At 34.8% G+C, this 72089-nt stretch overlaps 1 long non-coding RNA gene across 2 annotated transcripts; it reads right to left on the minus strand.

Moving 5' to 3' along the window:
- Positions 1-33580: 33580 nt before the first annotated feature.
- On the minus strand, positions 33581-48268 carry LOC141501096 (uncharacterized). Of its 2 annotated transcripts, none has more exons than XR_012472138.1 (3): positions 48020-48268; positions 41082-41236; positions 33581-37773 (listed from the first exon to the last, which is right to left on the minus strand). It is a non-coding gene; the product is annotated as an uncharacterized LOC141501096 (long non-coding RNA). The 2 variants fall into 2 exon arrangements; XR_012472137.1 differs by lacking the exon at positions 48020-48268 and adding an exon at positions 47456-48009.
- Between the last annotated feature and the right edge of the window lie 23821 nt (positions 48269-72089).

Here is a 72089-nt window from a genome sequence, read left to right on the forward strand (position 1 = left end):
AAATGTTGTTTGTTTCTGATTTCTATAGCCCTTACGGATATTATCCTAAAATATTTCTTTTCATCTACAAAAATTCAAAGTGAACATATGTCGTTGCAAATAAACATTAATCCAACTCTCCACCAAAGTCTGGGTTAAAGCTAAATATAAATATGTTTTTTTCTCTCACCAGATGTTTGACATTGGCACTGCTTTTTACGTGAACAATCTGAATCTTTCTTGGAAAATTCCCACCTTAACAGAGTGCTACATCTGATCAGCTTCAAAGTTTTCTAAGGGTGAGTAAAAACTTCTAAAATGTGATATAAATCTATTTTGGATCATTCATTCTGGTTTCTTTTACTTCTGTTTTTAAGGTGTCTTTTTATATTCAAATTATTAAAGAGTTATAGAACAGAACATGATCAAGTAAAAACATTTTGTTAATATTTATTAGTTGTTATCTCCAAATCTTCTCATATTAATAGAAGCAGGGATAATGGTTGTAATGTTTGTTCTGGGTAATGCAAAGTCAGTACAGGGTGATATTGAATCAAGAAGGCAGGAGGAAAAAAAAGGAAGAACAACCCTATCTTTTACTGAATAATAGCAGAAAGCTTATCAACACAAAACAAACATATACATTGACAGTATACCCATCTCAAAGGGTAGCATGGAAGTTGGTAGCAATAGCCCTACCTAAAGAAATGAAGTTATCAAGTCAATAGAGTTATATCCTCTTTTCAATTCTATCATATGAGGGATCTATTAGGTCTTCAAATAAAGTTTTATGCTTTTAATCAGTTTCATATATCCTCTTCATCATAAGGGGTTAAGAATGGACTTTAAATCATTTATACCAATTCTTGGTATCCATGAAATTATTTTTAAATAATTATATGTTATATTTTAAATAATGGGTGTCCCTTTTAATTATATTATAATCATTTAAAAATTATTGGGAGAAAAGTTTCATAGATGTAACCTGATTGTATGGGACACAAAGATATCTAAGACCCCAAAAAGTTTAAGAATCTCTGCCTTAAGAATAAGCACTGTGGCACAATGATAGGAAAGACAAAGATAATTGACATTTTTCTGGGGCTTTATGTTAGCAAAGCTTTTTATAAATATTTAACTCTTTTGGACTTCCCAACAATTTTCTGAGGTAGATACTGTAGATTGAATTACCACTTTTTTTTAGACCATTATCTGACCAGTCAGTGAATAAACATTTATTTGGTGGTTACTAGTGCTAGACACTGTGACCAGGTGAAGAAATTAGGAAAAAAAAAGGATCAATTCAAGGGCTCAAAAATTTCCAACAAAGTCAAGATATTTTGTGGGAATCATAGGAAATTAAGAAGTTTCATAAATGAGAAAAGGAAAAGTTAGAGACAGAGAGTCTGAAGATACCAGAGAAGAAATAGCAATTTTCAACCCCATCATTTATTGGAGGGCAGGGAAGGTCCTCCCTCCCTATATTGATTTTCTCTATGTTGCCCAGACTACAAATGCAGAGTCTACCAACAGATTCTGATACAATATTGATTGTCTGGGGAACTTTGAGCTACTCTATTGTAATTTTGTCAAATTTATCCTGTATTAGGCAGCCCAGTTCCCCCCACCCAGCCCCTCACAGGTAATCATCACATTGACTCAAGGTTTAGTGCAAAACATTATTGACTTAATACATGCAGCTTAGAACTTATAAAATTACTCATTAGTCTTACCATTTTTAGTAGTAGATACTGAGACACCTGATGGTCTCATTGAAGAACTTTAGAATTGATTGTGCAGCATAGGAGACACTGGCATAGGACCACCCAGCATGGTGTGCCCTCATCAGTGAGGGTTCTGTGCTCTATGAAGAAGACAGAATTGAAGCAGCTTAAAGGAAATGTGACATACCTAAGTTTAGAGTACCCATCCAAGATGCTCATATGGACTATTTATACCCAACCTGTGGTAGAGCATTCTGAGTTTGTATTGGTCTGATCAGTCATGGTTGGACACACTGAAATTTGTCCAAACATTGTGATGTCTTGTTGGTCTTCTTTGATAACAAAGGACAAGAACCAACCAACTATTACAACTGTTTACCATTATGCCTAACCATTAAAATCATCACTCAAATGAGACCTATAAAATTATGATTGAAATTTAAAGTAAACTGAGGCACAGAGTAAGAAGCATGTTCAATTTATTGGTAAAGTTAGCAATTACCAATAAAATGGTTCTTTTGCTCATTGGTAGTCTAAAAGTATGACTTTCTTGTCTTTGCATAGTTTTTGACAGCAAAAAGAGAACATAGAACAGGAAGTATTGCAGACTGGAAAAAACACTATTATTGATTACAAAATCTAAAGTGTCACAGATGATGGAAAACAATATGATTGACTGGATATTTGAAATGCAGGATTAGGAGCAACCTATTCTTTGATCTGGTTGCTATGGAAATCTCACTGGTAACGTCACCTGCTTGCCTAGTTAGTGTAACAGTGATAAAAGATTAGACTTTCTTGAAGGACAGCCAGGGTTGCAGAGATAACAGGTCAAACTTCTTTGCATCTGTCTGTATCCTTCAAGCATATCAGATTTTTTTCTAATTGCACAAGGACAGCTAGTGGTACAGATATAACAGTTTTCTTTAAATTAAAATGAATTATAGAGAAATAGCTTTAAACTTAACTCAGAGAGGAAAATTGAACTTTTGGACTCATGAACTCCTAGAAAAACTTAAAGATAAAGAAACATGTCTCAGATATTTGCAGAATAGAATCCATTCCAGAATTGACTAAAATAGAAAATACTAAATCAATATATCTTTTTCTTCAAATATCAGCAATGGAGGAAAAAGATAGGGATTGGGGGAATTGAATGGTATGTTTTGCTTGCAACGTGGCAGTAAAAGGTACCACTAATGAATCTGGGTTAGGGTACCTTATGATAGATCTCTTCTGGGAAGACTTTGTATGTATGTATATATAAGGAGATCAGCTTTTCTGGAAAAGAATTATGCCTCTCAGTACTGAATCCCACATTGACAGAGGAGATCTATGAGACATTAAGTCAAATCATTGCCCAAGGCAATAGTTTGTACTTAGAAGCAGAGATAAGATGAATTGGTCTTAGGAATCATTATCAAACATGTAAAGTCAGGAATAGACCATAAACATATAACACTTCTATTCCATATTATTTCCTTCATGAATTAAAGTTTTTAAGATTGAGACACAAGAAAATAGAAAAGGGAAAGATAATTTTCTGATTTCAGGGCTGATGCTCCACCTTAACTTCCTAAGGAAAAAAAAGTTATACCTCTCAGGACTTCATTATACCTCTCTGGAACTTAAAAATAAAACTATTAATTTAAATAAGATTTTTTAAATGGTACATAGTTATAAAAATGATGAGCAAGATGATTTAGGAAAAACCTGGAAAAACTTCTATTAACTGATATAAAATGAAATTAGCAGAACCAAGAGACTACTGTACACACCAGCAATATAGTATGATAATCAGCTGTGAATAACTTAAGCTATCCTTAGCAATAAAATGATTCAAGAGCATTCCAAACGACTCATGAAGAAAAATGTTATTTACTTCAAGAGAAAGAACTGATGGATCTGAATGCAGAGTGAAGCATAATTTTTTTCCACTTTATTTTTGTGGGGCTTTTTGCGATGTCTGTGATTTTTTTTTCAGAAAATGACTAATACGGAAATATATTTTTTCATTACTGCACATAAATCATATCAAATTACTTATTAACTCAGGAAAGAGGAAAGGAAAGAGGGAGATAATTTAGGAATTTAAAAAATTTAAAAATGAATGTTAAATTATTTTTACATACAATTGGGAAAAATAATATATTATTTTTTTTAAAAACCATAGTTACAAGTTAGATTTGCAAAAATTAAGCCATGTATTGGAATTGAAACAATAAAAATAGACATTTATCTCAGTGTCATACAAAACAAAATCACAAATAACAAAAATAGATTTAAGAGTACATAGATATGGGGGGGGGGGCAGCTAGGTGGCACAGTGGATAAAGCACTGGCCCTGGAGTCAGGAGTACCTGGGTTCAAATCTGGTCTCAAACACTTAATAATTACCTAGCTGTGTGACCTTGGGCAAGCCACTTAACCTCATTTGCTTTGCAAAAAAAAAAGAAATGCAAAAAAAGCAATAGTATTAAACCCATTTATGTAAGCAACAACTTGTATTGCTTTGTTTTCTTAGCCAATCTGTCACCCTTTTTCATTTTAGTGGATCATTTAATCCATGAATATTTAAGGTTATGAGTTAGATTTTTATTTCCTCCCATTTTTCTCTAAGACTGTTAACATGATGAGTCTTTCCTTCTGCCACAAACACAGTATTTATATTCCATCAATTACTTTAAATTTTGTTTTCTTAAGATGACCCTGTTTCCAGAGGTTCCCTTCCCTTTACCTTTGATCTCTTTCATTCACTTGTTTTCTGCTTCCTTTTGAGGTTTAATTAGCTCCTTTTCTTCTCCTGTTTTTATGTCATTATGAAATTCTCCCTCCCCAGTCAATTAGATTTTCTTCATCTAGTCCTGTTCATTAGCTTTTAAATTTCTTTTCTGAATCTCTTTCCAAAAAGACTTACTCTTTTTATTATCCATCCTCTTTTTGTGTCCACTCTAGTCTAGATCCTTATCCTCTGATTACTGACTTTAATAATTATCTGGCCTCTCTTTTTTTCTTAATATACTTCATGCAATCAAAGTTTGATGCACAGATTGTGCTTTCTGATACTACCTTGTAGGATTTGCCCCCAAGTATTCTCTTTTCCATTAGGGTTCATTTCGAAAACTATGCCAATTATTACTGTCTCACTCACTATTTCTTGATTATGAAGCACACCTCTAATTTAGATCATTCTTTGATTATTTTTTTCCATATTTGTTTCAAAGTCTCATCCTTGAGTCCATGTTCTCCCATTCCCCAAAATGTCAGTTGTCCCTAGAGGTTTTGACTACTTAATATAGGAAAAGTATACTTTTCAAGGACTGAATTCCCCAGATGACACACAGTGTAAGAACCTTATCTTTCTTCACCAATCATCTCTCTTCATCCAGAGGATCATTCATCATTTGAAACCTCCACTACCAAAATAAGGCTTCCTTTCCTTCTTCCCTTTTAAAACTTTCTGCCCTCCTGCTCTTCTACCCGCCCTGTAAATACTTCTATATTTGAGATCACAGAGATCAATATCTCATCATTAGCCCTGATTTTAACCTTTGCACACACTCATCTGGATCCCCCTGACCTTCTTCCCCATTTCATGTACCCTCCCAAGTTGCAATGTTGCTTCACAAAAGGCTCTGATTCACCTGTAGGCAGGTTTTATCCATAATGCCTTTTATCCCCCCTTCACTGTTATGTGTACACATGTGAATACTTTGTATGCATTAGGGAAAAAAGTCTCTTCCTAGTCTCTCTCTGATGACACTCTGTTGCTGTTACTAGCCTTGAATTTATTAACTCTTCCTTCATTTCTGTTGCTTGGTGTGTTCATAAAACAAATAATTATTTCAGTTTTTTTGAATGTTTCAAATACCTCTTTATTATTGAATATTTATCTTTTCCACTTTAACTAAGCTCAGATTTGTGTAATGTTGCTCTTTAGAACATATTCCATTCTCTCCTACATTTTTTAGGCTTTTTCAAGGCAAATGGGGTTAAAGTGGCTTGCCCAAGGCCACATAACTAGGTAATTAAGTGTCTGAGGCCACATTTGAGCTCAGGTACTCCTGACTCCAGGGCCAGTGCTTTATCCACTGCGCCACCTAGTTTCCCCAACTCTCTCTCCTACATTTTAAAAATTTAATCATCTGTGATTTTATTTGCAAAGCTAGTACTAACTCCTCCAATGTCAGAGACAAGAAGTGATTTGCATAGCTGGTTTTTATAGGAGAAAAGAGTAATAAAAAATACAAAAACTTGTTTTGAACATAATTCAATTGGAAAAGGCAGGTTACCAAATGAGTTAGCTTCTTCCAGGCTTTATTCATTCTATCCAGAAGCCTTTTCCTTTCAGGAGGTACTTTTTGTAACAAGAAAGTGTTCTGGAAAAGAGGAAATCATGTTAAGTGGTGAGCAGTCATGCCCCATCTTCCTTAGAAGATTCCATAACTGAACTTTGATTCTAGCTTAAAAAGTGTGGGGGGGGATTATTTACTAAGATTTGAAAGAGGAGCAGTCTCTGATTTACCTATCTCCAACTGCATAAAGGAGAACTTAACCTTTGGTTAACCCCCTTTATGCCAGAAAGGTAAAATTAGCCTTTAAAAAAACTTTTAATTTTATGATTATTTTATTCTTTTATATTATTGGCTACCAATTCTTAACATAGACTTAAGAAACTATATTTATTTTAGTTTGTTTTAATTGCTTAGGCACAGCTTTTCCTGAAGAATGGAATTTAATAGGGCAGCTAGCTGGTACAGTGGATATAGCACTGGCCCTGGAGTCAGGAGGACCTGAGTTCAAATCCAACCTCAGACACTTAATAATTACCTGTTTGACTTGGGGCAAGTCATTTAACCTCACTGCCCTGCAAAAAACAAAAAAAGAAATGAACAACCCCCTCCCAAAGTGGAGTTTAATAGGATAAACAAACTAAAACCAAATAAAACTAATCAATAATAACTGATTTTCTTGTCACTTTCTTAATCACAATTTTAGTTCCCAATGATGCTGAAACTAGACAGAGAGAAAATACTGTAATCTTCTGAAGCTTTTCTGGAGGACATTCTCTATTCTGTGTTGACTCTTTGCCATCTCCAATTCTTTTTTTCCCCAATTGATATTTCATTTTATTTTTCCAATTATATGTTATGAAAGTTTTTCAGCATTCTTCACCATGCATATGCAAAATAAATTATATAATTTCCTTTCACCCTCCCTTCTTACTCCCTTCCCCTCAACAGCAAATAGTTTGTGTTTAAGATGTCTATAGATTAGTCATTTTCTTATGAGGAATTAGTACTAAGGGAAAAGGAAGAAAACCATGAGATAGGAAGGGAAACATAAGAGAAAATTATAAAAAGTGAATGTAGTGTTCATTCAGATCTTATAGTTTTGTTTTATTTCATTTTGCTTTGTTTGTTTCTGGTTTAGATTTGTTTTATTTTATTTTTTCTTCCTTTGTATGTAGATAGCATTGTCCATAACAAGTCTCCCAGAGTTGTCCTAGCTCTCTGAACTGCTGACAGAAGCTACATCTATCAAGGTCGATCAACTCACAATGTTGTTCTTAACAACTACCATGTTCTCTTGGTTCTGCTCCCTTTGTTCAGCATCAGTTCCTATAATTTGTTCTATACTTCTCTAGAGTCTGACCATTCATGGTTTCATATAGAACAATAGTTCTCCATAACATTCATATATCATAACTTATTCAGTCATTCTCAATTGACGGGCATCCCCTCAATTCTTTGCCACTACAAAAGGACTGTCATGAATATTTTGGAACATGTGGGACTTTTCCCATTTTTTACTATTTCTTCTGAATATAGGCCTAGTTTTGGTATTGCTGGGTCGAAGGGTTCAATCAGTTTTTTTTTTGCTTTTTGAACATAGTTCAATTTTTCTTTTTTTTTCCAGTCAGTGGGAGTTAAGGGATTTGCCCAAGGTCACACAGATAGGTAATTATTAAGTATCTGAGGCCAGATTTGACTGACTCCAGGGCCTGTGATCTATACACTGCACCATCTAGCTGCCCCAGAAAAGTTCCACATTGTTTTCCAGAATGGTTGGATTAGTTCATAACTCCACCAATAGTATATTAATGTCCCAATTAGCCCACAACCTCTAACAGTGATCATTTTCCTTGTCATCTTGGTCAATCTGATAGGTGTGAGGTGGTACCTCATAGTTGTTTTAATTTGCATTTCTCTAATCAGTAATGTTTGGAACATTTTTTTCCTATGATTATAGATAGCTTGAACTTCTTCATTTGAAAACTTGTCTATTCATATCCTTTGACCATTTATCAATTGGGGAAATGACTTGCAATCATAAATTTGATTCAGTTCTCTATATGTTTTAAAAATGAGATCTCTATCAGAGCACAAGTCTGTGAAAAGAGTTTCCCCACTTTGTTTTCCTTCTAATCTTGGCACCATTGGTTTTATAAGTGCAAAAAGTTTTAAACTTAATATAGTCAAAATCATCTATTTTGCAATTTATAATGTACTCTGTTTCTTGTTTGATTATAAATTTCTCCCCTTTCCATAGATCTGACAGCTAGAATATTTCTTGATCTGCTGATTTATCTTTAGTATCACCATTTATGTCTAAATCCTGTACCTATTTTGACATTATTTTGGTATAGAGTGTGACATGTAAGTCTCTGCCTAGTTTTTTCCATACCATTTTCCAGTTTTCCCAACAATTTTTGTCAAATGGTGAGTTCTTATCCCAGAAGGTAATGTCTTTGGTTTTGTCAAACAGTAGATTACTATGCCATTTACAACTGTTTCTTTTGAATTTATCTTAATCCACTGATCCATTACACTATTTCTTAACCAGTACCAGGCAGTTTTGATGGCTGCTGCTTTATAGCAGTTTAGATCAAGTAGAGCTAGGCTGCCTTCCTTTACATATTTTTCATCATAAGTAATTTAATTTGGGTAAAATTGTCATTTTTTTATTAGCTTGAGCTAACTATGAGCAATTGACATTTTCCCAATTATTTAAACTAAAGTCAGATTTAGGTGAGAAATGCTTTATACAGTTTCTTGGTTTGTCCTAGGAGGTAAATTCCCAAATATTTAATGTTATCTATAGTTACTTTAAATGGAATTTCTCTTTCTATATCTTTCTCTTGGTATTTGCTGTTCATACACAGAAATGATGATTTATTTGGGCTTATTTTACTCTAATTCTTAATCAGACCTGGAAGTTTGGATGACTACTGCTTTATAGTATATTTTTTAGATATAATAGAACAAGGCCATCTTCCTTTGCAGTTTTTTCATCAGTTCCTTGTATATTCTTGACTTTTCTTGCTTCAGATGAATTTTGTTACTATTTTTTTCTAGCTCAGTAAAATAGTTATTTGGTAGTTTGATTGGTATGGCACTGAATAAACAAATAAATAAGCAAATAAATAAATAATTTAATTTGGGTAGAATTTCCTTTTTTATTATATTAGATCCTTGGTGTGAAAAGTGCTATGTAATTGTGTTCATACAATGTCTGGGTTTGTCTTGGGAGGTAGATTTCCCAAGTTTTTGTTGTCTGCAGTAACTTTAAAGGGAATTTCTCTTTCTATCTCTTGCCCTTGAGCATTGTTGTTCATATATACAGAGAGAGAGAGAAATGCTGATGATTTATGTGTTTATTTTTTATGCTGCCACTTTGCCGAATTTGTTCATTGTTTCAAGGAGTTTTTTAAGATGATTTATTTTTATTCCCTAACTATATATCATATCATCTGCAAAGAGTGAAAGATTTGCTCCTTCGTTGCGCATTCTGATTCCTTTTATTTCTTTTTTTCTTATCTTATTACTAAAACTAGCATTTCTAATACAATGTTGAACAGAGGTGGTGATAATGGGCATCCTCTTTTCACCATTGATCTTACTGGAAATACTCCTGGTTTATCCCCATTACATATAACATTTGCAGATGGTTTTATATAGTTACTGCTCAATATATTAAGGAAAAATAATTTATTCCTATATTTTCTATAGATTTAATAGAAATGCATGTCATATTTTATCAAAGATTTTTTCATTATCTATTGAGATAATCATATGATTTCAGTTGGTTTGTTAATGACATGTTAAATTATGCTGTGTTTTTCTAATATTGAAATACCCCTGACTATCTACCTGATCATGGCATTTAAATCCTACCTGATCATGGCATTTTATCCTAGTGATAACTTTCTATAATCTCTTTGCTAAAATTTCATCTAAGATTTTTGTATCATTGTTCATTAGGGAAATTTATCTACAATTTGCTTTGTTTTGGTTATTCCTGGTTTAGGTATCAGTACCATATTGATATCATAAAAAGAATTTGTCAGAACTCCTTCTTCTACTATTTTTAAAAATAGTTTATGTAGAATTGGAATTAATTGTTCCTTAAATGTTTGGTAGAATTCACTTGCAAATCCATCTAGACCTCAAGATTTTTATTTTTTTTTTAGTTTTGCTAGGCAATGGTGTTAAGTTGCTTGCCCAAGGCCACACAGCCAGGTAATTATTAAGTGTCTGAGGCTGGATTTGAACTCAGGTATACTGACTCCAGGGCTGATACTCTATCCACTGTGCCACCTAGCCACCCCTTGAGACTTTTTCTTAAGGAGTTTATTGATGGTTTCTTCAATTTCTTTATTCTTAAATGTGATTAAGTATTTTATTTCTTCTTCTATTAATCTGAGCAGTTTGTATTTTTGCAAATATTCATCCATTACACTCAGATTATCAAATTTTTGATAATGTTAATTTGGTTTTCTTCTTTAATATTTAAAATAGATTAACCTAAATTTTATCTATTTTATTAGGTTTCCCCCTAAAATCAAACCTTATTATTATTTATTAGTCACTTGTTTTCTTGTTTTTAATTTTATTAATCTCTCCTTTGATTTTCAGAATTTCTAATTTAGCATTTAAGTAAGGATCTTTAATTTTTTCTTTTTCTAGATTTTTTTAGTAGCATATCCAATTCATTGACCTCTTTCTCTATTTTATTCATATAAGCATTTAGAGATGTAAAATTCCCCTCAAAACTGCAATGGAAGAGCAACTAGGTGGTGCAATGGATAGAGCACTGGCCCTGGAATCAGTAGTACCTACATTCAAATCTGGCCTCAGAAACTTAATAATTGCCTAGCTGTATGACCTTGGGCAAATCACTTAACCTCACTGCCTTAAATTAAGAAAAAATTAAAAATAAGAAAAACTGCTTTGGAAGCATCCCATAAATTTTGTTTTCATTTTCTTGGATAAAATGATTATTTCAATTATTTATTCTTTGAACCTCTCATTATTTAAAATTAAGTTGTATACTTTCCAATTAGTTTTTGGTTTATCTTTACATGACCCTTTAGTACATGTAATTTTTATTGCTTTATGATCTGAAGATTTTGCATTTATTATTTGTGCCTTTATTCATTTTTATTGAAAGGTTTTTATTCCCTAGTAAATGGTCAATTATTATATGGATGCTGTGTAGTACAGTGAACATGGTATAGTCTTTTCCATCCCCATTCAGTTTTCTTCAAAGGTCTATTATATTTAAGTTTTCTAAGTTTTTATTCACCTTCTTAACTTCTTTCCTGCTCATTCTGTAATTAGATTTATATAGTTCTGAGAGGGGATGTTATAGTTTTACTGTGTATGTCTCCTTGTAATTCATTTAGCTTCTCCTCTAAGAATTTGGATGCTACACCACTAGGTGAATATATATCTAATAATGATATAACTTCATTGCCAATAATTCTTTTAATGTCTTTCCTTATGTTTTTTCCTTTGTCTGTGATCATTTCTTTTGCCTATAATTAGGATTATTTTTCCTGTTTTTTTAAACTCCTGCTGAAGCATAATGTATTTTGCTCTAGCTTGTTATCTTTACCCTGAGTGAATCACTCTGCTTCAAATGTGTTTCTTGTAACCAACAAGTTGTAGGATTCTGGTTTATAATCCATTGTATTATTCTCTTCCATTTTATGGGAGAGTTCATCCCATTCATGTTAACAGTTAAGATACTAATTCTTTATTTCCCTCCATGTTATCATTCCCCATTTGTACTTTTCTCTTATCTTTCCTTTTATAACTTCTCATCAATACTTTTTTTATTTATTTAAAGCAATGGGGTTAAGTAACTTGCCTAAGTTCACAGAGTTAGACAATTATTAAATGTATGAGGTTAGATTTGAACTTAGGTCCTCCTGACTCCAGGGCTGTTGCTCTTTCCACTGCACCATCTAGCTTCCCCTTCATCATTGTTTTGATCCCTTTCCTCATTAACTTTTCTTTTAAATTCTAACTTTCAGTTTACTTTCACTTAAAACTTTGCCTTCCTTTTTATCACTTCCTTCTTCCCTTTTCTTTCTGTTTCCCCTTGCCTACTCCTCTGATGGGGAGGATGGATTTTTTAAAATTTTTATTAAAGATATTATTTGAGTTTTACAATTTTCCCCCAATCTTGCTTCCCTCCCCCCACCCCCACCCAACAGATAGCATTCCGTCAGTCTTTACTTTGTTTCCATGTTGTACCTTGATCCAAATTGGGTGTGATGACAGAGAAATCATATCCTTAAAGAGGACAGAATTCTCAGAGGTAACAAGATTAGACAATAAGATATCTGTTTTTTTTCCCAAAATTAAAGGGAATAGTCCTTGTACTTTGCTCAAACTCCACAGCTCCTTATCTGGATACAAATGGTACTGTCCTTTGAAGACAGGCCAAATTTGTTCTCAATTGTTGCACTGATGGAATGAGCAAGTCCTTCAAAGTTGAACATCACTCCCATGTTGCTGTTAGGGTGTACAGTGTTTTTTCTGGTTCTGCTCATCTCACTCAGCATCAGTTCATGCAAATCCCTCCAGGTTTCCCTGAAATCCCATCCCTCCTGGTTTCTAATAGAACAATAGTGTTCCATGACATACATATACCACAGTTGGCTAAGTCATTGCCCAATTGAAGGACATTTACTGGATTTCCAATTCTTTGCCACCACAAACAGGGCTGCTATAAATATTTTTGTACAAGTAATGTTTTTACCCTTTTTCCTCATCTCTTCAGGGTATAGACCCTGCTGTGTCAAAGGGTATGCACATTTTTGTTGCCCTTGGGGCATAGTTCCAAATAGCTCTCCAGAAGGGTTGGATGAGTTCACAGCTCACCAACAGTGTAATACTGTCCCAGATTTCCCACATCCCTTCCAACAATGATCATTATCCTTCCTGGTCATACTGGCCAATCTGAGAGGTATGACGTGGTACCTCAGAGAAGCTTTAATTTGCATTTCTCTAATAATTAATGATTTAGAGCATTTTTTCATATGGCTATGGTTTGCTTTGATCTCCTCATCTTTAAATTGCCTTTGCATATCCTTTGACCACTTGTCAATTGGGGAATGGCTTTTTGTTTTAAAAATATGACCCAGTTCTCTGTATATTTTAGGAATGAGTCCTTTGTCAGAATCATTAGTTGTAAAGATTGTTGCCCAATTTACTACTTTTCTTTTGATCTTGGTTACATTGGTTTTATCTGTGCAAAAGCTTTTTAATTTAGTGTAATCGAAATCATCTAATTGGTTTTTAGTGATGTTCTCCAACTCTTCCTTAGTCATAAACTGTTCCCCTTTCCATAGATCTGACAAGTAGACTAGTCCTTGATCTTCTAATTTGCTTATACTATTGTTTTTTATGTCTATGTCCTGTAACCATTTGAATCTTATCTTGGTAAAGAGTGTGAGGTGTTGGTCAAATCTAAGTTTCTTCCATACTAACTTCCAATTATCCCAGCAGTTTTTATCAAAGAGGGAGTTTTTATACCAATGGCCAGACTCTGGGTTTATCAAACAGCAGATTACTATAATCCTCTCCTGCTTTTACACCTAGTCTATTCCACTGGTCCACCACTCTATTTCTTAGCCAATACCAAACAGTTTTGATGACTGATACTTTATAATATAATTTTAGATCGGGTAGTGCTAAGCCACCTTCGTTTGCATTTTTTTTCATTAAGCTCCTGGCAATTCTTGACTTTTTATTTCTCCATATGAATTTACTTACAAATTTTCTAACTCATTAAAGTAATTTTTTGGAATTTTGATTGGCAGGGCACTAAACAGATAGTTTAGTTTTGGTAGAATTGTCATTTTTCTTATATTAGCTCTCTCTAACCATGAGCAGTTGATATTTGCCCAGTTATTTAAATCTGAATTAATTTGTGTGAGAAGTGTTTTATAATTGTTTTCAAAAAGATTCTGAGTGTGTCTTGGCAAATACACTCCCAAATATTTTACACTTCCTGAGGTTACTTTGAATGGGATTTTTCTTTCTAGTTCTTCCTGCTGTTTCTTGCTAGACATATATAGAAAAGTTGAGGATTTATGAGGGTTTATTTTATAACCTGCAACTTTGCCAAAAATTGCTAATTGTTTCCAGTAGTTTTTTAGATGATTTCTTGGGATTCTCTAGGTAGACCATCATGTCATCTGCAAAGAGTAAGAGTTTTGTCTCTTCCTTCTCTATTGTAATTCCTTCAATTTCTTTTTCTTCTCTAATTGCTGATGCTAACATTTCTAATACAATATTGAATACTAGTGGTGATAATGGACACCCTTTTTTGACCCCTGATCTTATTGGGAATGCTTCTAGCCTCTCCGCATTGAATATAATGCTTGTTGATGGTTTCAGATAGATACTGCTAATTATTTTAAGGAACAGTCCATTTATTGCTACACTCTCTAGTGTTTTTAATAGGAATGGATGCTGTATTTTGTCAAAAAGCTTTTTCAGCATCTATTGAGATAATCATATGATTTCTGATAGGTTTGTTGTTGATATAATTGAGTACACTAATAGTTTTCCTAATATTGAGTCATCCCTGCATTCCTGAAATAAATCCTACTTGATGATAATGTATTATCATAGTGATGACTTGTTGTAGTCATTTTGCTAAGATTTTATTTAGGATTTTTGCATCTATATTCATCAGGGAAATAGGTCTATAATTTTCTTTCTCTGTTTTACCTCTTCCTGGTTTAGGTAGCAGTACCATATTCGTTTCATAGAAAGAGTTAGGCAGAGTTCCAACTTTCCCTATTTTTCCAAAAAGTTTATATAGTATTGGAACCAACTGCTCCTTAAATGTTTGGTAGAATTCACTGTAAATCCATCAGGCCCTGGAGATTTTTTTAGGGAGTTCACTAATGGCTTGTTGAATTTCTTTTTCTGAGATAGGGTTGTTCAGGTATTTAATCTCTTCTTCATTTAACCTGGGCAACTTATACTTTTGTAAATATTCATCCATTTCACTTAGATTATCAAATTTATTTGCATAGAGTTGGGCAAAATAATTTCGAATTATTACTTTAATTACCCCCTCATTGGTGATGAGTTCACATTTTTCATTTATGATAATAGCAATTTGGATTTCTTTTTTTTAATCAAATTGACTAGAGGTTTTTCAATTTTATTGGTTTTTTTCATAATACCAACTTTTGGTTTTATTTATTATTTCAATAGTTTTTTTTTGCTTTTGCTTTTTATTAATTTCTCCTTTAATTTTTAGAATTTCTAATTTGGTATTTGATCAGGGATTTTTGATTTGTTCTTTGTCTAATTTTTTTAGTTGCATGTTTAGTTCATTGATTTCCTCTTCCTCCAATTTATTCATATAAGCATTTAGAGCTATAATATATCCCCTGAGAGTTGCTTTGAATGAATCCCATAGGTTTTGGTATGTTGTTTCATTATTATCATTATCTAGGATAAAATGGTTAATTCTTTCTATAATTTGTTTTTTGGTCCACTCATTTTTTAAAATGAGGTTATTCAGTTTCCAATTTGCTCTGGATCTATATCTCCTTGTCTCAGTATTGCATATGACTTTTATTGCATTGTGATCTGAGAAAGATGTATTCACTATTTCTGCCTTTCTGCAGTTGATCATTAGGTTTTTATGTGCTAGTACATGGTCAATTTTTGTATAAGTTCCATGTACTGCAGAGAAAAAGGTATATTCCTTTCTATCCCCATTCAGTTTCCTCCATAACTCTACCATATCTAATTTTTCTAACAATCTATTTACCTCCCTAATTTCTTTCTTGTTTGTTTCATGATTTGATTTATCTAGATCTAATAGTGGGAGGTTGAGGTCTCCCAGTAGCAGAGTTTTGCTGTCTATGTCTTCCTGTAATTCTTTCAGCTTCTCCTCTAAGAATTTGGGTGCTGTCCCACTGGGTGCATATATATTCAATATTGAAATGACTTTATTGTCTATGGTACCTTTTAGGAGGATAAATTTTCCTTCCTTATCTCTTTTAACGTTATCTATTTTTGCTGCTGCTTTGTCTGAGATAAGGATGCTACCCCTGCTTTTTTTACTTCAGCTGAAGCAAAATATATTTTGATCCAACCTTTTACCTTTACTCTATATGTATCTCTTTGCTTCAAATGAGTTTCTTGTAAGCAGCATATTGTAGGATTCTGGTTTTTGATCCACTCTGCTATTTGCTTACGTTTTAAGGGAGAGTTCATCCCATTCACGTTCAGTCTTATGATTACTAATTCTTTATTGCCCTCTGTGCTATCTTCCCTCTGTATTTTTCACCCTTTCCCCCCCTTTTATCCATATTCCCCAGTATTTTGTTTTTGAATACCACCCCCTTCAGTGTGTTTGCCCTCCTATATCACACCCTCCCCTTTCTTTCCCCTTTCCCTTTTTCCCTTTTCCCTTCCCTTCCTTTTGTTATTTCCCCCAATCCCCTTCCCTTTCTCTGTCCCCCCTCCCCTTTTCCCCTTTTAATACTTAAAAGGTTAGATGTTTTATAAGTTAACTGAGTATGTGTAGGTTGACTTTAAGCTAAGTCTGATGAGAAGAAGATTCAAGTGTTTCTCCTCTGCTCCCTTCTTCCCCTCTATTACCATAGGTTTTTTGTTCCTCTTGTTGTAATGAGATTAGTCCCATTCAATTCCCTCCCTCCTCCCTTCTCTTTCCTGTCCCCCTTTTTAGGGAGGTAGTGTATTTTTTTAGATCATTCTATCTAGGTCATAGAAAATTCTGAGTGTCTGTCCCTTCTAGTTCAGTATATTCTATTGAATAGAGTCAAAATTCCTGAGAGTTATTAGAGACTTTCTCACAAGTGGGGTTAAAGCCAGTTACATCCCATTAGATAGCAGTCTCATGGATAGGTCATGGATGTCCATCATTTCTGGATTTGTATATTCTCTCTGTTAGAGTTACAATTCTCAGGATTTATGAGAGTCTCTCCCCCCACCACCCCAATGCAGGGATATAGACAGTTTCAATTTGCTGGATTGCATTTTTTTCCTTTTACCACCCCCCCTTTTATTTTACCTTTTCATGTGTCTCTTGAACCTCCTGTTTGATGTCCAAATTTTCTGTTTAACTCTTGCCTTTTCATCATAAATTTTTGGAATTCTTCCATTACATTAAATGTCTATTTTTTTCCCTGGAAGAGAAGGCTCAGCTTTGCAGGAAAGTAGATTCTTGGCTGCATTCCAAGCTCCCATGCTCTTCAAAATATCTCGCTCCAGGCCCTTCAATCCCCTAAAGGTGATGCAGCCAGGTCCTGCGTGATCCTTACTGTGACTCCTTGATATTTAAATTGTTTCTTTCTGGCTGCTTGCAGGATTTTCTCTTTCATCTGGTAGTTCTAGAGTTTGGCCACAACATTCCTTAGTGTTTTCCTTTTAGGATCTTTTTCTGCTGGGGATCGATGTACTCTTTAAATAACTACTTTGCCCTCCAATTCCATGATATCAGGGCAGTTTTCCATCACTAGATCCTGTAACATTAAGTCTAGGCTTTTTTTCTCTTCAATGTTTTCAGGAAGTCCTATAATTTTCAGGTTGCCCCTCCTCGATCTATTCTCGAGGTCAGTGGTTTTGTTGATGAGGTATTTTACATTTGCTTCTATTTTTTCTATTTTTTGATTTTGTTTAACTGACTCTTGCTGTCTCATGGAGTCATTAGTTTCTGTAGACTTCATTCTTTTTTGGGGGGAGGAGTTTTCTTCATTAACCTTTTGCAAATCCTTTTCCAATTGGTCAATTCTACTTTTGAAAGAGCTTTCCATTTGAACAATTGAGGTTTTGAGAGAATTAATTTCTTTTTGCATTTGCTCATTTGAGGATCTGAGAGATTTATTCTCCTTTTGTGTTTGTCCAATTGTACTTTCTAATGTTTTGTTTTCTTGTTGCAAGGTATTAATTGTCTCTCCCAAATTTTTAAGCTCCTTCCTTATTTCTTGAAGGAAGTCTTTCTGTGCTGGAGACCAGATTGTATTCTCCTCAGAGGTTCTAGGCCTCCCTGAGTTGGGGTCTTTCCCTTCCAGGAATTTTTCTATGGATCCAAGTTTCCGCTGACCCTTCTTCATTATGCTAAGACCTTGGGGGGCGGGGCTGGTTTACGTGGGCTTGGGATGGCCAAAAGCTTTACTGAGTGCAGTTTCTCTGGCTGGCCAGTAGGAGGTGCTGGTTGCTTTCTCTGGAGTGTCTGTGACCTTGGTTGAGAGGCCTTCTCCCTTTGCTTGAGGGAAGGAATTGGAGCTTTTGAATTCTTTTGCCTTCAATCAATGGTGGGCTTTGCCCTGGCCTGAGGTCATTCCTCAGCTGGGCTGGTTCTTTTGCTCACACACCTGGGCCTGAGGCAGAAGTAGTTTGCAATTGTTTGTTTTGGAGGAGGCTTCAGTCCAATGGAGGCGTGGACTCAGAGTTTCTCAGTTCTGAGGAGCCCAGGGATGGCATCCACAACTCTCCTACACCAGATCTCTCCCCGCAGCCCCTTCCCCAAGCTCCAGGGGGACAGCACCAACACCAGTGCCTCTGCTTCCCCACAGACCCAAGCCCCTTTCGTCCAGCCCCACCGCTGATCCAGCAGGTCCGGCTCTCGGGCCCCGAGACTCCTGGTTCCAATTCAGCTGTTAATCTGGCTGATCCCAGGCTCATCCTCCCTCGGAGCCCAGACTCTCCCACAGGTACTCAACCAAGGCTGCTGAAGTATATTTTCCTCTCCTGGCTTTTCTTTCTGGGTTTCCTGGTTCAGATTTCTTTTAAGAGGTTTGTTTCATGTGGTAGATGTGGAAGAGATCAGGAGACTTTAGAACTGTGCCCGTCCTCTCTCCACCATCTTGGCCAGAAGACGAGGATAGATTTTTAAATCCAATTGGAAATTATGTTATTCCCTCTGGGCCAAATCTATTGAATAGGATGCACTCAGTATCCACATCCTCCCTACTTTCCCCTCTACTATAATAGGTCTTTGGTGTTCACTTCACTTGGTGTTATTTATCCAAAAATTCTGAGCCTTCTCCTTATATTTTTATAGTTTTAGCTCTATCTTGTACTTATATCACCTTTGTCAAATTATTCTCCTTTGTTCTGACATAATAGAAGTACTATCAATCAAAGTATAATCAATCAAATGCTGATTGATTGATTGCTTGATTGATTGGCAGCATTGCTCCAAAGTCTCTAAGTACCCTCCCCTCTTCTGTCACATTAGAATTATACTTCTCAATAATCATGAATCTCATCAAATTATAATACCTTTATACATTCCCCCCTTTTCTAAAACCCTATATGGACATACAGTCCTCATGAGCCAAAGTATTATGCAAAACTAAATCATTTCATGAACCATTTGGAATTTGCCCCCTCCCTAAGCATACTCCCTCCAATTTTAGTGAAAACATCAAACTAAGCAAAATATTTTCATAATATTTTTTTATTTCCATTCCCCTTGAGTATATTCTCTCCCTCCATCTCTATAGTACTCAAACAATAGCTCTACAGCTCTCCCCAACCAAAGGATCAGGTATACTCTCTCCCACACTTTCCACCTTCAGCTCCCTAACCATAGTACTTACACTCTCTGCAATTATAGTATGGATTAAGATAAAATCATTTGTTAATCTCTTTATGACTTACCCTAATAAGTAGGTTCCCACCCTCTGCTCCTTTGGTACTAAAACCTCTAAGTAGCTAGTTAATTTGATCAAGTATAGAACCTCTAAGCACTTTAAGTACTGGGACACACTGAAGATATCTCTTAAGAACTTTACAATTGGTTGTAAGGTATGGGAGACACTGGCACAGGACACCAAGCATAGGATGCCTTCATCAGAAAAAGTGCTGAGTTCTAAAGAGCAAGACAGAAATAAAGTCAAAAGAAACATGAAATACATAAGTTTTAAAATAAAAATTCTAGGTTTTCACCCAGACAACTTCTGTTTCACCTGTGATAGAGCATTCTGAGTTTGTATTGGTCTACTCAGGCACAGTTGGATGCACTGTAATTTATTTTAAACATAGTGATGTCATTTTGGTCTTCTTTGAAAGAAAGACAAGAACTAACCACACCCATATCCTTTAAGTATGATGTCTTCAACTATATTCAACCCTTTAACTATTAGAAGAGAAATATAATTCTCAAAAGTTACAAGTGTTATCTTCCCTTGTAAGGTTGCATACAATTTAATGTTCTTGATTAACATTTCTTGGGGTTTTTTTTGACTCTTTATTTTTCTTTTTATGCATTTCTTCAGTCTTGTATTTGAAGATAGAATTGTCTGCAGTTCTGGTCTTTTTATCAAAAAATTTTTGAAGGCCTCTATTTCATTGAACATCCATCATTTCCTGGATAGAATAAACTTAATTTTGCAGGGCAGTAAATTCTTGGTTGTAATTCCAGGTCATTTGTCCTCTGAAATACTGTTTTCCCAGCCATCAGATCCTTAAATGTTGAGGCTGAAGTCCTGTAATTCTTATTGTGCTTTGTTTGAACTTAAACTGGTTCTTTTTAGTACTTTCTCCTTTATTTGAAAATTCTGGAATTTTGCTATTATAGTCTGGAGTTTTTAACCAAGGAGCTCTTTGTGGAAGAGTTCTTTGTATGCTTTCAATGTACTTTGTCTTCTTGATCTAGCAGATTTGAATGGTTTTCCCTAATAATATCCTGAAAGATATTTTCCAGGCTCTTTTTTTATCTAAACTTTCTGAGCAATAATTCATAAATTACATCTCCTGAATCTTTTTTCCAGGTTGTTTGTTTTTCCTAAATGGTATTTTATGTGTTTTAAATTTTCTTTCAGCTTTTCTACTTTGTTTGATGGAATCTTGGTGTCTCATAGGTTCATTGGTTTCTCCGATTCTAATTTTTAGGGTTTTATTTTCTTCAGTTAGTTTTTGTCTTTCCTTTTCATATTGGTTAATTTTACTTTATGCTGAGTTGCCTTCCCTTTTCAGTTGGTTGACTTTATTTTTTGAAGAAGTACATTCTTTTTCCAGTCAATTATTTTTACTTTTAAAGAGTTGGTTTCTTTAGTCAATTTTCCATAATTTTCCTACATGATTCTCATTTCTTTTTTCTATTTTTTCTTTCTTCTACATTTTCTAGTGGTGTAAAATAGTCTTGCATTTTTCAAATATCCTTTTCTTTATATTTGAAGTTCTTTCTTCTGAAATCTTGAAAAACTTGCTGTTTCTGAATGATATTGCTATATTTAACTTTGAACCTTGAAGTTTACAGCCTTGGATTTCTTTTCTGAGATAGTCTGGATTCTTTAAATTGTAATTTCATTTTTCATGTTCAAAAGTTCTTTGAAATTCTATTGCATTATTTCTTTAATTATGGTATTATAGTTTTTTGACATGTCATATTGTTCTGAGAGACCTAGAATCCTAAAAACATCTTAATGAATCTTTGTTTTGAGACTAGTATATTCTGCTTACATAGTGAGCATGTTTTCTTGTAATGTTATATTTTACTTTTAATATTTAAAATTACTTTATTTATTAAAATTTAATATTTAAAATGATTATTTTTGCCTTTCTTCTTTTAGATTTTCCTTTACTTCTGTGTATATACAACCCCAGTCTATTACTTTTGCTTTTAATTGGTGAGTTTTGCCACTGCAGATTCCAGTTTTTCTATTTTTTCCATTATTTTTTCTATGCAGGACATAAATTCTGCTTTCCTAATTTTTGTTTTTCTTATTGAACCACACAGAAACAGTATGTAAGTTTTCCATGTTTTTTGTATTCCATCAAGTTTAGAATCATTTTCATCTATATTTTTTAGTGTTTATTTTTAGATACCTGAACTTATTTACTAAATTTGGAGGTCTTATTTCCTTCTGTTGCTTCTATTTTTCTTGTTGGGTTTTCTTTTTCTATTCAAGGTCTTTGAGCTTTCTTCTTGTAGTGCTTGATGGTTTCAATCTTTCCCCCTTTCTTTATTTTTCCTTTTGCTCACTTTCTGACATTTTCCCTTTGATTGTATTTTCCTTAAGGAAAATATCTCAAAGTTTTTCAGCATCCCCTTACACTGAGCATGGCTCAGTCTGACCCATTGTATTTTGTGTGGCCAAAAGTGATTCTAGCTAAATGCTATGTTCTTCCTCTTGGGTTACATCTATTCTACCCCTCTATACATGCACAATAACCTGTCCTGCTATTGTGTTTCACCCACTCATTCTTTCACATCTTTGACAGGGCACTGGAAACTCAGAGCTTTATGGTATTGATGCCAAAGTGTTGTGGCCCCTTGAAAACCAGGGAAGATTTCTGCAGCCTGGATCTGGAGCATCTATGGCATTGATAAGTATGTGTGCATGTGCATGTGTGCATGTGTGCATGAGTGTGTGTGTGTGTGTGTGTGTGTGTAATGTAGGGTAGATTTTGTTGTAGACTGAGTTGTGTCCTTGGATGTTCTACTGTAGACTCTTTGCTGATGAGAAAAGACATTGAGAAGAGATACTGAATGAGCTCAAGATGCATGAGATTCAGTTCATGAGTATATTTGGTTTTGGTTTTTTTTTTTAATCTTTGTTTGAATTCTTAGAGTTCTAGACCATGAAGACAGCTAAGGATGTTTTACTATTGGCACATAGTTTCTGGTTTGGAGTAGTTTATAAAGTCATGGGGATTAGTTTCACTGCTCACATGAACTGACAGTCTTCTAAACTCATCTTTTAGAAACTCTAACACAATCAGAATCATAATTAATTAAGAACCACATGCACAAACTGCATACCTAAATATATACTTAAAAATTGAGTCCTGATAAATAGATTAAAGAATATATCATAGCATCTATTCATAACTATATAAAAAAGAATGATAATGTGCTAACATTTTGGAGATGTGTTAATAGTCCTTGGAAGAATAATTATCTTTGAAAATATACATTAACACTATAAAAAAGTTAAGTATACTATTTAAAAGTCAGAATAGTAACAAATAAACAACATAAATATAAGCATAAAAGAGGAAATATTGAAAATTTGAAAGAAAACAAAATATAGAAAATGAAAGACTAAGAAATTATAAAACTAAAATCTGATTCTCTGAAAAGATTAACAAAACTAATTACCCTTTAATCAAGTTGATGTCCTCATTCATGCTTAAAAGAAAAAAAAGGAAAATCAAATGACCAAAGTATAACAAAATCCCAAGTCTCATCATTCTTTTTCAATCTCCTTGCCAGTTATTCTTCCAAGTCATGTTCATTAACTGGGTTTCCTCCATGTCTTTGTCATAATCCTTCCTTTTACCTTCTATCCTATCTCACTCATCCATTTCATAAACTTGATTATTATCTCTGTACAAATGATTTATGGGTCTAAATAACCCTAGGTTTCCTCCTGAGTTACAATCCTGCATCAGCATCGAGGATAGAAAAAAGAGGTAAAAGACATCTTTGTTTTCATGAAAGTTGTGATCTAAGGAGGGAGAAAATATGCAAATAAACTCATGCACATCAAACTATAAACAGGATAAATAGGAAATAACTTGAAAAAGGGAAGGCACTGGAATTAAGAGGGGTTAAGAAAGTCTTCCTGTTGAAGGTGGGGTTTTATTTCGACTAAACAAACCAGGGAGTTCAGTAGTCAGAGTGGAGAGTAAAGAACATTTCAACATGGAGAACAGACAGAGAAAATGCCTGGAGTCAAACAGTCAGCAGTGTATTGGATTGGATTGAAAAGTGCATGTTGGCATCATCAATTGCCCAATGGATGTCTCAGACTTTTTGTCCTACAAGCACCCATAAACATCATCCAGGCTTGCAATTTGTTTTCATCTTTAACTCTACTTGCAAAGACTCAATATATAAAAAATATTATTGGGTCTTGACAGTTCTACTTTCATGACACCTCTCTCTGATATCTTTGTTGTTGCTCAATTGTCTTAGTCATGTCCAACTCTTTGGGACTGCATTTGGGCTTTTCCTGGCAAAAATACTGGGGTGTTTTTTCCATTTCCTTGTATCCTTTCTAAGATTCCTTCCAATTTATACTGCATATATCTTGGATGTATACATTTAGAGTATTATATGTGCAAAATTGTTTTCGTGTTGTCTCCTTCCATTAGAATGTGAGGTCTTTGATGACAGACGGTTTTTGTCTAATTCCAACTGTGTCTGCACATATCTCAAGAACTTATGACATCACTTGACACAGAGAAAGTGGTGAATAAATCCTTGTTCATTGACTGATTAAAAATAAAATTCATTTGAAGGAATAAAAGATCTAGATTCTCCAAGGAGAAAATGAAAAGAAACTTGAAAGCAAGAGAAATATTACTTCCAGACTTGAATGTATATCATAAAGTGTCATCATAAAAATTATCTGATACTGGTTCAAATAAAAGAAAATAGACCAATGGAATAGTCTTTTCAAATAAGAAGCAGACACAATATAACTCAATAACAAATCTTCAATAAAACTGAACTGCTTATGGAAACAATTTGAATTTGACAAGAATGGATGGGAAAGCTAGAAAGATGTTTAGCAAAAAATAGGTTTAAATCCAAGTTGGCATGACATACTACAAGTTTACAGAAAGGACAACTTAAATATAATAGTTCATATCATAAAAATAATTGTGGAAATGAGCTGAGATATCTTTTCAATATAGTTGAGGTATGATTTTAAACAATAAAGGAGATAACACTCATTTATATTTAATTGGGAAAAAAACCTAAGGACATTTTTAAGAGCTTCTTCAGTTGAACTTTTTGTTCTTTTTATTTCATGGTACTCTGTTTTACAATGCCATAGCACCAATATGAAAATATTTGAAATTTTAAAGAATCAGGATTTATGGTCAAGAACATTGAAAATTATAAATACTGTCATAAAAAAGACCCAGTCTGGTTACCCCATCTTATTACATTCCAATCCTAGTTCATTATACATTTGCAGTACTTATCTATAATATATACAGTGAAGAACTAAATCAATAGGTTTCTCATTCAACTGAATACTATGTTGTGTAAAATAGATTTTCTCCACTCATTCCATCTTTACTTTGTGTATTATTATATTCATTTTTTTAAAAATCTATAACAATTTTGTGAATATCTATAATTGAGCATATTATGTTCCTTAAAACAGAATACTACCATAAAGCAAATTTCCAACATGATTTTCTTAAAACCCAAATGTTATTCTTTCATTCTTCCTTCTCTTTTAATTTATTGACCTCTAGCTCTACCCTGTATTTCTATAATTTTGAATTGCTTTAGCCCAGGAAGAAACATCCTTTTTAGGGGCAGCTAGGTGGTGCAGTGGATAAAGCACCAGCCCTGGAGTCAGGTAGTACCTGAGTTCAAATCCAGTCTCAGACACTTAATAGTTACCTAGCTGTGTGGCCTTGGGCAAGCCACTTAGCCCATTTGCCTTGCAAAAACCTTAAAAAAAAAGAAACATCCTTTTTCCTGATTCCTCTTATCCATCCGTGGAAATTTCTTCCCTGTGATTTTCCCATTCAGTTCTGCCCTATCCTTCTTGTGTGCTCTCTGGAATTAACATTCTCTTATTAATAAACTTCATTTCATATTAGCTTTTTCCTCCCTCCCTGCCAGCTGTTAGAAATTACCTTATGTATATTTTTTTATTTATTTGCTTATGTAAATACTGTTTTTCCACCAGTACAATACAAGTTTCTTGGAGTTCAGAACAATGTTATTTTGTTTTTATATCCCTGGGACTTTATACATTGTCTGGTACATAGTAGACTGTTAACTGAAATATGATTAAATCCTACCATAGTACCATGAAAATGATTCTTTGTGTACAATTTCTAATTCTCTCTGATATTGTAGGAGAAAATATTTAATATACACTCAAAGGTTATGTAGTGGGAGCTCTTCTTTCACAGAAATTAGCAAATGGCATATGTCTATCTGTGTGTGTGTGTGTGTGTGTTTGTGTGTGTGTGTGTGTGTGTGTGTGTGTGTGTGTGTGTGTGTGTGTGTGTGTGTGTGTGTAATGACAAGAGAATATGGAAGGAAACTGAATAGATCTTCTGTATTATCTACAGTGTTTAGAAGAGCAAGTTATTAGCAAACCCACTTAAGTAAAACACATCATTATTTTAATATACTTTCAGCTTCTTTTCCCTTCCACACTTCAGTCTCTGGAAGAGACTGATACATGGAGTTAAATTGACCTTCTCTTGAATTTTCAGTCCTATCTAGAGTCTCAATTTACTAGAAAGTGCAGCCAGTTACATGGTAGTCTGTTTTTTGATGATAAGAGGAAGGGGGGAGGAGAAGATAATAAATATTTTCATTGTACCTACTATGTCCTAAGCAATATACTAGGAGCTTTTAAAATATTATCTCATTTGATTCTTACAACTGCCTTGAGACATAGGTCCTATTATTTAACCCTACTTTACAGTTGAGCAGACTGAAGCAAATAGATTGATTCCTTGGGGTCCTACAGCTATAAATGTCTGATATTGGATTTGAACTCAGGTCTTCCTGACTCTAGGCTCAGGGCTCTATTCATTTTGTCACCCAAACTTCTGACTAGAGACCAGATCATGACACTTTGAAAGTTTAGATTATTTTATAGCCACAAAAGACACATAAGGCATTCCTGATGACACAGGGAAAAATAAAATCCTAATTTAGTGGAATACATTTCCATACTTACATTAAAAGTTATATGGATTGAATACAGTGAGTGCTTTCCTTTGGGTACACTGCATACTTCTTTATCAGTGTTATGCCATCAGTGCTGAAGCTGACTGGATCTCACATTATAAATATAGATTAGAATTATCATTAAAGAAGCAAGTAAAGAGATTTTCCTTCTTGTATACCCTATTTGCCTTGAGAAAATAATATATCTTCACCTCAAAATAATTCTAGTAACTGGAAATATCTACATGATTAACTGGTATGCATACTCTTAGATCAAAAAACAATACTTTTGGGAAAATACTCCCAAGAAATCAAAGAGAGAGGGGAAAAAAAGTCTATTGTAAATTATATATATATATATATATATATATATATATATATATATATATATATATATATATATATATATATATACAGAGAGAGAGAGAGAGAGAGAGAGATGCACACATACATAGTTTAAATTGTGCCTTATTCTGCTCTATTACCAACCTCTCATCTTCTAGTCTGTATAGAAAGATTATGAATTGACATTACAAATGACAATAGCAGGAAATAAGATTTCAAAGAAGAATATGGCAGTCATGTGCAATGTTCCAAAGATCAAAGAAACATAATTTATAGACTATACCATTTATTAACTAAAATTCATATCCTGATAATAATTACTGAACCTGAGGAAACCATGTAGACACTGTGTGTCAAGGTTCTGGCCTTATGATATGCAAATTCCATATAAGATCCACATCTCCACAGTTCCAGACCACTAGAACATCCAAAAGGTGCTGATAGCTTTGAGATGATCTGGATATGTTAATAAACTTACTCCCAGGTAATATACATAGGAGTTAGGCTGTTTCCCCTGCCAAAAAATATAAAAATGAGACCTCAAACTAACTACCTTTTCCATCTCCTTCATGTTCATGCTGTGGAGAACTCTCAACTCTAATCTACAATAATATGAGGGATAATTATCTGTCTACCCCCTTTTCTAGTCTCTTCCCCATCCCATACCCCTGTCCTGGAACAGGTTGTCTGCCTCTGTAAACATCCATTTTTCATGGCTTGTCTCTGTGTCTTATTAAAGTGTGATTGAAATTCTAGTTTCACTGTGCTTGCCCCCATTTCATAATTTCATAAATTAATGATTAATTCACAGCTCTCACACATATGCATATATTCCTACAACTCTGTATGCATATATTCATGCAACCATATATAAATATGTGTATATATATATATATATATATATATATATATATATATATACAGAGAGAGAGAGAGATATGCACACATACATAGTTTAAATTGTGCCTTATTCTGCTCTATTACCAACCTCTCATCTTCTATATATATATATTTGTTCTTTTTGTTATAGCAAATAATTTGGAGAAAAGGGAACAGTGAATGAATTTTAGTATGTTAATGGAATGGAATGTTATTGCATCATAAAAAAATGAATCAATAAGTTGGTAATCTTTTTATTTCCTAGCAGTGTTTTTCTCTGAAACACATTAAAATAAATAATTATCTTCAATTTAAATCATGTGAATCCTTTATGTATTTTAAAGAAAAGATTGTTGGTGTCCACTGATAGATTTATAACTATGAAGCTAATGAAAGTAAAATTTGAGATATTTTATCTTGTCCAGTACTATCTTGACCTGACAAAAGAGTAGTAATCTCTGATTTTCCTGCTACTATTAATACTATGAAGATCTCCTTATCAGTCCTTGCTTGTTCAGGCATACCTCACATGCATTTTTTTGGCTGAAGTTTCATATCTTTTCACTGAGAATTGGTTCAGATTTGCAGGATATGTTACTTTGGGATGGTTTTGAGGAAATAACCTATTCTTAACTTTTTCTTGTAGTTGCAAAATAATCTTATCTATTTGAATTGTCATTCTTTCTTAGCAAGGGTTCTTTTTTTTTTAAGTTTTTGCAAGGCAGTGGGGTTAAGTGGCTTGCCCAAGGCCACACAGCTAGGTAATTATTAAAGGTCTGAGACCAGATTTGAACTCAGGTACTCCTGACTCCAAGGCCAGTGCTCTATCCACTGTGCCACCTAGACACCCCAAGGGTTCTTTTTTCTGACTTCAGAAACACATAGTTATTGAAATTTTGAAATTTAATCATGCATGTCTTAGATTTTCAAGCACTAAATTTCCATTTGGCAAATCGATCAAACCTTTACTTTTCTACTCAAAATATCTGGACAAATTTTTGTATTACTTGATTTGATGTTTTTCTTAGAGATAAGATTCTTAAGTTATCTTTATTCATTTTTTCTTCAAAAGGAGTTACTTTGGTTTATATAGATTTCATGTGTTGTTTTAAAATTATCCTTTTCTTCTTTTATGCCAAATTTTCTTTCACTTCTGTACCAAAGTCTCTAATACATTAGAGATATTCTAATATTTAATCATATTTATTATATACTGTTGGGGGCCCGGCTGTTTCATGGCGGAGTAAGGAAAGAGTTACATGATTGAAGGCTGTCTGATAAATGAAGAGATGGGACACCAACAAGATGGCAAAGAAAGTCTGATTTATTGAACCATACACAAGCTTATATGTTGCAAAAACCACAAGGTCCCTTCTTTATCTAATCCCCTGAGAACATTGAGTACTTTCCTTGTTCCCAGGCCATGCTGTATGTACTAGCATATCAAGTGCTTCATAACTGCATAAATGCTAATCTTCCATGAACATTGTATGCTTAGAAAGTAACCGCTTAAGCTTCCTGGAATGGGGAACCAATCCAGGCATAGAGAGTAGGATCCTTCCACTGAAAGGGTTTATTCAACCATCATGGTCAGAGTTCTAATCACCTGTGATCCTCAACATCTCCCCCTTTCTTTTGTTGAGGCTTAAGGTAATACAATTCTGTTTCAGTATAGCTCATGGCCTGGTTCCAGTATCAGCAACATAGGAGAACAAAGCAAAAAGGAATATCAATATGATCAAAGGGATCAGAGGTAAAGAAAGAGTATAAAACCAAAGCATAGGAGTCAATTCTTTCAAGGAATTCCAGAGACACTCAACAATTTTATCTACATTCGTGTTATTTAAAGATGCATTATTAATTTATCCAATGATAGTATCCGATGTTTGTATATCCAGAGTTACAGAGCTATTTCCAAATGCTCGCAGTAAATGTTTTTAACTTTATCCCAATTATAATCAGATGTATTATATTTTACTGGGGTAACACAAAGAGGTACATATCTATAATCACATGTCATATTTAATCTATGTTCTAACAGAACAAGTTCATTCCCTTCTGCAAGCACTACTTCATGCTATCATACTATCAATCAACATGATTTTTTTTAATTAATTCTATCTTGTTTCTGTAATGCTTTAGTTACATTTCTTTGCAATTCTAAAACAAATTCAGCAATCTTTGCTCCAATCTGAAAAAATGTGACTGATAACTGCAGCAAATATAGTTTCAGGTTTGTTCAATCACGTGTGTTTTTTGGACTTCTGTGCCTCCTTGCAGGGCATCGTCTCCATTTTTCTTGGAGGTGCTCCATACAGGTGAGCAACTTTCTGTGGAACCCATACTGCTGGTTCTCCATTACTTGGGGAAATATAAACAAATCCTCGCCTTCATGTTAGTACTATTCTGACCCCTGTCAGGCATTAATGGCCAGATTTTTACACATAATGTGTTTGTTCCCAGGACCCTCGGGATCCCTTTTTGACTCACATGTTTGTTTCTTGTTCTCTACTCCTTGTTTTATAACTCTGAAGTGCTACTCAGCCAGTGTAACTCCTGAAGCATTACAGGAAAGAAAATTTGACATATTTATATAATGCCAGATTCAACTTGTTGGTATGGGGTTATACCCTTATCTCCCCCTTTCTTTTGTTTTTGGAGAAGTTCTTCAATATCCCTATGCTTTCTTTCCACTATGGATCCTGACAATAGTTTTGGCACACTCCTAGCCTCCAACTAAAACCATTCTGTCCCTATCTATTGTAGCATTTCCATTAATTCTTTTTCCTCCCATTACTCTGGAGGAGCCGTACAACATTTACAAACCCCTTTATTCAGTTTACATGTATCTTCAAATTACTTTGTACAAAAGATTAGCACATTATAGAATTACCCAATTTGAAGAAACAATCTAATAATCACTTTCATATCAAGCTTTTCATATTGCAGGGTTTATACTTTTCAATCAAGTCACTGCCAGATAATGGAATTTTCAGATTTCCCCAACCTCATTTAAACACATATCTCCATTTGAACATTGAGTTTTCTATACTTTTTTCTTACGTTGATTTCTAAATCACCTCCCAAAGCTCCCCAAATCCCAAAATCAATCCTTTTATTTATACATCAAACCTGCTTAAATCTTCTGTCTATATGATTTAACCAATTTCCATACTTAACAAATGGTTCAAAAACCCCAACTTTCTCTAAGCCTTGATTTTCTTCCCAGTTCTTTCAAAACCTCTTTCTCAGACCATAGTCTACATTTTCCCTTAAAATTCTGTTCTACTATTCTTTTTCATTAACTCTTTTTGACTTTAGTTCATTCTGTTCTGAGCTAGATGCCCATAGTTTATTTAAAACTTTATTTTACAACTGTAAAAACCACATGATTTCACTTTTCACAATACATTTTCCATTCAAAGGTTTTAATATTTAGGCATTTATTATTATTATTAAATATATAATATTTAATATTTAGGTATTTAATATTTAAACTTCTTGATTTTTAACTGGTAAAACTTTTAAGAAGACAGTCAGTAAAAAAAATTCACAGTCTAATTAGAATATTCCATTTCCCCTTCTTTATCCAGAGTAAACCAAATAACTTCTTTTAAAGGGGACAGTCCTAAGTCTTTTCTGGGGGGTGGGGGGAATCTTCTGTTCTTAAATCTTCACTTTTCCCATAATTTTATGTAATAACTAACATTATCAGAATCTATATTAATAAACTCATGAAGCTATAATGTTACCATATTATTCTAGTAAAAGATTAACTATTTAGTTTCCCTTTTCCTGGAATTTCTATATTTATATCTATAAACTTTCTCAAGTTAAGATAGCATTTCTTTTTATGATTTCTTTATTTAACATATTTCCTATCTGGCAACACTGTCTCTTTTCTGTTTCTTATAACTCCAGATAAATTCCCCTTTTAACACGTGTTTACCCAAGTCTTCATGAAACAATTCTCTCTATTATTAATTAGTCCTTTTCTTAATAAATTCCCTTTTTCTGCTAACTACAAGGTCGAGAGATAAGAGCCAGAACTGCAAGCAGACAAGCGGCAGGGAAGTCTTCTGGTAGCACAGAATCACAGAGAAGAAGCAGGGAAAAGAAAAAGTCAATAGCATTTTATCATATTAATATTCATTTATCTGTTCACACACTGTTCTCCAATCATGTAGACTCAAGGTACCTTATCCACTATGCCACCTAGCTGCCCCTGTTTGGAGTCTTAATTCTTTTGTTTGTTGTTTTTTTTTCACTTTTAGCATTTTTATTATATTTCCAGAAGTTTGTTTCTGGCGACCTCTTCACTGTTACATTCCATAGTCTGCTATTATGACTCACAACATTTTTTCCTGAAGAGACAGTTAAGTTTGAGCTTCTTGATTGGGATTGTAGAGGTTATCCTGGAGTCTTACTCATTTTAAACTACCTGAGGAAAAGGAACTCATGTCACTTGATATTTGGAATTGGATGGCCCTATTCCATTTCTAAATTTCTCAATTCCAATATCAAGTAACATATAAGATGTTTCATTTACTTCTTGATCATGAAATTTCCTTCCTCTGATCCTGGTTCTATGTGACTGTGTCTTCTGCTACCTCCTGCACACATTAAAGAATTTTTTTTCTCCTTCATGTGGATGGATTGAATAAATATTTTCTTCTTCTTTTTCTTGTGAAGAGTGGTTGAAGCTTACCAACAAACATCTTGATCCTGGAAATGCAATTTTTGTGTTGGTTCTTCATCTTTGCTGAGGATTAGGAGGGGTGAAATGATATCTTCAAAGTATTTCATGCTATTTAATGACATTTGTCAGTTCTTATTTAAATTGTTATTATACCTAGTAAAACTTATATTTCTTATCTTGACAACTTCAATAATTATACATTTCTAATCCAATCTAATAAACATTTATTTAACATCTAATATGTGCCAGACACTGTGCTAAGTATAGAATTAATAAAAAGAAATTATCTGTTCTTGAGGTGCTTACAATCTAAAGAGAGCAGACAATACACAAAAGGAAACACTAAAGCAGGGGGAGGAGTTTCTATGGGTTCCTGCTAGTAATAATTTGAGAACATAGTTTGACTCAGATGGACTTGACTCAAAGCCCCAGTAAGCTGACCCCCCTCTACCACCCAACTGTGTCAGCTGTCTCCCTGTTTTATATGTCACTTGATATTTGGAATTGGAATTGAGAAATGGAATAGGGCCATTTTCCAAAGGTAGTGAAACATGATAATTTCAGATTCTGATAATTAGAAATTTATGTTAATTTGGATAAAGGTCTGAATTTTACTAGCTTTTTTTTTTTTTTTTTGCATTACCTACTAGAAAACATTGAAATGTCTTACTAAGGAAATTAGAAATGTGAGCCAGAAACCAAGGCAAATGTTTTAACTTCTTAAGAGAACAAATTGTTATTTTCAGATCATTTTTATATATTCCCAAACCTATTCTCTTAGCGTATTAGAATATTTATTTCTATTTGTTGATTTATTATGTGTGCTTAATGCAAGGAGTAGTCCTTAGACTAAATATTTTATAATTATATAGATAAATATATTAATTCAGATTGATTTTCCTTGTAATTGATCTGATTTAGTGAAATTTTTCTTTAAGTCCCAGGTCAAATATTCTAAATTTATTAATGATAGGGGCTAGATATTATGAACTTTTTTGTATCATTGGTAGCATCTAATATGGTATTAGGTACATGATAAATCCTTAATAAAATGTATTTTTTTTAATCATTGTGATTTTCACTATTTTGCCAAGAAATCCTAAATGGGGTCACAAAGAATAAGACACAACTGAAAAATGCCTGAACATCAATGATAATTTTTATTTATTTTTAGTCTCTTAAGGAGACAACTTTGAAGATTTTGATATTGGTTTAAATTTGTACAACCTTGCATAATTTCAAGAAAAAAGAATAATAATCCTCTCATTACACTTACATGTGAGCAATTACAAATTGTAAAAGAAGTAACATGTTGAAATATGCAATACAATTTTAATAAAATTTTAAGAGTACTTGTTTATTGTTTGTTTACTTTTTCTTTATTTTTAACAATTTAAATTTTTTTTGGTTACATTTTAAATTCTGAACTCTGTCCCTCCCTCCTTCTTCACCTTGCACTAGAGAAGACCATCATTTGAGAGGTACAAGAATGCATGTATGTATAGTTTATGTGTGTGAAAATTCAAACTGCATACTTCTAATTAAGTATTTATTATATGCCCTACTTTGGGGATTCAAATGCAAATGTGAAGACAGTTTTTATCTTTAGGCAGCTTATATTCTAATAGTAGGAGACAACATACATAAAACAGTGGTGTCTAGGAATATATATTTTGTTTTAGAAAATTGGTGAGTGGAGTCATAGAGGAATAGATTAACACAAAATATCCAAGAACATTAACAAAGTTGATTTGATTATGTTTTCAGAAGTGAAAGGGAAACTTGGGAAAAGAAGGTATACATATGGAAAGTAGGGAGAGAATTGAATCATGACTGGATCCAGACCTGGAAATAATGGCCAACTAAGGTAATCATTGATCAGGAAAAGTGGAGCTCACAATACAGGGTGCAGTAATGAAAGGTTAAAGTCTTGAGAGGCAGCATTTTTGGTTGGGATAACAAGTCTGGAAAGAAAGTGAGATATGAAGATAAAATAGAAGTCAGATTGCAAGTTTCATAAAGTAAGACTCAGACTTTATGTTTGGTAGGAATGGAGAAAATATGTATGAGAAACTACTTGAAGTCATTCCACAGAGATTATCCAATTTGTAATTTTTCATTCCAGCTGCTATTTTTCAGATCCCACTCTCTGATCTCCACTGATCCATTCTTTATTCCAATTGAATACCTGCCTCCCCTCCCTACCTCCTACAACCTTATGCTCTAAAGCTGTTCACTCCCTTCATTGTGCTCTTTGGAATGTCTTCCTCATACATAACAAACTAACTTTGATCCTAAACATCCTCCTCTTTTTTCTCCTTCCATATTCTTGCTCTCACTGACATTTCACTCCTTTCTCAAGTCCCTGACCATACTTCCCAACTCTGGACTAATTTTCACATCTAACCCTATCTCACAGGTTATGGTTGGAAAGTTATAATACTTCTTACTTCCTCTTGTCCCTTCCAGACTCTCCCTTGCCACCATTATTCACTAACTTCTCCTCCTTTAGGGTTCTTTAAAGTCATAATATCAGAAAATCACTTTTAACGGTGACTATTTTCTACAAACAAGCCCAAAACATTCTTTCCCCCTTCTCAATGAATTCAATCTCTAACTCACATTTCTCTACTCTCCAATTCTTACCTTACTCCTAGAGGACTTCTTCAATAAGTCCTTCCATACCTAAGAGGACCACACCAACCAATCAAATGACTGGAGGCATGAGTTGCACCATATATGCTTATTATAGTGAGGGATATGCTGGGCAAGGTATCCTTCTCACTTGCCTTTATTAGAATCATTCCATCCCAAGGCCTTATTTATAGAAAACAGGACAATTGGAGACAATTTGCCTGTTGAAAGAGTCTCTTGGCCTTAAATTGATTTTGATTTCTAGGTACCTCAACTAGGTACCATGGTGCTTCATCAATTCTGGGAAAGTTCTTCAATATATACAGATACTTACAGACCCTAAACTCTCATTTTCTCAACTTAATAAGTTCTCATGACCTACTCCTATATTCCACCTTTGCTTCATATAGAGATAGCAATATTTTTAACAATATCATAACCTAAGAGTGTTCTACTTCTATGTTCATGAACTCAAATTTATTATCTGCTTGCTGTTGTTATTCTAAATATCCCTCTGTACCACTTTCCTCAATCTTCTTTATCCTTAGCATGACCTCTAAAACTTTCACCCTTCAATTCTTTCTCAAAGAATATCACACTTGCATTGGTTACATTCTCCTCTGCTCATGTCTCCCATATCCTCAAAAACCCATCATGTTATCTATTCATTCCCTGGACTGTGACTTTTTTTGTTCTTATGTAATATAGATGAAATCAAAGAGCAAGATCAATTTTAAAGTGGACACAACGTAGTTACTAGCTATCATCCTATAACCATCTTAATTTTCATAGACAAACTGTTTGGCACAGTCATCTACAAATGGTACCACTAATTCATTTCTTCTCGCTATCTTCTTAAATCTCTTTTGCCTGACTTTTGACCTCATCATTCAGCTGAAACTGGACTCTCCAAAGTTAACAAGTTTATCCCTTGATTGCTGAATCTAATGTAATTTTCGCAATCCACATCCTTTTTCATCACTCTGCAACTTTTGATGCTGACACTCTCTTCTACTTGATACCCTTGTCTCTGTTTTTGTGACATTGTTCTCTCCTAGTTTTCCTCCTACATGTCTGCTTGAACCTTAGTCTCCTTTGCTATGTCTTCCAGATCACCTATACTTGCCATGAGTGTCCCCAAACCTTTGCCCTTTGCCTTCTCTTCTCCCTCTATACTATTTTTCTTGGTGATTTCATTAGCTTTCATAGATTACATTATTTCTATACAGATCTATTTGTCCAACACTATTCTCTCTCTCTCCTAAAAAAAGTCTCACATTTCCAACTGCCTTTTGGACTTATCAAACTGGATGTCTCTCAGACATCTCAAACTCAACATGCCCAAAACTGAACTCATAATCTTTCTCTAAACCTTTCCCTTTTCCTAACTTCCTTATTATTATTGGAGGTATTACCATCTTCCTGGTCATTCAGACTCATAGCCTAAGTGCCATCTTCAGCTACTCACTCTCTCTGAGTTCTCATATCAGATCATTTCTATCTTTATCATATTTTTCTACAAGTTCCTGTCTCCATGGACTTCACTCCCATTCTAAGGAATGTCCTCATGAACCATATGCCTGTACTAACTGCAATAGTTCTACAATTGCAGATATTGCCATAGTTCTGAATGGTCTCCTTTCCTTAAATCTTTCTCTCTACTTTTGTCTATTGTCCATTCAGTTGCTAAATTAATCTTTCTAAAGAAAAGTTCTTTCCATGTCACCCTTCCTTCTCCCTATTCAATGAACTCTATTGGCTTCTTCTCAAGGATTATATAAAATCATCTGTTTAACCTTTATAGCCATCATAATCTAGCACCTTCTTTTGTTTCCAATCTTATTGAATTTATCTCTACTCTGTGTCTCCTATACTATATGTGGACAATAATACTGGTTGTTCCTTGCAAGCAATATTTCAACTCCTGATTGTATTTTCATTGGTTGTCTCCATGCCTGCAATTATCTTCCTCCTTATCTCTGCCTCTTGATTTCCTTCAAGTCTCAGTGAAAAAATCTCACCTTCTGCAAGAAGCCTTTCATGATTCTTCTTAATTTTAGTATGTTCCTTCTGAGATTATCTGTAATATATTTGATATGCATCTTATTATACATAATTTTTATTGGAATGTCCTCTCTTCCTTAGATTGTAAATTCCTAGAAGAGGTAGAATGGGTTAAAAATATTTCATGTAAAAGATTCATGAAAAAGTTTTTGCAATACAGTGGAAGAGGGAAAGGTGAGAGGAAATGAGTGAGCCTTCATTCTTATCAGAAATGGTTCAAAGAGGAAACAACAAACATACTTAATAGGGTATAGAAATCTAGAAGAAAAAGGAGAGAAAAGGGGGATTGAAGAAAGGGAACAGGGGAGGGGAGGGGGAATGTATGTGTTAGAGGAGAGGGTTTCTTTTTTACTTTTTACAAGGTGGTGGGATTGGGTGGCTTGTCCAGGACCACATGACTGGGCAGTTGCTGGATCTCTGGGGTGGGATGTAGGCTTGGTGCCTCCTGGTCCCAGGGCCAGTCTCCTCACTCAGCTGTGCCACAGCACACTTTTGAAGAAGGACAGAGAGAGAAAGGAGAGAGAAAATATAATAAATGGTAGTGGGAAGGAATGGATGGAGGGAATTACAATCAGCAACAGCAACTGTGGAAAAATTTGGAAGTAATTTCTCTGATGGATATATAATAAAGAATGTGATCCACCCCAGAGACAGAGCTGATGGTATCCAAACACAGACTGAAGAACATGTTCTTTTTTCTTTCTCATGAGATATTTTTATTTTTGTGGGGGGAGGGGGAATTATGTTGACTCTTTCAACAAGACTATTTTAGTACTGCATAAATAAATAAAAATGTAAATTAAAATTTAAAAGATAGTAAATTTTTGACAGCAAGCTTTTTGTTTTGTTTATTTTTACTTTCTTTGTATTCTAAAGGTTAGTAAATTGCCTGGCACAAAAGTGATGATGATGATGATGTTTGTCCTTCATTCTCCAAGAAAATCATGACATCAGGGAGGTGATATCATAGCAAGCAAGTGAACTGGATTTGAGTGAGGAGCTGGTGTGCTAAGTCACCAGTCTCACTTTCTCTTCCAGATCACCTGGGTCCAGTGACCAGATATGGGTCAAGATGAGTGAGGATGGTCCTGGATGTGAGGCAATCAATGTTAAGTGACTTGCCCAAGATCACACAGCTAGTAATTTGTCAAGTGTCTGAAGGCAGATGTTGAACTCAGGTCCTCCTGACCTCAGGACTGGTACTCTATCCACTTCACTACCTAGTTGCCCAAAGTATGCACAGAGTAGGAGATTAATAAATGCTGATGGCATAACTTCATCTAGGGAACCCCGGAAGCTTCCGAAGATTCTCAGGCCCAAGATAGAGTGTGTGTGGTCATGGAAAAGGAATAATATTATTAAATCAATATATGTAATATGCAGTAGAAAGAACATTGGTTTTGAAGTAGAGACAACTATAAATCCATGCTATCTCTATTTATAATGCTAGGAAAATCTCTTCCACTTTATGATTCTCAGTTCAATCATCTGTAAATTGAATGGTTTAGACTTTCAAATCTAAATTCCTTTTCAGTTCTATATGTTGTGTTTTCTTTTTTGAGACTGGTCTCTCTCTCTCTCATCTATCTATCTATCTATCTATCTATCTATCTATCTATCTATCTATCTATCTCTTTCTCTCTCTCTCTCTCTCTCTCTCTCTCTCTCTCTCTCTCTCTCTCTCTCTCTCTCTCTCTCTAAGTTAAGGTTCGGCAGCCACCCAGAGACCAAAATCAGTACTTATTCAGCATGGGAGCATTGACCAGCTCCATCCTTAACTTGTGCCAATTAACCCCGTTCTTCAGAAAAACCTGGTTCCTTCCTCACCCCTACCTACAAGGCTCATCATATTGATGCCAGATAGCACACTGGAACATTTGTTACACTGGCACTACAGCGCTTGAGTTCAAAAGATTCATCAGCCTCAGCCTCCCTAGTAGCAGTAATTACATATGTGTATCACCATGCTTAGCCAGATCATGAATTCTAACATTAAAACAAAACTAGATGAAATATATAAAAATGTATAGTGATTATAAATTATAAAAAGGATAAATGCTTCATAGCTTGATTTCCTAAAGTGCAACCTGATTCATTTAGATAACTGAGAAAAGAATACCAGAAAGTAATAATAAAGAAAACAGTTGCTTAATTATGTTTTCATTCCTTCAAAAAGATTTCAGGAGATAATAGAGATGGTTGTTTGTATTTTAACTTCATTAATTACTCAAAGATATTTCTAATTTTCTATGTAGCTAATCTTTGAATACTCTGACTAGATTATTCAATGAAAAACTTGCAGTGTCATTGCATTTTTATACATTACACATTCTGAATGGAACTAATATACTCTACTTATAAACTAGTTCTTTATTATAAGGTGGTTTAGGAGTAAATGATCTATGCATTTTCTTCTAGTTCTAAATCTGTGATAAATGCCTTGTGATGCCTTGACAGTGAAGGCAAGGACTAATTTTTGTCATTGCTGTTGGTGATTTTAATCTTTCCCATCCCCTTCTAGCAGTGGTGTTAGCCTATTTTTCATAAATTGACTTGAATTGAATTGTTTTTTTAATGGCTTATTGGAATGTTCACTAACTTCCATTATAAGAAATTTTGCCTGGGTACAAAGCCCCTGTGTGACTTTAAGCAAATCTGTTTACCTCTCTTGGCTTCAGTTTTTTTCCTTATTTCTAAAATGAAGGGGGGAATGGACTAAACGAGTATTAATTCCTTTTTGAGATTTAAGCCCTGTGATCCCAAAATACATAGTCATTTATGCAGCACAATAATTCAGTTTTTTTTCACATTTCTTCTCTGCACATAGGAACAATCTGGGAGAAAAAAAGGTGGATTTGGAGTCAAAAGCTTTGTGCACATATGGTTTAGGACTAAATGATCTATATCTGTTCTTCTAGTACTAAATCTGTGATACGAGGATCCTAACTTAATATCTCATGATGCCATGACAGTGACCCTGGATCCTTGAAAGCAACACTAGTTAAACATAAGATATGGCAGGTTTACCAAGGTGGAAAAGTTTTGAATATATTCCTGGTGACTAAGTGAGTGTGCTGTTGGAGAATTTACTTAAAGATGAACAGGTTCATCACTAATGAGATGGCCATTGGCCTACTATGATGGGCAGTCAACCAATACCTATTTATTGAGTGTCTTCATGTGAGCCAGGAAGTGCATGCTAAGTCCAATGGACACAAAAAAAGATGAGAGGAGGGAATGGTGGTGTCTTTTCTTGAAGAGCTCACAATCTAATGGGTGAGAGAAACTGCAAAGAACTATGTTCCAACTAGTTATATGTGAAATAAATAAGAAAAAATCAATAGGGGTAAGACACTAGAATCAAGAAGAATGAGGAAAGCTTCCTCTAGAAATTGGGATTTTAGTTGGGCCTTGAAGGAAATAGAAATGAGGAAGAAGTCCATTCCAGACTTGGGAGTCAACCTTTGAAAATGTCTGAATGGGGGCAGCTAGGTGGCGTAGTGGATAGAGCACCGGCCCTGGAGTCAGAAGAATCTGATTTCAAATCTGGCCTCAGATACATAATTGACTAATTGTGTGACCTTGTACAAGTCACTTAATCCCATTGCCTAAAATAAAAAAGAGTTTAAAAAAAAAGAATGGATGAAAATGATACAAGGAAGCTTGTATCATTTGACTGAAGTGTATTGGAGAGGTGTAAGTTCTAAGAGATAAAGAAAATATATTTTACACACAAACATTATGCTGCTCATTCATTCATTTGGACAGCTAGGTGATACAGTGAATAGAGTACTGACCTTGCAGTAAAGAGAACAGGAATTCAAATTGATCCTCAGACACTTGGCTCTTTCTGGCTGCATGATCTTAGGCCAGTCACTTAACACTTATTGTCTCACATCCAAGCCATCTCTAGTCATCCTGATTCATATCTGGCCACTGGACCTAGATGAGTCTGAAGGAGAAAGTAAGGCTGGTGACTTAGCACAGCGCCCCTTCATTCAAATCTAATTAATATGCTTGTCATGGTATCACTTCCCTAATGTTGTGATTTTCTTCAAAAAAAATGGACAAACATTATCATTCATTCATAACTGACAATCTATTTTTTCAGTGACACTGGGTAAAATTGACCAACAAAAGGGAGAAAATTTTGTTTTACCAATACTTGCAATATAAGGCTTTATCTAGCAGTCAATGAATTGAACTACTCTTAGTTCCTACAAAATGTAAAAATTCCTGCAAGATGACTGCCAGTGGAGTGGGTAGGTCTTCAGTGAAGGAACTTTGGGAGAACTTAGACATAGATTACAATGGATAATAAGGTAGAAATTGGACACCACAGTTAATGCACATATCAGTTGGATCAAAGATTCTTTGAAGTACTGCAATAATATTTTTTTGGCAAGGTTTAAAGGACTTGCCCAGAGTCACACAATTACTAAGTATAGAAGTGTCTACAACTGGATTTTACCTCAGCTCCTCTTGACTGTAGGGTCAGTGCTTTATCTCCTGTACCAGCTACCTCCCCCAGTAATCACATTTCTAAAACAACTCTTAAGTGTAAGACATAAAGGATAATATGGTGAGATAATCAAAAAGATTTTTTTTTTTTTTTTAGGTTTTTAGTGTTCTACATCCTCCTCCCTACTCTGGCCCCTTACATGTTTAAATTATGTCTTCGTGTTGTATTTGTTGTGTTCCACTCTCACCTCCATTTCTGTACACATACACACACACACACACACACACACACACACACACACACACACCTTTTATGTCTTTTAAGTCATTCCTCTCTCTCTAGTTTGCTATCCTAGGAAAGTCTCATACTGTGTAATTTTTCTAATATTTCTCCTCTCCTCTTTCCTTCAATTTGTTCCAACCCACTCACAAACATAGACACATACATTGGAGGAAACTTAGAAATTACATAGTCTATTTTTATCATTTTACAAGAAACTGAAGTTGTTTTGTATTCTATTCCCTTAGGGTTCTGCTAAATGACTGGTTAATCTAACACACTAATTCACATTTAGATGTCAATGACTGATAATGATTATCTTATCCTTATAGATTATATTTTCATTTTAATGAGTGTGTGTAATGCCTTGGGGAATCATCAAAAGGACTTCATTTACCTCTCAGAATTTCCATTCCTTAATTTATAAGAGATGATAAAATATATTTTATACACTTCAGAGTATTATTGTGTTATTATAAGGAAACTATTGTATAAACCTGGAGAGGCTATATAAACATGAGTTACTAATAATAGGGTTCTAGTCTTTGCTTTTTCTCTAACTATGGGCAAGTCACTTAGCTATTTTGATTTTCAATTTCTTTATCTAGAAAATTAAGAGGTTGGATTCAATATTTCTACTTTAAAAAAAAATCTATAATTCAAACCCAATGGAATGACAGAGTGAGAACCACATCTGGGGAGACAATTGGGTAATGAGACCTTCTTTAACTCCACAATGATAATAGATGGGATCTTCTTACCTTATCCACAGTAAAAGGTAGCCCTGAGACACATAGTTTGACATAGAAGCATAGCAATCCCTATAATAATAAACCTGGCTAAACAGAATAAAGCACTAATCTATTTCTTCCTTTTCTATACAGAGTCCTTCAAACTCTTCTGTTATGTGCAAAAAAGCAAACAAAACAACTGAGAATACAAATATGTGATTATAGTTTGATTTCTTCTTTGATACTTCCTTCCTTCACACACACACACACACACACACACACACACACACACACACACACACACACACACACATACACTTTAAGGATTATTTAGAAGGTATTTTGCATCATGACTTGTAGTAGTTTTGAAAACTTTCTTTTCTGTGCCAAAGTAAATAACCAAATGTCTATTTTGATGAACACCCCAATCAGACAGATTTTATGTAGGTCAGAGTGTTTCATATTTGTATTTTTCTTGGCTGGTTATCTTTTGGGCTGAAACCCTTGACAACAGTCTGGCTAGGAAGCTGGCTTTATTTTTCTCCTCCCATCTTGATTGTCTCTGTGGGGTTTTGCCTTTCTAGGACCCCTGTGCTTTCTCCTTGCCAAGGCTGGGCTGTCACACCATTTCCATGTTATCATTAAGTGCCTGGCTGCTTTCCTGTGGGTAGAGTCTCTCCCTTGGGGCCATCACAAAGGGTCCCTTTTTGGACAGTTCATTTTTATATGCTGTTTATTTTCCTTCCAGTCTCCTATTACAATCCCTCTCTTTCCCACTTCACTACTTACAGGTCTCTTTTCTATCCTCTGATATTCCCTTATATAAAAAGTACCATTCTCTTCAGTTTTTACTAGAAGTAGGAGGGAGAGACCTAAATACCATAGTTCTCTGGAGGCCTACTGCAAAAAGAAGAACCAAACTTCCTTCCCAAACTCACTATGGAGTAGGGTTTTTTTTACATCTCTGCAAAATGTGAAATTTCCCCAAATTAATCTCAGTTGATTCTGGTCATTTAATACCTTTAGCAACTTCATTTATTATTTCTTAGTATTTCTGTAGCTAAGTTTATAATTCTTTTTCTTATTTTTATGCTATCCTATCCTATTCTTACCTCCATTTCATACCCATATGTACATGATATTTATTATATTACTTTATGCAATATGAGTATTAAGACTAGGGTATATTGAATTTACATCCCTAAAATATTAATGCCTAATCATTCACTAAGACCATAATATTATAGCATATAAACATTATTTTTTAACTTTTTAATAGACTTAGAATGCTTGATTGTGCCATGAGTTTAGTCATCTTTGTTAAGATCATTAGGGACAACATATCCATTGAATAAATTTTATCTACTGGCCCAGACACCTCAAGTAATGAATCTTAAATGCTTAATACCCCCATCATTTTTCTCTGAACCCCACCCCCAATCCTATGTCCCATTCCTTTGTGACACCCTTTCTCAAAAAAGTTGTTTTCCTGTTTTATTTCTTCTAGAATCTATTTCAATTTACCCTTTACTAAAATAATTTCTCCTTTCCTATTCTATTCCACTTAAGTTTTTTTAAGAGGTAAATCTTCTGGAATTTAAATTTGAGAGAGCTCTTCACTATAGCATTTCTACATTTCCATATTTGTAATTCTCAATTCATGTTGCTGGCCCCTTATTTATCTTTATTTAACTGTTTTATTTTATTTTTGGTAGGCCTTCTTATGCTCCACTCACATAAATATTAGTTCATGAAAAGCAGTAAAGTATGCCAATCTGTATTTCAAGTCATGAGGGTCGGTCTTATTCCATACTTTACCATGACCATAATATTTCATTAGGTCTTATAGCCTATCTGTGAATCTATGCCTGACCTAGAGACTGGTCACTCGCCACTCTCATATATGCATATTGCATTGAACTTGTATTTTTTCTGATTTTTTCCCCACCATAAAACATTATATAACATTATATGTAGCCATTATACAGTATGAAATCTTTTCTCATTTCAAAATGTTTTTGTTACTTAATAGTATTTTATTTTTTCCAGTTACATGTATTTTTGTAACATTTTGCCATATCAGATTTTTCTCCCTCTGTCCCTACTCCCTCCCCAAGGTAGCAACAAGCTGATATAAGCTATACAAGTGCAATACGTTAAACATATTTTCATATTAGTCAAGTTAAGAATGAAGAATCAAAACAAAAGGGGAAAACAATGAGGAAGGAAAAACAGAAAAGTGAAAATAACATGCTTGAGTCTGCATTCAAAATTCATAGCTCTTTCTCTGAATATGGTTAGCATTTTCCACCAGGAGTCTTTTGGAATTGTCTTATATCATTGTATTGCTGAAAAGAGCCAAGTCTAGCATATTTGATCATCGTATAGTGTTACTGTTACTGTGTACAATGTTCTCCTGGTCAGCTCACTCCACTGAACATCAGTTCATCTAAGTCTTTCCACACTTTTCTGAGTCTGCCTGATCATAATTTTTTTTTAAATTTATTTCATTATTTACTTCATTATTTATTTTATTTAAGGTAATGGGGTTAAATAACTTGCCCAAGGCCACACAGCTAGGTAATTATTAAGTGTCTCATGCTGGATTTGAACTCCGGTCCTCCTGACTCCAGGGCTGGTGCTTTATCCACTGTGCCACCTAGCTGCCAACTGCTCATAATTTCTTATAGCACAATAGAATTCCATTACATTCATATACCATAGCTTGTTCCAGATTTCAGGGGGAAATATAGATGTTACTTATAATCTGTCCCTTAAATTAGGGGAACATAGTTGCACCTAACAACTACTTCATAATTTAACTGAGGCCATATCCTGATACTTTTGTGTTAAATTAGGAAAAGACAATTAGACCATGACCCTAGTCCTATTAACTGTCTTTCATCTGTAAACTATAGATAAACTCCAGACATGCACAAAGCTCTATCACATCATTGTGCAAATTAACTAATCCCACGATTCTGTTGATTACTTTGAGATGATGCTGATGTGACATGGATAGTATATTCTCCTCCATCATATTCCAAACCCCTGCTCTGCCTGTACTTCTTCACCTGCTGTGAGTCCATGCTAATTGAATGCTCCTAACTCTGATCCATGATTACATTACTCTCTCTAACCATTCTCTTCCCCATTACTGCTTGCCTCCCTCCACCATCCCATTCTGCTTCCTGCATGATTTGCCTCTGTGATTAAAGTGAGAATGATGCTTCACTCGGCTTTACTCCAAGTTTTAATGCCCTTGTGGTCTTCCTCTGTGAGTATCCAGGCATGCCTGCTCTAACCCAAAAGGAACTCTGAGGTTTCCTTCCCCACCTTAGCCCCCAACTATTTAATTTCATTAGCTAGGAGCACCATGACTGAGAATGATTTTGCTTATAGACATTCCTAGTATAAACAAATGTAATATAATGAATTCACTCAGGTACTTCATTGCCTAGCTGTGGGACCTTGGGCAAGTCACTTAACCCTATTGCCTTAAATAAATGAGATTTAAAAAAAAAGAAAGTAGAAAGCAAAGGTGTATCCTCTTCCAGAATAGATTTTACAATTGGATCAAAATAAATCAATGAATGATTCTACAAATCAATTAATAATTTACATATATTTTCTCTCTTTCAGCAGGATCCTTTTCTGGGAAAACATATGCTTGCTTGGACAAGTTCTTCTATATTATGTCCCAATCTTTGAGATGAAACCCATTATAAGGATCTTTATTTTCTCATTGTAGACATATATTTTACCCCAACCCTGAGGGAACAGAATTTTATGGTCTCCTTTCCTTATTTTTGGAAAAACAAAAAAAATCAAAACATTATCATATTTATCTTTGTTCTTTGCATTTCCCCATTCACTCACTCCTACCTCCTATATACTTTTTAGAAATCAAAGAAATAGCTACCTCTTCTTTGTTTCTCTCAAATCTAGTGAAGAACATATCTAGTTTCTTTCTTTTTTGTGTCTCCTCTTTCTTCAGCCAAGCAATTTCCAATGTTATCACTTCTTTAAGAGTTAATCATTCCTTTAGAGAGGAATATGTGATTTAATCCATAAAATGTCATTTCAATTATTTCTCTCTTTCTTCTCCTATTTGAAATCCTTAGATTTTTAGGCTCTATGATTATCTTCATGATTCATTTTTGTTGTTTTTTACCTCAATTTCAATCTTTTTTCAAAAGATAGCCTATAAATATGAGAATAAATTTTATTGCCTCTTTTTACTAATTGTACATATTTACCTTTCTTGTGTTTCTTGTATTGTAATATTTGTAAGTTAAATGCTCTATTGATCTCTTTTTCTTCCATGCCCCACCATAAAATGTCTCTAATATCTCTTGGTTGCTGAAGATTAATTTTTTTTAATGGATTTCATCTTCTTTAGTACATATAGTTTAGGGTTACAGATGAAACTTCCTGGATTTTTTCCCCCTTATTTCCAGTCGTAAATATTTTCTGATTTCTCTTAGATGCACAGTAACCTTAAATATTGCAGTTGGCATTGTTTCCTCTCTAAAATCTTTTCTCCTGGCTGCATAAAAAATTTCTTATTTTACCTTAAAATTTTGAAATGTAGTCATTGTATAACTTATGGTTTGAAGTGTGATGATTTAATGGATTTGGTTAATCAATATTTTTTAATCTCTATTCAAAAGTTTTAGATAATTTTAAAATGCATTACCTGCTTTTTAGTATTTTCTTTCCTGGAGTCCTCTAATCCTTGAGTTTTCTCTTCATATTTTATCTTCAAAAACAATCATTTTATTTTGCTTATCTAAACTTTCAAATGATTGCCTTTTGCTTCTCTTTTACCAGATTATTTTCTATTTCCTGTAATTTTTTTCATCCCAGGTATGTCATTCTCTTTTTTAGAGGCTTTACTATTTTGGAGAGATTCTCTCTCACATGGTCTCTGTTTTCTGAGCTGTTTTTTTTTTCCTATTTTGGCAGCTTTTTTGCCCGTGTCCAATTAGATTGTTAGGATTAAGGCTCTTCAGGGATAAGGAAGCAATAATCTTACTGAATACTGGACAGGAAGAACTGATAATTCAAAGAATTTTATTTTTGGTTTTTGCAAGGCAATGGGGTTAAGTGACTTGCCCAAGGTCACACTGCTAGGTAATTTATTAAGTGTCTGAGGCTGGATTTGAACTCATGTCCTTCTAACTCCAGGGCTAGTGCTCTATCCATTGTGCCACCTAGCTGCCCCCATTGATTCAATGAATTTTATAACAAAGTAACCTACCTCATTTATTTTTTTTCTTTTCAGGGTTGTAGATTGGATTAGTATTTGAGTTTCTTCTTTGAGGGTTAGAAAACTTTTCCTTCATTCCAGTCTCATGGAAATTGTTCTCATGTTGTAAGGTTTCTATTTAGGTACACTGATCCTGAATTTAGGGGCCCGTGTTAACCTTTCTTGCTTTTCCTTTACTTGTTAGTGTATAGGAAATAGAACAGCTGTGCCAAAATAGAAATGTCTTGTAGACAATCTTGAGAATTTCAAAGGTCCAGATATCTTTGGTCTCTTACTAGCTAATTGGCAGTTGATCTTGGAGAAGATAATCATCAACAAGAGGATTGGTATAATCCCTGGACTGCTTTGCATAAGACTTTGACCTTCATAAGGACAATGTGGAATGGTGAAAGTTAATGAAGAAACTATTTCATGCTTCTGTTTTAAAACCTCCCAGCAAAGGATTACAGTTAAAGGTTATTATGTTCTGTGTTGCCACTGTGTGAATGCATCTAATGTAGAGAATTATGGAGGTAGCAGAAATAAAATCTGCTAAATGGGTGGAAGTTCCTGCTCTTGAGATTCTGCCTCCGTTGGACATGTTGATTATATCCTGTGCCCCCTTGACCCTGTTGTTTGTATCTTATCCCCCATTTTCCCCTTCACCTAACCTTGGCCATAGACATTGGCAGACAGGAAAGGAGGTGTTGAAAGGCCAAGGAAGGACCAGTACAGGTTTGCCATTGGCCGTTGCCCGCCTACCATTGCCCAAGCGCCACCCTCTGTCCAGCCTACAATGGAGGGGTATTTAACAGGAAACGCTGCCCCCTAAGATCTCTCACTTCTTCTGGCCTTCCATCCAGGAGGCTGTTCTCTGGCTCTTCCTTATCCCAAGTGGAGCTCCATGGGCTTCATCGTGTGGTCTGGTTCACCCAAGCTTCATAACTGCCTGCCCTTCTCTCTTGCTTTCTCTTACCTTTCCAGACTCCTGTTGAGCCTTGGCAGGGGTTTGACAAGATCAATTAGCAATCCACATGGCCTTTTCCTTAATCTCTACTTAACTTTCCTATTACTTTCTTTTGTGTGGTAACTTCTTTTAATAAATCACTTATTTTCTTTCCATACCTGCATTTCCGGGTCAGAGTGATTCTTCAGGTGGCAATATGTGCTTGTGTAAACCTTTTCTGTTCTATATTTCCTTTTGCATACAGGAAATGGCTATCCCAAAAATTATTCATGAAATTTCTATACCCTCCCCTATCTTCTATCTTCTCTCTCCCTTCCCTTCCCTTCCCCCTCCCCCACCACTCTGGGGAGACCATTCCTAAATTACAAGGAATCATTTTTCCAGACACCTAGATAATCTTTTAAGGAGCCAGAATGTGAGGAAAGAGCAAGCCTCTCTGATGAGAGGCCAAACTATCCCAGTACTGAATTTAGATTTTCACATGCATAAGATGGATCCCTTATTGAAAAGAAAGGGGACATACAATACCCCAGCTTCATTGACCCAGTAGTATTTCTAATTGTTAGTATGACATGTTCCTTAAAAGATTTTGTTTCACTTTTGAACATTTTGGATTCCCTTTTAGTTTCATAATTTTTGATGAAATCTCTTTTCTTTTCCACTGAATTTTTTTTGGTTGATTTTTATTCACTATGTAATCCTTTCCCACAGATTTAAACATTGTTATTGTATTTTTGAATTCTTATTTATGTTTCCATCTATATTTATGAATCTCACTATTGGTTATTTGTTTGAAGTTAAGTTTATGCTGGATATTTTTCCCTAGGAGATTTTTAAGTCCTTTTTGCTTATTTTGTCAGTAAATTCCCTCTTGTTTCCCTCCCTACTTTTACCACTCCCTTTCGATTTCTTTGTTGTCCTTATTTTCTCTCATGTAACCACCTGAGGCTGAATGTTGTAAACCTCCTTGAATTGGTATTGGGAACCCAATCTAGATTGAATTCTGTTGCATAAGTATTGATCTTATCCTTTCAATGGAATTAGAAACCCCTTTTCTTTCTAGTTAACTCTTTACTAGTGTTCTATACTACCCTTCCATTAAATGATATTCTATTTCTACCATGAGGTTGGATAGAATCAATATTTTTTCCCCTCTTGTAGGATGTGGGACATGGAGTAGGCACATTGCTTTGGGGGGACTAGAACAGGTTCCATTTCAATTGGATTCTGAAACACAATTGTGTGATGATGTTTGCAGTGATTGATACTTGACTGAAAGATAAATTGGGATTAAAGATGTGAATAGATGGTTTAAGCATTTCTATTTTTTAAAATATCAGTTGTTTTGTAATTTGTAAGGTATTTTGTAGGGGGTTTTTGTTGATTCAACCTAAATTACTATAGATGGGGCATGCATTTCATATTTGGAAGTAATTAGTTTGAGGAATTATGTAGAAAAAATTACCCTGACACCTTAGTGATCATATGATTTTAAGTCATTTTGTTTCAAAGATTCTCATAGTATTAATATTGTATTTTTCAAATTCTTTAATATGAATTATAAGTATAATTTATTATACTTATTTATTATATTATTATACTTATTTATTATAAAAGATATTGAAACTTTATTTTCCACTCATCTGCTCATCTCTTTTGATTTATTTAAGTTATTTTTTGGTCATTATTGGTACTCACAACAGCTGCCAATTTAGTGTCATTGTGCACTTTTATCTCCTCTATGCTTTGTGAGCAGTTAGAAGGCAGAGTGAATAGAAACCCAGGCCTGGGATCAGGAGGACTGAGTTTAAATTCTGTCTCAGTCACTTACTTGGTATGTGTCATTGGGCAACTCTCTTAACCCTTCTTGTTTCAGTTTCCTTACTTATAAAATAAGCTGGAGAGGGGAAATGGTACGCCACTCCAGTATCTTTGCCAAGAAAACCTCAAATGCATTCATGAAGAGTTGAACACAAGTGAAATGCTTGAACAACAATTTCTCTTTGTTCCATATTCATTTGTTAGAAATTGAAAATATTTAGTGAATTGTTCATCTTTGGTGCTTTATTTTGCTGACTTTTTTCCAGTACATTAGATAATCTTGTTATACAGGCTAATTCTGTTGTTTTCCAAAATCACCTTGGTAAATGACTTACTTTTTTATGATGGAATAATGATGTTGACTTCAGTGACAAACAAATGACATTGAATCTTCTTCATAATGAAATTATTGATTACAAATGATTATAAATTATGAGTTTCAGGAAAAACTATCATGGGATTATGGAATTTTGTTGTTGAAAGAACCTCTGAGACAATCTCTTCTGACTCTTTCCTGACCAAAAATTCCCTCTGCAGCTTTCCTGTTGAGTTGAATGTCAGACTTTGCCTTATGAAATCTATTAAAGACAGAAATATCATCTTCCTAAGAAGTTTCTTCTACTTTTTGGTGACTTAAATTGTGAAGATTTTTTTTCCCCTTACATAAGGCCTAAATCTGTCTCTCTCTGTTACTTACACCCATTATTTCTTATTCAGCATTCTGGGCCTAAGCAGAACAAGTGTGGACTGCAAATTAAATGAGTCAGGATTGTGATGTGGTGGCCAAAAAAGCTAATACTAATTTGGTCTACATTAAAAGAGGCATGGTTTCAAATAAATAGGGAGATAAGTGAAAAATCCCTCTGAACTCTGCTTTAATCAAACAACATCTGGAGTACTGTGTCTACTTCTGAGTCCATGGTTTAAGAAGTGATATTTATAAGCCACAGAGGAGAGCAACCAAAATGGTAAAGGGTCTTAAGTCAATGTCATATTAGGTTGTTTTAAGAAACTGGGGGTGTTTAACTCCTAGATAAGAGAAGACTCAAGGACTATAATAGAGCAATGTTCAAATATTTAAAGATCAAGGAAGAGGAATTAGAATTGTTTTATTTGGAAATAAGTGAAGAACCAAAAGTGATAGGTAGATATTGCCAAGAAGTAAATTGAGGCACAATGTCAGGAAGCACCCTAACAATCATAGCTGTCAGAAAGTATAAGACCTCTTAAGAGATGATGAGTCCTTCTTTTTAGGGCATGACCTCAAGTTGAAGCTGGATAATCACTTGCCTGTTAAAATAGAGATTCCTTTTGGATTTAGGTTGGATTTGAAAGTCTCTGAGGTACCTTTCAATTCTTAAATTCTGTAATTCTTTGAAGTCTAATCCTGGTAAGGGAATTAGATTATGTTAATAGAATGTTTCAAATACTTCTGAATTATTATTTTCAACTTTGAATACCACATTTTATGAAGGTCACTGATCCAAAGGATGCTAACCAGGATGGTGAAGTCTCAGTATTTTACTGTAAGAAAAAAAGTCTCAGCTTAGCCTAGAGAGGAAATGTATTGGGGTGGAGAGGAGATGTCTTGGGGGAGATGGGGAAGGTATGACAAAAGTCTGAAGGGTTGGCTTAGAAAAGAGGGCTTATACTTTGTTTTGCTTGACTCTGGGACCCTCCAATAAAGAATGTAAGGTAATACTAGCACTGCACAGTTTCAATTCATATTATTTTTAAAGATTACATATACTCATGAAACCATAAATTCATCAAATTTTCAAATTTTAATCTTGAAGGAAATTTGAAAATAAAATTATTTCAATAAGTACAGATTTTACTCTTACATGACAGTCATAAGAAATCTTCCTTTCTTCTTTTCAAAATCCTGTTTGTGTTTTGCCATAAATTCTGTTTTGCATCTATTGGATCATAATTATAGGATATGGAAATTCCAGTGTGGAAACTCCCTCTGATATTGTAGATCAACTTTTAGTCCTCAAATTATAGTCAAATTATATGTCATCACCTTATAATGTCATTTGTCTTTTCTGAGAATGAAGGACAAACCACAATCTGTGTAGTAAAAACTGACCCTCTAGGGTCAAAACTAACTGGTTGGGCAATGCTGCTATTTCCTCCTTTACCTCCTCCTCCTCTTCCTTCTCCCCTTGTTCCTGTTCTTAGTCACCCCTTTTACCATCATCTATTATTCTCCTACTGTCCGTATTTGGAGTCATAACCTTACATATGGTATTCTTTCCAAAGGAATATAAATTTTGAATGTTTATACTTCACAAGATATCTTAGTTTTTTTGTACTTTTGAAAACCTAGTACAATTAGTTTTTATCTCATGTAGTTTTCATTTATGATTTCTTGAAGTATAGCTCATTGGGAATCAAATGAGCTACTTCACTGTATCTTTAAGTCCAAATCACTCTTACTGATTGACCAACAATAGGTCTCCAACCAAGTGTCACTTGCTCATTGTTTGGACTTTGAAGTGAGTGTAAATAAAATTTAAATAAAATGTAAATAAAATTTCAGAGTGAATGTAAATAAAATTTCTTCTATTCTGTATAGAAACTCAGGGTGTTCCCCTCTCAGACTGACTTTTTTTGTGGAGGCAAACTAGGCTACCTTTTGCCTCAATTCTTGCATAGCCTTTATTCACTGAATGGGTTTTGTCTCAGACAAATTGAGACTTGGTAAGGATCTTAGTTTAAAAAGGGTCTTCCACTACATCCAAACCCATCACAAGTTGTCCTGACTTCTATCTTGCTACTGGGCTCTGAATACCCTGGAGGAGAGAGTAAGGCTGATGACTTTGCATAACCTCACCTCACTTTAATCCAATTCATTTGCAAGTCAAGAAATCTTCTTGCTGATGTCTTTGGTCCTCTTTGAGAAAGAAGGATAAATAGCAATGACAATAGTCTCAGTCAGTTCTTTGAAGGCAACAGTGTCCTTGATGGTCACACAATAAATGCAGCTAGATGGCCCAGTGGATTTCCTGAGTTCAAATCTGTCTTCAGAGACTTATTGTCTGTGACCTCAGGCAAGTCACTTAACCCTGAATGTCTCTCTTCCAGGGTTATCTCTAGTTGTCCTGATCCATATCTAACCCAGTGCACCCCATGGCTCTGAGGAGAAAATGAGACTGTTGATTTAGTACAATACCCCACTCACTCAAATCTAATTCACATGCATGTCATAGCATCACTCCCTGATGTTATGTCCTTCTTTTAGAATGAAGGACAAACATCATCATCATCATTATCATTAGGCAAAGGCAGACCTAGAATCCAGTTCCTCCTGACTTCAACACTAGCCCTCTATGTACCATGTCATGGTGTGTCTGAGGAATTCTCTAGTTCTTTTAAGAAAATGAAGCAAGTACAGATGGTTGATGTCTTAAGTCAATTTTAATTCTCCAACTCCCTACTTTGAGTATCTGTTTCTCCTTGTTGTGCTTGTGGTGTAGTTCTTATTCATCTCACTTCTTTGCAGAATCATATACTTAATTAGTGCCTTTTTAGGGGGAGGCTGATATTTTCTTCCCTCTGCAAGTTTTGAGTGATATCTCATATGTTCATAGGTTTCTCTCACTTCCTCTGCATTTATTAAAGTAATTTGGTTTGGCATATAGATCTCTTAGTACTGTTTCCTGAAGACAAATTGTATGGTGTTTTTTCCCCGTTTTTCTTGGCATTCTTCCGTTGGAGGAAATATAACTATGTTTTAATTATGCATTCTCCCCAAAATACTTCATCCTTATTTCATGGTAAAAGAGTTTAATGTCCTCCCAGTACACAGTGCCTTTTAAGTTTCCTAATAAGCTCCAAATTTGCCTTCTTGAAGTCAAATACCACCCCCCTACTGATAATCGTCATTTTCTTATTACTTATTATGAAGAAAAAGAAAACCAGTCTCATAGACTTGTATGTGGAAAGCATAATACTCCACTTTTAAAAATACAAATATTGCAATGTATTAACATTTAAATAGAACAATTAAAAGAAAAAATAAACTTCCTCATGAAAAACAGAAAGAACAGGTGGCTAGGTGGCACAGTGGATAGAGCACCGACCCTGGAGTTAGGAGTATCTGAGTTCAAATGTTAACCCAGACACTTAATGATTACCTAGCTATGTGACCTTGGGCAAACCACTTAACCCCATTTGCTTGCAAAAAAAAAAGAAAAGAAAAGCAGAAAGAAATGCTAGGAAACCATTGAATTGCTTCAGGGTTGTTGTTATTTTTATTTTTTCAAAGATAAGCATTTCTAGACTCATTGACCCATTTAATGGTAGGGAATGATATATGACCATCTTTACTTGCAGATTTTCCTCTCCTTGTATGCTTCTCTCCCCAAACCCTCAACTCAATTTTGAAAAGGAAATACAATTTCCTTCTTTCATAATTTCCTCTCAGCAGGATATCCCACACAACCACAGCAGGTCTAAATGGGTGCATATTGGAATACATTAGCAAGGGAAGTTTCAATGTTTCCTACTCTGTAAAGGATAAATGACAATAGCTTAGAGATTTTTTTTAAGAGTAGGCTTTGAGGTAGAGTGGTATAGGATCCATGCCAGGCTCCAGATCCTATTATATGATCCATTCTTTCCCAAGATTGTTGTTAATGGAGAGTTAAAGTAGAAAACTGAACTCTCCTCTGTTCTTGTTACACAGATGAGTTTTCTATGACAATATACCTGTAAATATCCTATGTCAACATAATCATCTACCAACATATCAAGAAGCTTTGTGAAGTAAAGTACCTATCATCATATTAGGTACTGGGAATACAAATATAATCACATTCTAATGGGAGTAACAACAACAACATATGTATATATTATATATATATATATATATATAAAATAATTATAACTAATAATAGACTATATAGTTTAACAAAGAAATTTAAATGCTTGGATAAATAATATAAAGAAATAACTACAAATAAAATAAATACAAATATATTGGTAAATATAAAGTATTCAATCACATGTCAAGAAATTCCATGCAGCTGAGAATTATTGTCTCTCCTTGTCAATGCTGATGTGTCCTTGTCAATCAAAATGAAGAGCAGACAAACTTGGTGGCTGACTAGAGCACAATAGAGGACCACTATGAACCCATAGGATCAAAGCATTTGGAACCTTAGAGATCATTTAGTCTAAAACATTCATTTTATAGAAGAGAAAACAGGCCTAGGATGGAGAAGTGACTTACCTCTGGCTATACAAGTTGTAGCAATGCTGGGATTTAACCCAATTTATCAAAGTAAGTGTACTTGCTGTTATTAAGAAACTGGATTTAATATTTTAAAAATTAATAATTAATTTTAAAAATTTAATGAGAAAACCAGTGTCTTTTGCATATAGGCATTTACTTAATATTAAACTAAAATATCAGTTATTGTGACTCCAGTTCACAAGGCTCAGGCTCAGATGGATAGTAACTCTCTTAAGTAATAATATTGTCTTCATACTTTCACAAGGATGGTAGCAGTAGTAGTGGTGGTAGTGGTGGTGGAAGAGGAATCTCAGTTTCTAAACTTTGCCTAGAGCACACTAAGGCCTTGCACCTTATCTACTCACTGCCATTCAGCATTCATTTTTTCCTGGCTGCCACTATACCAGAAATTAGAATAGTAATGGGATTGATAAATCTAAAAGACTTCTCATTGGTAACAAAGATTTAGTGTCACACTTAAATATTGTCATCTGTTTACCACCTAACTTTTAGAGGAGAAAATGCCCTGTATCCACTCAAATTTCAACAGTTAGGGGAAGAAGACTAGTCCACTTTAACTACAGACTCATGCAAAATTCCTGTCTTTCACCTCCATTAAGTAGGACCCCCTGCTATTGGGGAGGAATTAGAGCAAAGATAGAAGTCTGACAGCAGCACCTAGGGCAACAGCCAAGGAACTGAGCAACTTGGAAAAGACTAGGCTTCATGGTACTCCCCTGCCAGGTGGCAGATGGGGGGAGGCCATGGGGATACTGTCTATCACTCCCACAGCGTTTGGAAAACTCACCACTCAATAAATGCTTTGCTTACTGGATCTAGATCAGTGGACATGTTCCAGGAAAGAGACTAACAGACAGATGTTTCAAGGGAACATTCAGAAATTGAGTCGGGCTCCAAGAAGCCATTGATGAGCCAGCTCATCAGTCATATCCGCTGCCACAAGCTGAGAACTCCCCATCTCCTTCCTGCACTGGGATTCTTGAAGGGCTCTCTCTGATCAAAATGAATCAGTTCTGGCTATAGGTCCTCACATACGAAATAATCAAAACACTGACAATAACAAAATCAAAAATGGGTTCTAAATTTTTTAGATAATTCTGCAAATGCAGACCTTGAAAATACATATATTTTAGAAGAAAATGAAGCTCTCTGAGTATACTGAGGCACTTTAAGAGCAATTATTTCACAGATTGTCATGAGGATCATAAAAATGAGATATCATAAGTACTTTGTAAACAAATCTTAAAGTGTTATATAAATGTTAGCTACTCTTATTGTTCAGAGGTAGGGTGTTGGATTGGAGAGGATGTTGGACATGAAATAAGGCAGACCTGCATTTGAATTTCATCTCCTGTACTATTGAGGCTTGTTTTTGTTTTGTTTGTTTTGTTCTTCATTCTCAAAGAGGACCATGACATCAGGGAGATGATACCATGACAAGCAGGTGAATTGGATTTGAGTGAGGAGGGGTGTTGTGCTGTGCTGTGCTGTGCTGTGCTGTGCTGTGCTGTGCTCAGTCATCATCACCCTCACTTTCTCCTCTGGAGCTATCTGAGTTCCCAGTGACACAGTGCATAGAGCATTGGCTTTGGAGTCAGGAGGAGGGGAGTTCAAATTCAGCCTCAGATACTTGACTAGATGTGTGGACTTGGGCAAGTCACTTAACCCAGATTATCTCACATCCAGGTCCATCTCCAGTTGACCTGATTCACATTTGACCTCTGGATTTAGATGACTCCGGGTTGAAAGTGAGGCTGTTGACTTAGCACAGCACCATCTCACTAAAATCCAACTCACCCGCTTGTCATGGCATCACCTCCCTGATGTCATGGTCTTACTAAACGATTATCTGATCACACTCAATAGTGGTTTGGACAAAATACTTAACTTCTTTGAATCTGTTATCTCTCTAATAAATGGGAATAATATTAATATCTGAATAACCTATCTTACAGACAAGTTATAAAGCAGGCTTACAGGTCACCAACAAGGTTTAGATATTTTTACTGATCCTCACAACCTCTCAAACCTCTACCAAAATTAGAATTATTCACAAGAGATAAAACTAAACATTAATTATGTAACAATTCAATGAAGTAAAAGCAGAGTAGGTTAATCCCTAATCCCTAATGCCTCATTCAGTCCCAGTTCCCCTTTTCAACCAACCCCCACTGATTTTCCCCATGATTCCCTGACAATAAAGCAATAGAATTAAATTCTGCCCCACTCCAATATTTGTGGAGAAGATGAACTAAAGTTTGTTATTCCTGGGGCAGCAGTATGCTAGTCTATATCCTGTTCAGTCATAGAACTAAGGAACAGAGGGAACTAGGCAGATATCAGTATGTGATGTTGATCCCTAATACCAAATCCTATTATATGAAGGATCACTGGATGTGCCAACATCCAGGAAGGGAAAAATTCACATTGCTTTTGTGGAAGTCTTTAGCATGAATATCTGATATGCAGCTCCTCCTCCCTATCCTGAGTTGCTTCCACCACACTCTAAATTGGGAACTCCTTCCTTGATTGGATAAGTCAGAGGTGTCTTTTCACATCTCTCCTTCTGATAACGCCCCCCCCCAAGTGCAGGACTCCATTTGGGGGGCTGGTTCTCTAACACCACCCCCTACAAATAACACAAACACAAGAGTTATCATTGAGCTTACATATTAATGAATGTGAATGTTAACCTAATTCACTTTTGTTCTTTCTTAAGGTCAAACTCTGGGAAGTTAATGTTTGACCCTTATTAGGAAAACTCTGAAGGTTAATACATATTTAATTTAATTATTACTTTTAATGCCAAATTCATGGAGGTCCTTTGTGAGGAGCTCCAAAGGACCTGAAAGAAAAGGGCTGAAATTCAGATCAGACCAGTTCTGTATCTCTCGAAGTTACTTGGGACAAACACTAAAGTTGATAAAAAATGAATTCTTCCAGTGTAGGAAGAGACTGAGATAGTATTAAAGTTGAACTTTCAAGTATTTTCCTAGAACTCAGATTTAGATCTATTATATACTTCAGGAGAGCTAGAGAAATGAGTCATATTTTTTTTCTTCACAACATCAGCATAAAAAAATATTATATGATCATAAGAGGTCATAGAAAGAACAAGAAGCCAAATCACAGATCATTGAGTCCAAGACCCTCATTTTAAAGATGTGAAATTGAGTTCCAGATGGGTAAAGTGTCTTGACCAAAATCATACTGGTAATGCAACCGACTTAGGATTTGAATTTAGGTCCTCTGGCTCCAGATCCAGTTTTCAGTTATAGCAGTTTTAGGATAGCTAGGTGTTGAACTGGATAAACTCTTGGTTTGGAATTAGAACTCATCTTCAAGAGTTCAAATTCAGTCTCAGTTGTGTGATCTTGGTAAGTTTGCCTTAGTTTCCTCATATGTAAAATGAGCTGGAAAAGGAAATGACAAACCACTCCAGTTTCTTTTTCAAGAAAACCCCAAATGGGGTCATGAAGAGTCAGAAAGGACCAAATAACAATTATAGTAGGCTTTATTTGTTGTCTATTCTCACAGTTGCTGATCTCATGTTACTGTGGCTTAGCTAAGCTGATGCTGCTGATAATAATAATGATAATTAAGATTTATATAGTACTTCAAGATTTTCAAAATACTTTACATATAAGATCTCATTTTATCCTCACAATCACCATAGGAGGTAGATACTATTATTATCTATATTTTAGAATTGAGGAAACAGAGGCAGGTAAAAGTTCAGTGACATGTCCAAGGTCACAAAGTCAGCTACATGTGTGAGACTACATTTGAACTCAGATCTTCCTGTCTGCAGGCTAAGAGTTCTATCCATCATGTACTAAAGTATGAGTGTTAAACTTATCCCTTTTCTCTCCTCTTTGAAAGGCTGTATACAGATGATCTGTATGTTAGTAAGTTCCCTCTGGCTCTTAGTAATCTGCTTAAATGAAGACCTGACCCACTCTTCCTCTGGCCTTTAGGGTGTTCCCAGACAACACTGCTAGGAGGATTTTGTCTTTGCCTCTCTTTTGTCTCCCCTTCCCACCCATACCACTCCCACCCCTGCCCATTCAAATTCACTCCTCTGTTAGGTTACCAATGTCCTCAAGTTTTCCAGCTCTCCCATCTTGGGAAAAGAGACATTTGAGAAAATTAATCAGATTAAGATAGCAGAGGTTGAATGTGTTACCCTTCCCAGAACTGTTGTTGTTTGTATTTTAAAAAAATATATGCAGTCTCTTTTTTGGGGTGTGGGGGGGGTTTGCAAATATATAATTATTTAGTTACCCACCAGTACTCCAAATAGAATTTTACATTGTAACAAATATTTACGGACAAATAGAACAAATCAGCATATTGTCTAAGAAACCATTTCTCATTTTCCACCCTCAATACATCCCTTAAGGAGACAAAGTAACTTGGTGGAAAGAGTACTTCATTTGGAGTCAGAGGAAATGGATTCAAATTCTGACTCAGCTACTTAAAATCTGTGGAACATTCATTATGTAAGTTTATTCTCTTCTCCCATTCAGTTTCCTTAATTGTAAAAAGAGAGAGCAGGACTAAATGATTTTTAAGATCCACTCCACCTGTGTGTATGATTTTATGAGCCTATAAGCACTCTGTCAGGAGCTAGAGCCATTTACACATTCAAAGATGAATGTCAATGAATTTCATGCTTTCAAAAAACATGACTCAGACTTTCCAGCTTCACTGAGAAGGGAGTCTTTGGGCAATTCCTCAAAATATCACATAGGTTTCATTCACCTTTATTATTCCTATAGATCCCCTTTATGTCACCAGACATCTAGAGGAGCATTAATCCCATGGGACTTTGGTATATAGCAGCAAGCTCTACTAGGAAACTATGATTGAATAGAAAATCCTAAAACCTTATATGCAAGATAAACTCGGAGGGTAATACACAGATGAAGGTCTGATTTCTTCTGAACTAAAAATGAGGGACTAAATTTATATTTAAATAATCATTAAAAATTTGAAAATTTAAGCAAGTCGACCAATGGTAGAAGGCAAACTAATGACACAGTCTACACCCATTTATAATAATCAGTCTTAGCCAGTAATTATACTGCAAAATGAGACAAATGTATGTCCTTTTGAAATCTACTTCCAATTCCCTAATGATATAAATTTAACGTTGTCAGTCTTCATTCCACAGAATCATTGCATTTCATAGCCATAAGGGATCTCTAGCCATCTAGTCGGGTCCAGTGGAGTGAGAATGTAACAATTTTAAGCACTTACTATGTACCAAGCCCTGTGATAAGAGCTTTACAAATATTAAATTTGATCCCCATACCTCACAACAACCCTGGAACTATTAGGAACTATTATTCTCCTCAAATCACAATTGAGGAAACTGAGGCAGAAAGAAGTTAAGTACCTTGTTCCAGGTCACATACCTGATAAGTATCCAATGCTAGATTTGAATTTAGGCCTTCCTGAATTCAAACCAGTGCTCTATCCACTATACCTCTGACTCCCCCATGGAAATAATCTCCACCAAAACACACTTGAAAAGTGGTCATCCAAAACACTGCATGGAGACATGAACCTTCCACCTCTCTAACCATCCCATTACACTTTTGGACTGCTCTAATCAATAGGAATATCAAACCTAAATTTTTCTTTATCAGTTTACTGATTAGAACTTGGATAATGGCATCTTGCCTACCACTGGGAGTTGCTGAATAACCATATCACTAACCAATCATAACCACTAACTAACTGAACCCGAGAATGAGATGGGATCATATGATCCTTTCTTCTTTCTTCCAGGACTGTATAAACATACAGACGATCTCAAATGTCAAGGATGCTCCTATTTACATAAATATGAGCCCTAGTCACCCAAATTTGATCTCAATTAGCCAGAATGCTTGCAGTCTGTCCTACTATTGAGTGGTCAGATGCCCAGAGACAGAAGCCTAGAAAGAAATGAATTTGTTAAATGATACATGGATACATTTCTGCTTCATTTCCAGTTATATAGTTATTAATTCATTTACATTTGATTGACTTTGTTATCAATGTTAACAAAGACTACCTGAAGGATTCCACAGGTGTTAGTAAGAGACCTATCAAAGATGATGAGATTAACATGTTGTAAAGTCCCTACATATGGCTGTCCTGACTCCAGGTTATATGAAAGGCTTTAGATTCCTTACAAGAGAGGAAAAAAAGTGGAGATTGGCAAATCCATCATTTATTTTTATGTCTTTTTAATCCTAACTATGACATTAGGAATAACCTTTAATGGAAAATAGACTCTAATGGGGAAAGAAGCCTAGTTAGCACAGTGTCAAATATGCCTTTTACATATTATCATCTGATTCTCTTTTATATAATTAAATAAAATAATAAACATATAAATATATTTTATATTTCAAATTGTAAACATTTGAAAATTTAAATTAAATTTTCAAATAATTTAATTTATGCTAAGTATATTTTATCTGTTCATCTTTATATGTTATCATTTGATTCTCTACTTATTTGATTTTCTGTTCAATTTCTTGGTGCTCTCAGACTGTTACAGATTCTCTATGATCAATCTTATCCTTAAAATGAGCTCTAGATCAGAAGTGTCAAATACACAGTATATAAATCACTTAGGGCAGTCAAAACTCATGAGATAGAAACCAAATTAAAATGCAATTGCAAAATGTTTAACAAAATAAATTAAAAATATATATGATATAGATAATATTCATTTGTGGTTTGCTAGGTTAATGGCAGAGCAAGCAAGAATTCTATTTGAGTTTGAATCCACTGGTCTAGATGATCCAAAAAGTCTGCTCTAACTTTAGGTCTACAAGAATATAAACCTTTTAACTGTTCTATAAAAGAAGAATTATGTTGCCTGGTACATGTATCTAATTTTTTAATAGAAAATCTATCTTTAAAGGTTCTTGAATTTTATGCATAGCTCAATACTTAAGACTCTCATGGTACTGAATGGGATATTTCATAAGCTATTCTGAATATGGTAAGGTGTGAAGATTAAATTGTATAATAGGTTTCTTCTATTATCTCTCAGGCACCTTCCCTAGAGGACAGCTAGGTGGTACAGAAGCTAGAATGCTGGACTTGAAGTCAGGAAGACTCATCTTCCTGATTTCAAATTTAGCCTTGGACAATTGTTAGTCACTTACCTCTGCCTCATTTGTAAAATGAGCTGCAGAACTAAGTAACAAACTATTCTAGTATTTTTGACAAGAAAACCCCAAATGCTATCACAAAGAGTTTGAAATGACTAAACAACTTTTCTTTGGCCTGGGTCTATATCCTTGAAGCCCCCATTATTCCTCCCATCCACTTCCATTTCTTCCCTATATCTAACCACTAATATGCCATATAGTTTAGAATAAAAAAAGACGGTTTATTCAAAATAGAAAAATAAGATGCTAATAGGAACTTTCCCCTACAGTCAGCTCTTTTGTACAATCTTTCCTAAAGATTCCCCCTGCTGTTGGAAACATGAGCTTGTCTGTATTCAATAAAAATTACTTTTGTTATTATGTGTTGTTTTTCACAATGCTGGTGTTCCCATAATTTGATTTCCTTCCTAGGCTACATCAAGCCAGAAAGTTGTGAATCCAACAGGGTCCTGGCCTGGTTATCCTGATAGTCAATTTTAGGAAGACTAATATAATGGGTAAACAATTGTTCATCAGATTCCCAAAGCAGGTTATGACTGAATATCTATTTCATTGTTTCTAAAGTCACAGACCTGGTGTGACTGTCCTGAGTGTGAGCATTGTCATCAGCTGGAATCATGAAATATTCCCAGGATGCAATACTACTGTCCCATTAATTGCCTCAAGTCTGGTGGTGTTTGAGTGGAAGAGAAAACCTCAATAATGCGAACCATGTGGAGATGAGCTATGGTCTCATGGTTGACTAAGATTTTCTCTCACTATACATTTATTTGCTTCAAATGACAGCCATTGAAAGAGAGAACAATGAAGATAGTTATGGCAGAAATTATTTTTAAGCAGTGGACCCCGTAAACCTACTTCTAATTTTCTTTGTTTTGGTAAGGACACTACTTCGGCTACCCAAGTTTGATGTCTAGCTACCACCTTTAAGATTTAACCAGAACTCACACACCCTTTCTCTGTTGAAATGCATTACCAACTCTTGTTGGTACATCTGTAACATCTTTCCCATCCATCCATTTCCTTTTACTAAATAGCTACCGCCTAATTCAGAACCTCATCACCTTTGTCCTAGATTATTGCAAAAGCCTCCATCTTAATCTCTCTTCATTCAATATTTCCTCTTCCAATTTCTTCTCTCCTCAGCTTCCAACTGATATTCCTAAACACAGTTCTTGTCATGTGACTCCCTTGCTTAAGAAACTTCAGTGGCTCCCTATGACTGCTAGGAAAATTATAAACTAGGCATGTCTTTTAAAGTCCTTCACAATCTGATTCTAATTTATCTTTACAAGCTAAATATGTATTATTCTACTTCACAAAGTCTATGATTCTGCCAAAATGGCCTATTTACTTTCTTTCCATAAATAATTCTCCCTCTCCCAGACTTTGTACAGTTATCTCCTCTGCTGGCAATGCTCTCTTTTCTCAACTTGATTGCTTGGAACCCTGAGTTCTCCTCAAGGCTGATCTTGAGCGTCACCCCTTGTTTTATTCTCCTACTTTTTTTTTGTACCACAATTCTTATACCCTGAAAATTACCTCTTGTGTTACATTTACTTTACTGAACATATATCATTTCCTCATAGAAGAAGGTAAATTTCTTGAAAGCAAGGAAGTTGCTTGTTTTCTCCCTCCATTTCCTGCTCCAAGGATATTTCAGAAATGTTTACCTGAACTGAAAATTGTCTGGTTTGTCTCTTTTCCTAACTTTTTCTGACTTTTCTAACTTTTTCTAAAATTCAACCAGAGTCACTGGCCCTCCTTGGACCTTGCTAGCCCCTGGCTTGTTTTTTGGCTTCCAGATTTCAGAGTCTCTCCCAAACAAGACAATACATTTCACTCTTCTCTTGTGGCTGTTCTAATGAAATAATTGAGTCACAACCAAAGGGCAGCTTTTTTTGTGTGTGTTTATTTGCAAGGGAAAAGATAATACATAAGATAAATAATACATCAACTGAAGATGAACAAAAATAAATTTAAAACCAGAGCGGATGTTATTTAACTTCTAAACTACTTTGTTATAAGATACCCAGGTTGACCTCCATACCATGATGATTTATTGGAGTAGAACTTAAATGGAAAACTTTCAGTTCTAAAGAAACATAATATTATAATATATTGAAGGTACAACTAGGGCACAAAGAAAATTCTGTCTTTGTAGTTCTAAGAGTTAAAAACCAAATAAACCAAAAAGAACAAATTTGGAGGGACTATTACAACTGGCTCGTGCTTCAGGGTCAATGAAAAATCACTTGGAGAGCCCAGAGAGCATAATTCTTGAAGTAAAATGCCTCAAAAGACCTATATACTATCTGAGTCAATTCTAGGTAAGGAACAGAAGGTCCTTTTATTTATACCTTAGGCCACAGTCATACTTGGGAAGTGTGAGGACAAATAGAAAATTTGGACAAAGTTGTAGCTGTTATCTGAACTCAGTAAATAACAAATAAAGAATTTTATCCTCTCTACCTACAGCTAGAAAAATTATACTGAATTTACGTGTGTGTGTGTGTGTGTGTGTGTGTGTGTGTGTGTGTGTGTGTGTATAGGTAGGAGATTTACACATGTTTCCTAATATAGATCTGATAGTTATCTGGAAAATACAGGGTCTTACTGAAGAGATTTAATATCCTTTACCATAGAACCATAGAAGAGACAATAGATGAATGTGCTAATATAATGGAAAACAAGGAAGAAGGGGATAGAACTTGTTATTTCTCATAGATAGTGTGGGTAAGAAAAAGAGTATGCAAACTTAGAAGAAGGGGAGAGAATTGGGCATGAGATGATTGTTCAGTCTTATCTGATTAGGAAAGAGGAAAATTGAACATACATGTTTACACAAAGAAATATAGCAAAATCAAGAGTAAATCAAACAGTTGTCATCAAGGGATGAGATGGAAGATATATTTGCCAAGCAAAGCCAACTTCAGCTTGGGAGAGGAGATCTTGAAGTGACATCAAAAGGAGCAAAAAAAAAAACAAAGCAAAGAAGTGAAACAATAAAGGAATAACCTTCATTTGGAGAATGGCTGAACCAATTGTGGCAAAAGAAAGTCATGAAATATTGTTGTGATATAAGACCAAAGAGGTGATTCTGGAGAATTTTGAGAAGACATATGAAATAATAAAGAATAAAAAGAGCAGAACCAGGAAGCAAATGCTTACTATTACAACATTTTGAGTTTTTTTCCATGTCCTTTATTATTGAAGAAGACCCAAAATGACATCACTATGTTTGAGACAAATTACAGTGTGTCCAACTGTGACTGAGCAGACCAATAGTGATGCAGGAAAATGATGTAGAGAATTGCAAATTAGCAGAAACAAAATCTTTCAAATGTGTGGAGGTGCCTATTCTTGAGATTTTGCCTCCCTTGAACATTGTTGGTTGTATCCTGCCTCACCTTGACCCTGTTGTATCTTATCCTCCATTTCCACCTTGACTTTGGCCTGGACGCTGGCAGGAAGGAAATGATGTGTTAAAATTGGACATCAAGTACCTTGAGACAGGAAGGACCAGCATGTAGATTACCACTGGAAGTTCCTGACTCTGAGGTGAAAGACACACCCCAAGCACCCCCTCTGTCCAGCCTACACTGGAGGAGTGTTTAACAGGAAAAGCCACCCCTTCAAGGTTTCTTGCTTCTGGCAGCCTCCCATCTTGGAGCTCCATGGGCTTCACCATGTGGCCTAGTTAACCCAAGCCTCATGCTGCCTGACCTTTTGTTTCTCTCTCTCTCTCTCTCCCCCCAAACTTCAGCTGAGCCTGCCAGCTGACCTGCCAAATTCATAGGACTTTTCCTTAAACTCTTCTTAATTTTACCTATCATTTTCTTATGTGTTGTAACTTCTTTTTAATAAATTTTTATTTTCTTTCCACCCTCACTTTCCTGAGTCTGAATAATGATTCTTCATAGGCAGAACTGAACTCAAATAGCCAGCAGCTACAATATGAACTCAGAATGTGCTACCAAAGATTAGTCACAAATAGTCCATGTGAACACCTGGGGTGTTTACTCTAAACTCATATATGTCACATTTCCTTTAAGCTACTTCATTTCTACCTTCCTCATAGAGTGCAGCACCCTCACCATGAGGGCATGCCTTGCTGGGTGGTTTTGTGTCAGTGATTCCCATGTTGTACAATTAATTCTAAAATTCTTCAGAGAAAGCTTCAGGGTGTCCCAGTATTGCTTCTTTTGTCCCACTTGTGATCGCTTGCTCTATGTGAGTTCTCCATTCAATAGTCTTTTTTGGCAGGCATATTTTGAAAGTTTAAGAATGTTGATATAAGCAATAACTATCAATGATTCCAGAGGACCAGTGATGAAGTATGTCCTCGAGTCCTAAAAAAAAGTGATAAAATAAAAGTGTAGAGTCATAAATTTTCAGTCGAGACCACCCTATAGATTTGTTTTGTTTCAGTTTGCTTCTTAAAGTCTTCTTGACTTCTTCCTTCTCTCCTCTTCTTCCTTCCCCACTTCCTTCCCTCTCTTGTAGCCCCTTTACAATTCACTCAAATTGGAAGAAGAGCAGCCCATAATTGGTCTATTTCCACTACTTATTAACCCAGAAGTATAGACCTTCTCTATTTTTGACCTGATTCAATGATTCCTTCTCTAGATAGCAGAATTCCTCTTGCCCACCCTTTTCCTTCCATCCTATTCCTGGATGTCAGCCATATTGGTGCCAGACTTAGTGAAAACACCACATCACCTTTAGTCCAATGGAGATCAGAACCCCCAGGTCAAGAGCGCCAGTAGCCTTGGCTTCCCCAAAAGCAGAGATTACAAGCATATATTACCACATTTAGTATTTATGGGGGGGGGGGAAGCTTTCTACTGGATGTAGAACATGAAGTGAATATGGAAGGAAGTCATTGATTCTAAGAAAGAGAGGTGAGGCGAGATTGTCTTCCCTGGATAAGAGGGATAATTTTTGTATAAGCAAAACTGCAATAAATGGAATTCTGAGTTCAGAGGAGAATTAACAGACTAAGTGGTCTTGAATATAGAATGCATGGAAAGGAAAAGGTATAAAGGATAAACTTACTATCTTGCTATTTTATCTAGGGCTAACTCTGACCCTGGAGAATCAACATCCAGAGAAAGCTTATCTGCAAATGATCTGAGCTCATGTAAGCATTTGATTTAACTCCAAATATTAGGACATTCTCAAGGTCACTGGTAAATACATAATACCCCAGTACATTGCTTAGCTGTGGCAACCTTTAGCTTTTAATCATTCTCCGAGAGTGATTCACTGTTTTAGCGGTATCTCCCTATCCTAGTTATACTAAAATTTGAGTGATTGAAAACTCTTTCTCTGCGCAGGGATCTGTTTTATGGAGCCCAGGTGATATTGGCTAATACATTTACTTGTTTGTTCAATTTGAAAGGTCAGCTGATTAGAGTTGAAACAGCTGTTACTAGATGTTTAATTCATGTGTCAACAAACCTCTCCAAGCTGACTGCTTTTCAATTGTCACAGTCCATTATGGGGAGAGCTAAGGAGTCTGTATTTCTAAGAACTCTGAGAAATAGGTTGCATCATTCATTCGACATTTATTGCTCGCTTTGTACAAGACACTGTCCTGGGTTAGGAGACAGGAATACATAAGAATATAGGATCTAGAACTTGTTCTCAAGGAGATTGCTGTCTGAAAGGGGAGGGGGAGCACATACATATATAAATAAAACATGAAAGCAAATGAGATAAAACAATGAGAGTTATGGGCAAAGGGCCATGTGAAACCTGAAGATGCCAGGAAACCCTTTATGGCACAGTTAGCAATTGAAATGTACCTTGAAATAACAGATGGAAATGGGGAGAAGGAACAAATGAGACCTGAGGAATAATGTGAGCAAGATTGGGGAGAGTCAGCTTAGAAAAGGGAACATAAAGTTGTTCAGTTTGACTGGATCTAGAGCTGGACAAGTGGATGAACACAGAATGTCATAAACTTGAAACATTCAGTAAGCAAAGGAGAGTCACTGAAATGATAGAGGGGGTTACATTTTTTACTTTAGAAAAAAAATGAAATGATCAGAATAGTGTTTTACAAAGATTGATCTGGCATCCATGTGAGGGATGAATGTTAGATGGAAGGCAGGAAGGCTGATTACAAGTGACTGTTACAATGAGCTAGAAGTGAAAGCAGCTAGGTAGTAAGTAGAAGAAATACAATGTTGACCTGAGAATCATGAAAGCCCACCTTTCAAATTTCCTAAAATGATTACTAATTCTGTGACCTGAGGCAAGCCATACAACCAATGAATGCTGAAGTTTTCTCATCCATAAAACTGGTTAATGATAGCATCTTTAGATGCTAGAATCAAATGATATAAATTGTAAAGTGTTTTGCAAATTCCAAAATAATTTTAATACTAGCTGTTATAAAGAGATGAATATTCAAACAAGGATGTTTTTAATGGGAATTGAGAGAAGAGAACAGAAGTGAGAGCCATAGTGAAAAGATTTGTTTTTGTAATATTAAGGAGAGAAAAAGTCAAAGCTGACTAAGCTTTTGTGCATAGATGACAATATGATAAAAAGAGACAAGATAGGACAGAAAGGAGGCAAGTTTAGTAGAAGGGGAGAGAAGTTTAGTTTTAGAATATTAAATTTAAGGTACTTGTGAGCCATTGAAGTTGAAATTTGCAATAGTCAGTTGGAAATATGGTCTCTGGAGAGTTTTTGGGAGGTGGAGAATAGTGAGGAGCCATTTACTTAGAAGTGACAATTTAAAGTCATGGGAGTGGAAAGGGCCAAAGACAAATATAATAGCCAGATTATTTTCTTTTTCACAACCTTCAGAATTTCTGAGTATTATTAAATTTTCTTGTTTGAGTTGTCCTGATCAATTACTTCTGGTCTATATTACTTCTAAATAATTTTTATTTGTCCGTTTCTGAGTTTGCTGTTTGTCTTTGGTGATAACCTCTTTTAGCACCAGAGTGACTAAGGGTCAATTACAAGAAGCAAGAAAATCTTTGAAAGTATATATAAAAAGGGAATAATCAATAAGAATTCCATCTGTTTACATTAAGGATATTTTTTTAGCGGCAGTAGGGAAGCTACATCTTCAATTTTTTCAAAAGAAGGAATAATTTCAATCAATACAGATCACTACCTGCTCTCCCATTTAGTTTTGGAGAGTTTGTTATCTGGTATGGAGTTTAAGTGATTTGATTTCAAAAAGTTAACATGTATCCGAGATAGAACTTACCCTGATTTTCCTGTCTTTGGGGGAAGCTTTCTATTCCATATAATCACATGGGCTGAATGCTTCTCAAAGAACATTCCCCCAAAGCATACTAACTTGGAGCTGATGGACTAAAGCTATACTGTGAAGTTATATTGATTAAATTTGACTTATTCTCTATCATAATACTCCTTCATCAAAATTTTACATATACATCAAAGTTATTATATTTATGATTTAAAAAATAAGTTTTGTGAAATGTTGACCTGAATATACTAAAGATTTGAGTTTTGGTCTGCTATATTTATCTTCCCCATTAACATTTACACCTTCATCATCCTGCTCTTTTTTCCTCATTTAGTTAACCAAAATGACACTATTTTTGTTTGCAATCCCAATATGGTGATTGCACTGATAGAGTGGCTAGTTAATTACAATTAAAATGATTTTTAAATTAAAATTTATTATTTGATGACCCATGTTTCTTTTGGAGTCCCTCTAATCTTATTGATTTACAAGGTCAAATGCTAATTTCTAAATAGTCTTTTCCTTGGATTTCACAGTTTGATATTTGAATCATTTTATTTTGATTTACAGAAGAATGCTTTAATTTTACTTGGAAGCTACTCTGAGCATTATATGTGAAATTTATCTTCATTTTTTTTCAAATTCTCATTTTTATAGAAAATTACAAGAAATTTAAATTGGTATTTTGGTATGAAATCTTTCTCAAGACCATCTCCTTAAAATTTTAATGTTGAAGTTTAGTAATGATGACTTATTTGCATTTTGAATTCTTCATGGTTTTTATCTTATAAATCACATCTATAATGGAAGTCTGACATATTTGCAGACACTATCAGCCTGCTTGGATGGCCTCTCTATGTGGAGGACTGCAGGGGCCTCATGACAAATATTTGGGAGTTATATTTGAGAGAATCATAATAGCATGTAGGGAAGTACCTTGATACATGATCAGACATTCTAGAACTGATTCTAGTTGCTTGATCACATGGTTCAGAGGAACTTTTTTTGACTAACTGAATAGCCAAAAGGTTTAAATCAGTTCCTTCCCCACTGTATTCACCTGCACTTTAATTATGTGATAGCATTCACTGAAATATCAGACTACAAAGGAATGGCTATGGGGCTATCTCTTCTGAGATCATGTGTCCCCCTGAACCTCTTTGACCTCATTTATTATTATCTATACATAGGGTCTGCTTTTAGGAGAGAGGGCTACAGCAATGTCCATATATATACATACATATATATATATATATATATATATATATATATATGTCTAGTTATCAGATTTTTTCACAGCTTTCACGATTTATAATTATAAAAATTTCTCATCTTAACTTGTCCTTTAGATCAATATGTCTTTTTAATTACATTTTTTCACAGTTTCATGATTTATAATTATTAAATTTTCTCATCTTAATTGGTCATTTAGATCAATTATTTTTCTCTATTAAACAGTTTCTTGTTTGCTCCTTTCTGAGTTTGGAATTTGACTTCTATTGTTTCTTCTACTATTTTGTCATTTATTTAAAACAATCCATTTAACTGAATTCATTATTTTGTTAATTTTATCAATAAATATTTTTGAAGTGTATACTTTCATAATTAACTTGTCC

This window comes from Macrotis lagotis, chromosome X (assembly GCF_037893015.1).
Source record: "Macrotis lagotis isolate mMagLag1 chromosome X, bilby.v1.9.chrom.fasta, whole genome shotgun sequence".
Taxonomy (NCBI): domain Eukaryota; kingdom Metazoa; phylum Chordata; class Mammalia; order Peramelemorphia; family Peramelidae; genus Macrotis; species Macrotis lagotis.